The following is a 71,535-nucleotide window of genomic DNA, read 5'->3' as shown; positions in this document are numbered from 1 at the left end:
AAATAAGGATTAGGAAAATTAAGGGTAAATAAAATCCCCTCAGCTATTGTAAACTATATAGGGAGCCCTATTACTTGCTAAAATATAATTTACACAGTGGCTTTCATAATTTGTTTTCACAACAGATTTATTTAAACAGATTAAATAATTACATCATCAATAGAGAAATGCTCTTATTTAGAGAAATGCTCTTCTTGAGTTCATTTCTCTAGCAAATGAACAAGCTGTGGACACTGAATGACTTGCCTGAGGTAAAAGTAAAGCTATGTGACATTCTTTACAAGCCGTATTATCGATGTCTTTCAGTGGTTGAAACACTGATTGAGCGAAAACCTGAGATGTTCATTCATGTTTGTTTCATGCTAAGTGGTAGTAAAGAGAAAGACAATTGAGTTCACTCGCACTCCGCTGCCGTTTGAACTGAGGTGCCTACACAGCGATCTGTCATGCCACATCAAAGAGCATCAAAACAGCATTTATTGTTTGAAATTCCTGATAAAATGAAAAGGATTTGAAAGTGAAGCTTTTCTTATTGAAAGTTAAAAAAACAAAAAAACAAAGCTTCTTGCAATTATTAGGTGCGGTATATGATGTCATGTGTGATTAAAACAACACTGTATTTGTTTGGTACAAATGCATACCGATCCGAAAGACCCATGCTGAAAATGTTAGGTACAAATACGCGTACCGTTACACTCCTAACATTGTCATATCCAATACCATGCTAAACTCTTACGAGAGTTGTCATAATAGAAATATACCAAAAATATAGAACAGTTCATAGAGCCTTTGTGCCAAACCATACCAAATTTCTTTGCTGACTTGGGCCCATATTTTTTCACAGCATTAATTCCTTTGTTGATCATGTGAACTCTGAAGCCCACTCCTTCTGACAGCTTGAGCAACTCCCTGTGAGTCTAGAGATAAAATTTTAAAAAAAGTCAGTACGTCAGTCAATATTTTTAAACAGTCTGTAACATGTAGATTATTTGATGTGGTCTACAGCAATTTTCAACTTAAGGGGCTGAACGTTTACCTGAGTGGCGAGCTCTCTGGTGGGAGAGATGATGAGGGCTCTGAAACCCTTGTTGAGGGGCTGGCGAAGGTGGGCCAGCAGGGGCAGACAGAAGGCCATAGTCTTACCGGAGCCTGTAGGAGCACATGCCAGGATCTCCCTTTTCTAAAACAAATGGATCAATGGAATCAAAATACTAAATTTAGGATCAGGAATACAAAAACATTTGTTTAATTTTCATCAGATACATGACATACATGCATCATGAGAGGAATGGCCTGCATCTGAATGGGTGTCGGGGTTTGGAAACCCGCTGCCTTGATGTTTTGAATGACTCGTGGGTCCAGACCATATTCCTTCTGCAGCTCCTCAAAAGAGGAAACAGGATCTGGAATGTCTGTCCCATGCACGTTAATCCGGTTTTGGTGCCGCATCTGATTCACCTAAAACACACACCCAGTTTAAAACAATAAAGCCTTTTAAATTAATCATGTGATCACATGATCAAATCAGTGGAATAGATCCTAAGGGACACATTCTCTATTTGCAACAAAAAAAAAAAAAAAAAAAAAAAGTAAAATGTCAATATTACAATTAAAATGATTTGTGATGCCCATTATCCTACTTTAACAAAATTATACTTAATCTTTCAAAAATATATATTTTATATAATAACATAATTAAACACATAATTTAAAAACACTGTTAAATGCAAATCTCAAAATAAATATCAATTTCTAATACTGTACATTACAGTATTGTGATGTCTAAATTCACTTGTAGCATTTAAAAATGATTTTAGTGTGTATTTATTTAGACAAAAGAGAATCAATTTTAATATGGTCCATAATATGAAAATTATTAGTAAAAGATTAGTTGACTTTGAAATTAAAATTATCCCAAGCCTTACTCATGCTCAAGCCATAGGTGTATATGACTTTCTTCTTACGGAAACAGTCTGGCAGAAGCTAGATATTTTACATAACTATTTTACATCAAATCCATATTTAAGTAAAATATCTTTTTACACAAATGCATCGATTCGCTTCAGAAGGCCTTTATTAACCCCCTGGAGCCATGTGAAGTACATGTTTATGATGGATGGATGTGGATGGAAGCACTTTCTTCAGCTCATACTCGTGACCCCTGTTTACTGCCATTATAAAGCTCAGATGTGTCAGGATATTTATTAAAATATCTCTGATTCTGTTCATCAGAAAGAAGAAAGTCATATACACCTAGGATGGCTTGAGGATGAGTAAATCTTGGGATAATTTTCATTTCAAAGTGAACTAATCCTTTAATCAGCCCTATTATACAAAAATATTCAATTGTGGCAAAATTAAATGCAGTTTAAAAAGCAATATTAACACTTTGTACCTTCTCATGATGAAGCTGCTTTAATGTTTTCAAAGAGAGCTTGTCTTTAGACTTCTTCTTGAGGTCTTTCACCATGTCTTGCGATGACATCCATTGGATCCCTTCTCCCTCGCTCTTTTCAGGTTCTGTGACTGTTTCACAAAAGTAGGAAGGAAGAACTGTTTGAAAACCATAAACACTGAATTTCTAGGAAACTTTAGAGACTGAAAGATGACTTGCCTTCGGATTTTCTCTTATCTCCTTTCTTTTTCTTCCGTGCTGCTTTCACTGGCTCATCCACTTCAGTCCGTTTCCGTTTCCCAGAGGCCTGCTCTTCATCACTCCCTTCTCTCTCTTCTTCACCATCATCTTCACTCAGTCTGGACTCTGGAGACGTTTTCTCTTGTGTGTCTGTGCCAAAAAACCTGATTCCAGACAGCTGTTGTGAGCTGTCCTTGCTCTGAGATTTCACTACCTGAGAGGAGAGTTACACATGAATTTAGATGGTCACTGGAATGGAATTTAGATCATGATCACTTTGTGAAATGATCACAAAGTGATCAAATGAGCATGTGTTTATTTAGTACAGAATTACACCAACTAGCATTCCTGTTTCTATAGCTGCGCAACGCAGTAAAGAAACTAATGATGTTTAAATTGTGGAAAATGTCCATTTCTATCTCTTACTACGTGTTAAGACACTATATTAGCGTTATTTGGGTTCACTGGGATTAGCACTAGCATTATCAAAAACATTAAATGGAAAATGGAAACACATGTTAGCCATGTGGCAGCATTTCGAATTGAAATTCACGTATTTCTTCCGTTTTATAAAACAACAACCCAGAATACGTTAACTTTATTATGCACTTTGCATCAAAACCTACCTTAAATCTTTCTGCATCTTTAGCAAACCTTTTGAGATCAAACTTTGCTCCAGACCCAAGCTTTTTAAACAAGTCAAAGGCGTCCATTGATACAGTGTAAGACCTGACCAATCGATCTCGCTTTTATAACTAACACGCTCTCTGCGTTCAACTATTACGCCTTTTTTGTTTCTTTTGTCGATCACAAGAGAGCGCTGTTTCCTTTTTTAAACATCCATGTTTTTTTTTCTTGTAAATCTCCTATAAATTCCTGCCTCTTTTTCTCCGACATTTATTGTACATTGATAATAAATGTCAGTGTAATAGGAATCATTATCAACCAACCAATAAATAAACAAATTTAAGAATTATACATTTATGTATAAAAACTTACAAATAATAATAAACAAATTGACAATATGTTGAATACGTGAGTTCTTACTATAATAGTAAAAAGACAACATTAATGTCTGCATTTTTTCTTTTTCAAAAAAGTTATCATTTTTTGAAGCAATGAACATGTGATTTTGTTATTTTATTCTCTTTGGAGATCTTCTTTCCTACAGAATAGTCTAAATTTATGCTAATTTAATATTGCTGAGTCACATTCTGTACGTTTACTATATTTATACGTTGCCAAGCACCAAAACAAAAGGTAGGCTATGTTGCAATACCAAAAGACTATTTTATTGTAATGATAGTCAAGAAGAGAGTGAAACAGTGTGAGCCAGAGAGAGTTTAAACACTACATTCCAAAACAATAAATCATTAACTAAAATAAATCTCTTCCTATGACTGGAGGAAATAGAGTAGAGGGAACAACTTCTCATGTGATTGATTGAGAAGTAATCTTACTGACAACACTGTCTGTATGTGTAGCTCATTGTCTTCAAGTTGGTCACATCCAAAAGAGAACTAAACCTTATTTTTTAATATACAGAATGACAGCAGAGCTATCACATGACAATACTGGCTTTGAAGTGTCCATTAAGACAACACCGAAGCACACAAACCTGTACACTTATTTGAGCAGGTTAGGTCCAAATGCCACAGGTGTCACATGACGTGTGAAGCTACAGGTTTACAATGTATATACAGGTTTTACTTCTGCTTTTTTTCCTCCCTCAGACTACTTCACTTCCTGCTATACAACATAACACAAGAACAGCCAGTTGTTTGCAGGGTTTTAGAAGACAAGAACTTAAAGAAGAGGTAAACATTCGTGAGTGAATAAAATGTTTTATTTCTGTATATCAGCAACTATAGTTGGAGACATATTGTAAGATTTCTATTCTATTCTGTTCTATTCTATTCACGTTCATATGAATGAATGAATGAATTAATTAATTAATTAATGCATTCATTTTATAGATTATAATAATTGTGCTAAATTCATTATGTTTCATGTGGCTATATATTTATCATTGGCATGGTTTTGATAAAGAACTGTAGTTTTTTAGCCACTGTCTGTAGTAAAACTGCAGGAAACATAATTATTCTATGCTTGTGCTCATGCTAATGGAATGAAGTATTGCAGGATGTGTTTCTCTATTATCTTTGCGAGAGGTTCAGTTTGTCTTGCCATTTTACAGTAACCATATGAAAACATCAACCTTTTGATATATATCATTTGATATATTGAGGTTTATTTACTGAATCACTTCAGTGTAATTTCTCATAATTATCTATGCAACAGTTGACTTATTTTTTTCTACAGTGTATTATTTCTTAATGTATTATTTATGTAATTTTTATTTTTAAATTTAGTAATTTTGAAAAAAAAATTCTTTTGTAGGAAATTCAAAGCCAAACACTGCTGGGTGAAGGGCACAGAATAAAAACATTTCAAAGACAAAAAAAAAAAAAAAAAAAATCAAGGCAAATCCAATGGATCTTCTGTTTGACATGAAAAAAGAATCAAGAAAAAACATGGGAAAACTACAACAAATCACATTATATATCGTCCTCTTTGGTTTCATTTCCCCATGTAGTGCATTTTCCTTACAGAACTGTACAATCAGTACTCCCCTTAGAGATATCCAACCGAAAGTGCTTTGCTACAAAATGGGCTTTTTCAGGATTCCATGGTGGATACCCAGAAATACCCAGATTTTAGATATTTCCTTCAATGCTTTTGCACAGATCCAGATTGGAGACTTTAGGCATTTGTCAAACTTACAGGACTTGAACATATCCAACAATAGGATCTCACAAATTCAAGAGGGTGCACTTGACGATCTTTCCAACTTGACCTATCTCAATCTGGCCAGCAACAGACTGAAAGCGGTCTCAAGCGGGATGCTACACGGCCTAAGCAACCTGCTGGTGCTACGTCTGGATGACAATAATATCAAAGACATTGAAGAGTCAGCTTTCAGCACGCTTCAGAATTTAAAGGTGTTAAACCTAACAAAAAACCACCTCCATTACATAGACAAAGTCAAGCCGGTTCTTGCATCACCACTTTTGGAGGAACTCTACATCGGAAGCAACAGTTTCGATGTTTTCAACTCATATGAGATGTCAACAAAGCCCTTGTCATTAAAAAAGCTTGATTTTTCCAACAACCCTTTGGCAACATTTCAGCTCACTGACAATATATTTCCATCCCTCAATCACCTTGATTTATCTTATTGTGGTCAAAATGGAAGCATGACGTGGAATGTTACAGAAAAGACATACTTCTCCTCCGTGCAAACATTATACTTCATGGATGTTAATATGTCACCCCAGAGTGTTGCAAATGTGCTTCCGAGCTTCAAGAATTCATTGAATAAAATCAGGTTTAATGGAAACGTTGAGCTTAACAAGACCAACCTACTACTGAGCGCATGCTCTCCAATGCTAAGAGTTGTACGGCTAAATGCTAACAAAATAAAACACCTCACCGACAACATGTTTGATCCCTGTTCTGACCTGACAGAATTAGATTTAGGACAGAATGAAATATCCAAGTTATCACAGAGTATGTTCAGAGGTTTCACTCAACTAAAAAAACTGCTTCTGCAAATCAATAAACTGACTCAAATAACAAACTCCTTTCAAATTCTTTCCACGCTTGAGTTCATAGATCTCAGTAGAAACAGCATCAACAAGCTCACCTGTGATGACTTTGCCAATTTAACACAGGTGAAAACTCTGTACTTGTATGGTAACAAAATCTCTCTCATTAGATCCTGTTTGTTCAAGGACCTCAAGAGTCTTGAAGTCCTAAAGCTTGGAACTAATGATCTGTTAAGGATCGACGATGCTTTCAGCAATGGGCCACATTCTCTGAAGGATCTGCAAATTAATTATAATAAGCTAAGCAAAATAGAAAAATACACTTTTAGAAATTTGTCACAGTTAAACAGTTTGACCTTAAATGACAATCAGATTTCAGAGATTGAAGCCCAAGCTTTCGAAGGACTGAAGAATCTGACTTCTCTGTTTCTGTCATCAAACAAAATAACAGCTAAAACATTAACCAGATACCCGAATGTGTTCTCAGGCATGCCCAACCTCCAAAATCTGGATTTGTACGCCAACAGCATTTCATTTGCAGATAATAAATTGAAACACCCTCCTTTTAAGGATCTGAATCAACTCAGGGTATTGACCCTTCACAGTCAACGCCGTGGAATCGACAAAATACCCTCAAATCTGCTTCAAGGTTTATCCTCCATGGAAATGTTTTATGTTGGAAACACAAATCTTGGTCATCTAAATCCTGATACATTCAAGTTCAGCCCCCAGCTCTGGTTCTTGGATCTCTCCAAGAACGCACTGTCTGAAGACAACTCGATTCCGGCTGAGCTCTTCCACCCCATTTCGGGGCTAACCAAACTCATTCTTTCAAGAACGCAGCTTCGCTCACTAAATTTCCTGTTGAATGCAAATCTCTCCAGACTCTCGACCTTAAAAGCCCCAGGCAATGAGATCGACACGATCAACAAAACTCTGATTCAGTCACTGCCTCGACTAGAAGTCCTCGACTTGCAGAAAAACACCTTCACTTGCGACTGTCACAACGAGTTCTTCATTGAATGGGCCATGAAAACTAATTCTACTCAGGTGTTTTATTTTAACAGGTACACGTGTAGCTATCCTCGTTCCTTACGAGGCATGAGCTTGACAGCTTTCAACATCGAATCCTGCACCTTGAACATTGACTTCATCTGCTTTCTTTGCAGCAGTATTATGGTCACTCTCACCCTCCTCTTGTCCTTTGTCTGGCATTTTCTGCGCTATCAGGTGATTTATGCATACTACCTCTTCTTAGCCTATCTTTACGACAGCAAGAAGAAGCAGACCGTTTCAACGATCCGGTACGACGCCTTCATTTCCTACAACACCGAAGACGAGCCTTGGGTAATGGAGGAACTCATTCCCAAATTAGAAGGAGAACAGAGCTGGAGATTGTGCCTGCACCATCGAGACTTTGAACCAGGAAGGCCAATAATAGACAACATCATTGATGGCATATACAGCAGCCGCAAAACCATCTGCCTGATCACTAGGAACTACCTGAAGAGCAACTGGTGTTCAAGTGAGGTTCAGGTGGCAAGCTATAGGCTCTTTGATGAGCAGAAGGATGTGCTGATCCTGGTGTTCCTGGAGGATATTCCCGCACATCAGCTCTCTCCACACCACAGGATGCGGAAGCTGGTGAAAAAACGAACTTACCTCCGCTGGCCCAAACCTGGAGAAGATACTAAGATCTTCTGGCAAAAGCTAAAAATGGCTTTAGAGACCAGAGAGGGTCATAACCCAGAGAGTTCAATTCTGTGAGGGTATTATAACAATATTGCACAGTACACTGTCATCTTTGAGAAAACTTTGGGGGGTTTTCCCCCAAAGACTGTGGTACAAATTCTCTGGTATAGCACTGTGTCATATTTAAATTTTGTTGTAATTCTTTTAAGTGCAAATGCATCCATTATATGAAAAGTAGACTTTTAGTAGATTATTATGCTTTTTATTCTAGTGTTATAGTACTCAAGACCGGTCTAGTTTACCCAAAAATGATAATTCTGTCATTTACTACTCACTTTCATGCCGTTCCACACCCGTAAGACCTTCGTTAATCTTCGGAACACAAATTAAGATATTTTAGTTGAAATCCGATGGCTCAGTGAGGCCTGCATAGGGAGCAATGACATTTCCTCTCTCAAGATCCATAAAGGTACTAAAAACATATTTAAATCAGTTCATGTGAGTACAGTGGTTCAATATTAATTTTATAAAGTGACGAGAATATTTTTGGTGTGCCAAAAAAAACAAAATAACGACTTATTTAGAGATGGCCGATTTCAAAACACTGCTTCAGGAAGCTTCGGAGCATTATGAATCAGTGTATCAAATCATGATTCGGATCGCGTGTCAAACTGCTGAAATCACGTGACTTTAGTCGAACAGCTGATTCGACACGCTGATTCTTTATGCTCCAATTCTTCCTGAAGCAGTGTTTTGAAATCGGCCATCACTATATAAGTCGTTATTTAGTTTTTTTTGGCGCACCAGAAATATTCTCGTCGCTTTATAATATTAATATTGAACCACTGTACTCACATGAACTGATTTAGATGTGTTTTTAGTACCTTTATGGATCTTGAGAGAGGAAATGTCATTGCTCCCTATGCAGGCCTCATGGAGCCATCGGATTTCAATTAAAATATCTTAATTCATTAAGATTAACAAAGGTCTTACGGGTGTGGAACGGCATGAGGGTAAGTAATAAATGACATTTTTGGGTGAACTAACCCTTTAACACTTTCAGATGCCCAGAAAAGTACTAAAAACAGCCAGTGTGACTACAGTGTTTCAACCTTAATATTTTAAAGCGATGAGAATATGTTTTGTGTGCTAAAACTTTTTTTTTTTAAATAACAGCTTTTCAACAATATCTAGTGATAGCCGATTTCTCTGCTTTTGTTTCAAATCAGTGGTTCGGAGCACCAAAGTCACGTGATTTCAGTAAACGAGGCTTCGTTACATTATAAGTGTTTCAAATTTCAATAATTCAAGTGACCTTGGCTTTTTGATACGCGACCCAAACCACAACAAACAAATGATTCGTAAAGCTTCAAAACTTCATGAAGCAGTGTTTTGAAATCACCCATCACTACATATTGTTGAAAAGTCGTTATTTTGTTTTTTTGGCGCACAAAAGTATTCTCGTCTCTTTATTATATTAAGGTTGAACCACTGTAGTCACATGAACTGTTTTAAATATGTTTTTAGTACCTTTCTGGGCATCTGAAAGTGTTGATGCTGGCAATGCAGGCCTCACTGAGACATCAGATTTTATCAAAAATATCTTAATTTGTGTTCTGAAGATGAATGAAGGTCTTATGGGTGTAGAACGACATGAGGGTGAGTAATAAATGACATCATTTTAATTTTTGGGTGAACTAACCTTTTAAGACCATTTTTTGAAGGTCTTGGTCTTGTCTTTGTCTCAGACTAAGAGGACTCGGGATTTTGTTTCAAGACCGGTCAAGACCACAACTGCTGGGGATATTACTAATCTGCTGGTGCATTGTCTGATTTATTTATTAAAGTAATTGATGTGATTAGATGTAAAACTTGCTGCTTTCAATGTAATTAGTAACTTATTTCTAGTTTGATTTAGAAATTAATGATTGATTGTGTCAAAAATGTCACCAAAATTAATACAAATGCTCAAGAAAGATAATGCTATAATTAACCAATATCACAGGAGCAAGAGAACCGTTTTTACAAATTTGAGCATGATTGCAATCATGCCTTTATACAAATATTAAATATATTTTTTTAAACATTATTCTCAATGTTATTTATGCATTTGTAATTTAACTGCAGTGCAAAGATGAATTTTGTTGTAAATGATTTCATTTGATTTTTAACAGTTCTATAGTGTCTTATTCTAATTATATTTATTGATTAAAAATAAGTCATTTCTCAGGTATCTTTTCTCTGGATCTGTAACATTGGGAGTTGTGACGACAAGGGGTAGATCCAAACGCAGGCTTTATTAGAATGAGCGTAGTCATACAGGCAAGGGTCAAACACCAGCAAACAGAAACATAAGGGCATGGCAGAAGAGTAATCCAAGTCACAGGCAATGGTCAAGACAGGCAGCAAACAATCATCAAGGGAGAAACAGTCCAGGGTCAAAAACAAGGCAAGGCTGGGAACTAGGAAAAAGGATTAACACAGAAAACATACGACTAAACAATACTCAGCCCTGTATGTGTGTCTGGGTGCAGCTTATAAAGGGTCCACTGATGGGAAACAGGTGCGAGTGTGTGATTGGTTTCTAGATGGTGAATTATGGGAAATGTAGTCCAGAGTGATGTATGACTGTGTGTGCAATGAAATGGTGAACCGGCAACCTCTGGTGGGGAAAAGCAGGAACCAGCAGGTGCCGGATACGTAACAGGATCTTTGTGAATTTAAGGGGTGCTGGTCTGGTCTTGGTCTTGACGCCTCAAAAACTTGGTCTTGTCTTGGTCTCAACACACATTGGTCTTGGTCTGGACTTGGTCTCGGATTAGGTGGTCTTTCCTACAACACTATTTTATTCACGAAATTCAGCACTATTTGCTTGGTGAAATGAGCATTGTACTATCACTGCCTGCAACTGTTCAAAAGATTTTTTTTTTAGGTCCCTTATGCTCACCAAGGGTACATTTATTTGATCACAAATACAGTAGAAAAAGTAATATTGTGAATAAATATATTTGTGTAAATATATTTTAAAATGTAATTTATTCCTGTGATGGCAAAGCTGAATTTTCAGCTCCAGTCTTCAGTCACGTGATCCTTTAGAAATCATTCTAATACAGATTTGCTGCTCAAGAAACATTTCTTATTATTATCAATGTTGAAAACAATTGTGCTGCTTAACATTTTTGTGGAAAATTAGATTTTTTTTCACCATTCTTTGATGAATATAAAGAGAATAGCATTTGTCTTACATAGAAAGCTGTACTGTCACTTTTGATTAATTTAATTCATCCTTTCTGAATAAAAAAAATTCCTTTAAAAAAAGCGTACCAACCCCCAACTTTTGAACAGAGTGTATATATAATTTGCATATTTTTTTGTATTTTAAATGAATACCATAATATAGACCTTATCTTAAAACATTTGATGGCTGAGCAATATCCTTAGTCAGCATTTTTTAAAACAAAGTCAACAAGTCAAGAAGATCTCAGTATGGGGTCACTGTGGGCTGATGTTTGGCCCACACACTGGACCCCCTGTTAGCTGGACACGGGTGGTGGAAGTGATCAAGGGATAATGGCCCTTTCTCTAATTTCATCAAGCCAACATCATATAGGACCCTCTGTGATGTCCATGGAAAGCAGGTAAAGTCTATAACTTTTGCATGATGCATGCACAAAAAATTGTCTGTTTAGAGAAAAATACCCTCACAAGAGTTATGTTGGTTATGCATTACCAGAAATCTACCATATAAAACACCACTGAAACCTTGCAGCTCAAATAAAACACATTTTTAAACTGCAGAAACCACAAGTTTGTCATCAAAAACACAAATAAGTAGATGTATGCCTTTAAACCATCCAGAATGTCTTGCCACATGTAAATGCATTCCCAGCTAACAGGGAACATTCCTATAACTTTCACTAAGATTATGTAAAAGTTATGTAAATGTTGGAAAAAAAACCTTTCTTGATACATTAAAAAAAAAAAACTGGATGTTTTCAACGTTTAAAAATAATTCAGAAATAACGTTTTCATAACTTAAAGTACTAGTTCACTTTCAAATTAAAATTTCCTGATAATTTTCTCACCCCCATGTCATCCAAGATATCCATGTCATTCTCTCTTCAGTCAAAAAGAAATTAAGGTTTTTGATGAAAACATTCCAGGATTTTTCTCCATATAGTGGACCTCAATGGCCTTTAGACCTCTAGTTGAAGGTCAAAATTACAGTTTCATTGCAGCTTCAAAGTGTTCTACACAATCCCAGATGAGGAATAAGGGTCATATCCAGAGAAACCATCACTCATTTTCTAAAAAAATTAAAAATTATATACGTTTTAACCATAAATACTCATCTTGAACTAGCTCTCTTCTTCTTCTCTATTAGAATTCCAGCAGTGTAGACACTGCTAAGTGTATTACTGCCCTCCACAGGTCAAAGTTTGAACTAATTGTTATATACTTGCACTAGCATATTGTATATGACAATTTAGTTCAAACTTTGACCTGAGGAGGGCAGTAATACACTTAGCAGTGTCTACACTGCCGGAATTCTAATAGAGAAGAAGAAGAAGAGAGCTAGTTCAAGATGAGCATTTATGGTTAAAATATATAAAATTTGTATGTTTTTTTAGAAAATGAATGAAGGTTTCTCTAGACAAGACCCTTATTTCTCGTCTGGGATTGCGTAGAACGCTTTGAAGCTGCAATGAAACTGTAATTTTGACCTTCAACCGTTTGGAGGCCACTGAAGTCCACTATAAGGAGAATAATCCTGGAATGTTTTCATCAAAAACATTAATTTTTCATTTCGACTGAAGAAAGAAAGACATGAACATCTTGGATGTCATGGGGGTGAGTAAATTATCAGGAAATTTTAATTTGAAAGTGAACTAATCATTTAATGGGAATGTTAGCAAAACATTCTAAGAACATTTTTGTTAGCTGGGTTACTGTAAATACAATATATTTTCTTTCAAACTAAGGAATGATTAAAACAACATTTTCTGTGGTAATCTGTTGATAAAGCAACTTGTTTTGAACTTGTTTAACATTCCTTAAACACAAGTTATAGCAGTGTGGGAAGAGAACAGAGGGTTACAGGCGTAAAGTCAGCTTTTCTGTCTCCTGTCTTTCTGACCTTTGACCCCAGTGAGTGTCCAGCAGAAGCTGACATATGATCTGTTCTGCCGACCTGTTCTGAAGGATGTCTATACATTCATTGCTCCACGCCTCCACATTGTCTTCTATTGTCCATGTCCCAGCATGTGTCCTCTGGACTTTACAGGGGAAGCTATTATGCTAATCGCTAATCGCTAATGAATAGAACTGTTTTCTATTCTAACATATTTTAAATTAAATAATTTTTAATTATTTGCCATCACAATAATTATTGTGATGGCAAAGCTGAATTTTCAGTATCATTACTCGTCTTTAGTGTCACATGATCCTTTAGAATGATTTACTGCTCAATTAACATTTCTTTATCTTCACTTTGCACAAGGAGTGACCCAATACTGTATAATACTATACAAAATAAATACATTTAATTTTTGCATATTTTCCTATTATTTCTTTTCTGAACCTGAACTGGACTTTGTAAATATTCAGAACCACTGCCAGTTTCAGTAATAAATCAGTACTTGTTTTCTTCACTGTCAAAGACACTGAAACCTTTTGCAGTCATGCACTTGCTTCATTAAGAAATGAATCCCCAGGGTGCTGTGTTAAGTAGTTCAGTTTCCATGGAAAAAAAACTGTAATCACATGCTAGAGAAGTCATGTGAGAAGAAGAAAGGAAATGGCTTCACCTGTTCACTTCCTAAAAGTGAACTCAGATGATACTTGAATGCCCTTTGACCAGTGAGACAACAAGGGAAATAGACCTAATGGGGCATGGAAAACAAATACACACCCTTTTATTGCCCATCTCTGTCTCCACCCCTCCTTCACACCTCTGAGTTTCCATTAGTGTGTGTGAACATATTTTCTATGCAAAGTGTGGCCTTACTTTCTGCTATGGCAAATTCTTTCTCAAAGAAATAAACACATCATCACTGTCTTAAACTAATAAAAATGAGCACTAAAGCCAGGAGGTATTCTTCAAAAAATGTATTATTCATCGATTTAAACAAATATAAATATGATTGAGGTGATTCAAAAACTTATATAAAAAAGCCTTTAGGCAGTTATACACATTCTCATAATATTAGCTACAATGGAGTAGTGTGAAATCAATCCCTGAGAAGCAATTATATTTGTAGCATCTTTTGGGATCTCTTTTATGTGCAAGTCCATGCATTGAAATGGAAAGACCACTTTGATGTTGTGAAAAATGTGAATTTACACAATAATGTGATGATTTTCTTTCAGAATTCGGGATACATTTCAAATCTCAAACATGCGTGTGGAAAACAAAATCTCATCTGTGATCGACTGACTATTTTTGTTGTTGTCGTTGTTGCTTTGCCTGAAAAGTTGACCTTGTGTTTTATAACAAACCATATTTCCTCATTAAATCGTATGTACAGTATCATTGAAGGTTTCATCACCTAAAACCGATGGGTGTGAAAGCTTCGGCTCAGTATTCAATCGTCTTAGCAAGTTCCCGCCAGTTTGTTCTGTCATCCATTATGGCTTAAAGCTGTAATATATCAAAAATTATTCTTCATTTTTTTGCAGAATCCAGAGGCAGTGCTGCTCCTATTGTTTCTCCATGCTGACAGGTTACCAACATAACCGAGAAACGCAGAGGTCATGGACTGCTGTTGCTAAGCTGCCAAGGAAGTTCTCGCTTCGGTGCGTTTGTTCACCAGGCCTGCAATGGACACTGCAGTGACAACAAAGAGTACTGATTATCCATCATGACCGCAATATATGCACAGTTTATGTACAGAGAGAGAAATAACAACATTGACCACTTTATAAAAAATGTATCCACCTTATTTTGCAATGCGGAAGTAAGCTATTTTATGTGTATGTGCGAGACTTCAGATTCATTAGCCATTATAAGTAAATAGCTAGAAAAATAATAAAATGCACAAACCAGTGTTTATGCATAGGATAAAAAGTAAAAAAATAAAAATAAAATCCTCACACATTCAAGTTACAAATGGCTGCACTCGCTCTTATGTTTCAAATAAGGTGGATAAAAAGTACCAGAAACTGAAGTTTGACCTGCTTGCTGGAGCCCAGGTGTGTGATGGTGCTGGTGTCCATGGTCGTATATCGAGATGGATGGGAAAACTGGCCAGCTTCTTGTTTGGGAGAGTACACTGAAAAAGACAGGCGAAATGTGAGTTTTTTGCACATTGTTGTTCAGGATCACAATATGTTCTGCATTAATAAGCACTGGTAATTACTGTGCGACTGTGTGAAGGGCTGCTGGGAGAGGTGAGCTGTGGTCAGCTGCGTCAGACTGGTGTTCTGTGGGAACTGCATTGGCTGCAGGGTAGTGAGCCCAGACACGCTGTTGATTACTGGCACGCTCTGAGACTGAGGAGATGCCAGACCTGGCAAAACATGAAAAACCGTGTCAAAGCCATAACTTATTGGTCAAATTGTTCTAAAAGATTTGAAAATGAAAAGGATTAAAATAATAATAATCCTTGTGGGCACGCACACATACACACACGTTTGTTTTGCTAGTGAGGACATTGCATAGACTTCCATTGATTTTACATCAGGTCAATGATATTTTCTATCACCTAACCCAAACCCTACTCCTAAACCTACCCATCACAGCAACATGTGCAAAACACTAGATTTAAATAAAAACTTCCTTTGGCTGATTTATAAACCTTTTTAACTAGTGAGGACCAGTCAAATGTCCTCACTAATGGGTTGTCAAAGTAATTCACAATATAAGTGAGGACATTTGGTCCTCACAAGTATAGTCAAAACAAGTACACACACACACACACACACACACACACACACACCAGGGTTATTATAGTTAACTAAAACTAAAATCATTAAAAAAAACAATAACATTTTTCTTACTTGAAAGAAAATAAATGTTATCAAAAATAAAAATAAAAACCCTGAAATTTACTGTTATCATTTTTTCTTCTTTTTATTTAGTTGTCTTAATGTACTAAAAAAACTAATCTAAAAAAATATACAGACAAAAAAATCAACTGGAAAAAATACAACTAAACTACTAAAATGTTAGTACTAAACTAACATTAAAATGAAAATTGAAAATATAAAAATAAAAACTAATTCAAAATATTAATAAAAACTATTATAGTGTCTCAATGATACTAAAATAACACAAATATTTATGACGCCACACACAGTCAGTACTTTTCACATATATTGAGATGACATCTCTTTGAAATCTTTGTCTTTTTTTTGTCTCTTTAGTATTCTTTTACATTCTCTAATGTTTCTGCAATAATTTATGTTACGTCGCAATAAAAAAAAGAATTAAAGGGGCCACATCCTACACTTTTTCAAAATTTTGAGTCCATTTATGTTCTTTTTTTGCACCAGAACAGTCACATTTTAGTTTTACATGATGATTTGAATCTTTGATCCTTAGAATTTAACAGGATGATTTTGCTATTGTTTCTTTAAAGCTTGTAAATGAACCTGTAAATGAACTCTGTTATGATTGGCTGATGTCCGTTTACTGGCTTAGGCAAGTGTGCAAACACAAACTCACTTGACCTAAGCATAAAATGTTCTTGTGTTACTGTGGTGGTCAGACACTCCAGTACTCAAGAGGGCAATAGAGTGACCTTTAAATGTCTGTCTTTAAACCAGATGTGTTATCACTCAGTAGCTAGCTATAAACGTGTTTATAAGATCTAACTATATCTGAAACTAGAGCTTAATCAGACTGTTGCTCCTGCTATCAAAACATTGCTCTGTTTTAGAATCTCGACCATTACTGCACGGCAACAGTCTCAGCCAATGATGTGAGTTTGGGGGTGTGGCTATCTGTTTGTCTGAACAATGGAAGGAGGGGGGAGTGTTTGGAGAGCCTGTTTGAATTATTTTTGAAATTCCATTTGATAACTAATAAGAAAAAGAAATGAATGACAGTGTACATTAGTGGTTCTTAAACTTTTCAGGCCAAATACCACCTTTCATCATATCAGAAAAAACATAATAGTATTTTATATTACATTATATATATGAAGAGTTTCGTTGCAAAACGAGATAACGTTTTTTTAATTTTTCAAAAATCTTGTTTTTTGGTTGTGCATTCCAATTAATATCAATTCAACTGCAGTTGGTTTGTTTTGATTTAAACCTTCATAACTTAAAAAATACAGCTAAGTAGCACCATAAAACAAAATAATAACATGATAACATAATAATAAACATGTTTTGACAAAAATGTTAAAAACGGAGGTATCTCGTTTTGCAACGAAACTCTTCATATATATATATATATATATATATATATATATATATATATATATATATACTATTATGTATTTACTATTACTATTCACTTTTATGGCCGGTGTGAATTGGTCCCCCCCTTATAATGTAATTATACAGTGGAAATAAAATATATACAGGCACCATTATGCCATCAAGAAATACCTGAAATATAGTCACTGTATTATTTTCTGGCAACCATGACTGCAGTTTTTACCATAAATTTAATAGGACATTTTTTACAGTGTACAGTATGTACCATGGTTTAAGAACCACTGATGTAAGATATGAAGAAGGAGGAGGAGGAAATAAAATGGCGATACACTCACTTTGAGCGGCCAGGCTCATAATGAGGCTCTGTGCTTGCTGATGATGATGATGATGATGATGAGACGACTGAGACAGACTATGAATGTTGGTCAAAGTGCTCACAGGAGGCAAGACTCCACCAGAGACCGAGATCTGGACACACACACACACACACACACACACACACACAATGTAAATACATATAAGGTACACAAACACTTTGCAAGTAAGGATGTGGTTCCTTTCCTCTGGTGAAAAGCAGTGTTTTTGGACTGTGAGAGCGCATTAACATAACATAACAAATGTTTATTAGTGGGGGACCAATTCACACCGGCCATAAAAGTGAATAAAGGCAGGGTTGCGGTGTTAAACATACTGTCTGCACATGCCAGATCAATGCTCTCTTTGACCTAGTTGAGTCAGTTTTCAAATAAAGGCGACTTTATCAATCATGTCTGTAAAATGTACATTGATCTCTGCGACTACATGGGAGTTCAGGTTAAAAAAAGGGCTGGTAGACCCGTACTTGTCAAAGCGTGCACGTCGTGACAGTTTTTTCTTTACCATTTTGGCATCCGGCGATAACAAGCCGTGGCAGGGGTCCAGACTACCCGGAGACACCTGCTGCAATACTGATTGGCTGCTACCATGGTGACTGATGGTTGTGGAGGAAGTGACCTCACTTGTTCCTTGTTGACTGTACCTGAGTTCTACATGGAAACACACAAGAAACACATCTGTAATGTTGTCCACAGTTAATGCTTTGGCAACAAAAATGTGCAATTAGTTGTTTTGTCACATCGAAAATGGTGAGAAACAGAGAAACCTGCGAGTTGACACATACTGACCTGATTCTGTCTATCTTTATTTGACCTCGTTGTGTAGTTGTAAATGCAGCTAAAATGATAAGAGTCTGCAGTCCAAACACTGAAAGGCCTTTATGAGGCCGTCTATTCCTTATATGCATTCTCATAAACATACCTGAAATCTGATTATGCTAAATGTTGTGCATTTTCTTGCTCCGGGCAAACAAATACAATCAAAGAGCTTTTGAACAGTTGGAGGTCAGTGACTGAAGCAGAACACACAGGTTGAGCAAACACGCTGTTCTCTGACTCACTCTCTTGACGTAATATTAATCCATTTGTAAACATTCTGCGGAATTCGGTCCATTTCACAGGCTGACGGTTTACAGCTTTTCAACGGAAAAGTGTCCTTTTGTAGTTGCCAAAAGTTAAGCTGAAGCACTTTGATTTTATTATATGATCGTTTTAAGCTCCTGCATGATCTTTCTGGGTTTAAATTTTTTTTTTTCCAACAAGCTATCGATCTTCTGAGGGAGCACATTTGTGTTACACACCCTCCCAGACACAAACCTCGAACCTTGACTTGACCCTGGTTTGACCCTAAAGATTTTACGTCCCTGTATCTCACATGTGTCTGCGGGTGTGGCTGTGTGTTTTGTTCACACACCAATGCGACGGAAGAATTCCAATGAAACACACACACTTTTACTGCATATGTGAACCATGCTTACACCTGATATTAACACTCATAATGCTTAAATACAGCTGTAAACCAGGGTTATTATCATTAACTATAACTATTAAAACATTTGTGTTCATTGAAATAAAATAAAATGTAAATATTAGTTTAAAAAATCAGAAATGCTGTCTTGGCAACTAACTGATATAAGTTTAAGTTGAAGCACTGAAATTACTTACTAGAAATAAATAAATAAAAACAGAAAGAAAAAAAAATCAAAACTGAAATAAAAAATAAATTATAGTAATTTTAAAAATAATAATAATAAAAATGACAATATAAATGAAAATATAAAAATGAAACCAAATTCGAAATATTAATAAAAACTATAATGGTATATAAATAATACTAAAATAACACAGTTTGCATGACATCGGATTACCTGAGACAGATGTTAATACCAGGTGTAAACAGAGTCTGTGATTGTGTTTTCTGTGTGATTGTTACATTCACAGCAGTGAAATCTTACTTGAATCTGAGGTACCGTGATGGTGCTGGGTGTGTGATGATACATGGGACAACAGGGGGTTCATGCTGTGGGGTGGATATGTATCCATAGCCAGTTTCTGTCTGAAGGCTTCCTCCTTACGCCGGTTAGCAAACCAGTTGTACACACGAACCTCCGTGACCAGGTTAGATCCAAGTCCATGAGCTTTCGAAGGCGACACACCTCTCTGCACACACTCTGCCCTGAAAACAATACGAAAAATATCCAACTGCTATTTGTAATAGATATGTGTTCAAATAAATGTATACTGTTTAACAGAAAAAATTAAGAAACAAATGTAATTAATGAGATGTAATTTAACTTATTTATAATAAAACTAAAACTAATGCATAAGTGCCACTGTTTTAAAGTATAAATAAAAATAAACATAAATAATTAGTTACCCAACCAAAGTCTGAGAAACAAGAGAATATAAAAATCGATAAAAAATAAGGTGTCAGTACTTTAAAAAGACACAGTATATATTTTATGTTATATAATAAAATGCAAAAATAAAAATAAAAAATAGATAATAAAAATAAAAATAATATAATACATGTTAGGGTGTTTATATAAACTAAATTAGAGTTGCATGTCTGCTGGACAAGAGAGAACATTACCTGTTGCATTCCTCCACCAGCGCCTCCCTCTCTTCTTTGCTGGGGTTCTTCTGGCGTTCATAAGCCTGATAGAGTATTTCTTGAGATGCCGGACCCCATTTGAAACGGTTTCGTCTCATCCTCTTAGAGCCCGGCTCCCCCTCATCTCCGACTGGTCCTCCAGAACCTCCCGCAGCGCCCGAACAGTGTCCGGTATGATTGAATTCTGGGAAAAAAAACAGGACCTGATCCTGACTGCCTGAGTCACTGGGGTCAGAGCCCTGAACACGGTCGAACTCTGCGGAAATAAGAGGGGGACACGATTGGGGCAGAGTAAGGCAGAATCATCATAGATAGTGCTTGGATGGGGAGGCCCATATGAAGATGCTATTTTGAGTACGGTAATAGTAATAGATCCAAGTATGGGGCTTACAGAACGGAGCTTGTACACACACACACACACACACACACATTATATAAATATATATATGTGTGTGTGTGTGTGTGTGTGTGAGTGTGTACAAGCTCTGTTCTGTAAGCCCCATACTTATATACTTACATACCATATAAACCGAGTATATATATATATATATATAGGCCTAAATGCACTTCCATGTGTGTGTGTGTGTGTGTGTGTGTGTGTGTGTGTGTGTGTGTGTGTGTGTGTATATATATATATATATATAAGGCCTAAATGCACTTCCATACAAATTGGCGCAAACTACTTATGTTTCTTAAAATATGCTGACCTTGAAAAATGACTGTCCTTCATAAATGTAGGCTAGTAAAGAACAACATTATGCAGTCTACAAACTTATGGATAAATTACCTTCTAAATTATCTGAACAAAGTTCGAGAAACAAGAGGATATAAAAAAAAATACAAACATTCCCAAAATTGGTTTACTTTTTATATAGATTTAAATAAATGTGGTGTAGGTAATTTATAATAGACCGTGTATAAAATGCAATATGAAAAACAATAGGCTACAATAAATGTTTTACAAGTATATGTAAAATGATTCGTAATCAAATGTAATAATATATAAAACAATTATTTACTGCATTATTTTATATAAAAACATCAATACCAGATGCAAACAACAAAAAAATTAAAATATAGCTTATAAAATAAATAGAGCTTAAAAATTAATTTCACTTGTATGTTTTGATATAGCTATAATGCAAAGAGATGTATTTATTTTTAAGCATGACTTAAAAAAGTGTCCAAAGGGCAACAAAACAAAGTCTACATACTTGGAGAAGATAAAGATTTGAAGGTTATATTCAGATGCTGACTTACGTCTGTCGATTTCGCGCTGTTTCTGGACATACCAGGTGTAAAGCGCGGCTCGTTTGGCCGTCTTCATCGGTGTGCCTTTATTCAGGTGCTGCGACAGGTGAGACTGATTGAGACCCGTCACGTCCACCACCTCGCGCTGAGGAATATTGTGCTGCTGCATGTATCCTTTGACAGTGCGCGCCACGCGCCACGGGTCCTCACTGACAACGACACGACCCACTGGTATGAGCATTCACAAGTACTAGGCTAACTTTGCATTATTGCTATGTGTTTATGTATTTTAGGTTATGTACAATTATGCCTTTTTGTTTTGAAAAGCTCAAATATGAAAAAAGACTACAAACGTCTAAAATATAGCCTAGGCTAACTGGCATGGAATAACATTTAATATTAATTTAAAAAATAAAAATAGCATGCAAAATTATTTCAAAAGTAACTCAGACATAATAAACACAATTAATGTTTTCTAATTATTGTTAGTCTCGAAGTTTAAAAAACGAATTGTAATTTCCAAAAAAAAAAAAAAAAAAGAAGAATTTTCCCTTCTATCCAAACTGAGTTGATTATTTGGGATTAATAACTGTATAATGACGGTATAAGAACTGGATATAGTATTACAATAATTATAAAAAAAATTAATAATGCTATAATTGGCCCTGACATTGGTTGCATATAATTTGAAATGCCTCTAATTCTATAGGCTACGTCAATACGCCTACCTTAATTATTCTGTTATTTGTAGGCCTCCTGTGTGTGAAATAAATTTGACCAGCTCTCAGCATAGAACAAGTAAAACGCTTGTGAACGGTTCAATATGTTTAAACAAAAAATGAAAATGTCTGACGGATCCGCTCGTGTTTGTTTGGGGAAATAACCCCTCACATTAGAGTGTGCTCGAGAATGTTGATTTAAGACTATAACTTTGGACAATGAATAACTAGATATCTTTTCCCTCTATTCATACGACATTGTGTATCTTTCTGTTGATGATTTATAGAAATAAATTAATAACAACTACACGTGGTTTCGTTTTGACTTTACGTCAATATATATTGTCTTCTATAGATAGCCTACTTATACGCAGGAACATTTCGATTTTTTTGCCTAAATTTCAAATGTATTCGATTTTTTGCCTAAAGCTGCATAATTAAGTTATTAAACCAATATTAAAATAATACTGAATTAAGAAGGAAAAAAATAGCTGCATCACAATAATTTTGGTAGCCTATTGGTTTCATCAGATCATTTTATAAAAAAATGGGCAAGCAAAAGTATAGCTATACATATATATATATATATATATATATATATATATATATATATATAATATATATATATAACAAAATAAATAACTTAAATAGGATAAAATTAAACAAATTTCAACTGAGAAATTAGAAGAATTACTACAGGCACACGGTTATTTTATAGAGCTGCTCATTATTGCGCACTGTTCTTATGGGGTTAAAATTAAAATAAACTATTTAACATGTAGGCCTACATTGTAACGTGACATTGAAAAATTATTTGCATATAATAGCCTATTTTAATAAGGTGCCATTAATGAAATGAAAAGTCAAGTATCTGTATCTGAATAACTCACGATAACATGCGCTCCACCTCCGCGCGCTGCTCCGCCGCCTCCTCAGTGTTGAGAGACTGCAGCTCCCGCAAGATCGGCGGCGTGTCGAAGTCGTCCCCGTCATCCGAGCCTTCATCACCGGACAGTTTGCCGCCTTTACCCTGCGCGCTGGTCAGAGTCAGAAACACCGGCTTTGAATCATTGGAGTCGCTGCCGCCGTTGCTAGCCGGGGACAAGGGTTTTTCTATTTTTATTCCGAATTCGGTGGGACACGGACATAAATCCTCCAGCGCCTGGACCAGCACATCCTTAGTGACCCCTGAGTCCAACAAGGCGCTCAGGAGCTCCTGCTGAAGCGATGTCAACTTGGACACCATGTCGGTAAACATCAATCCGGTCTCGTTGAAAATCCTCGCAGCCTCGGTAAATAGACGTGTGAAATTAACTGAAACGAAGGGTGAGTTTTTATGGACGGAAGCACATGAGACTAAAGTGTCTCAACGCAAAGTTTTGCAGTTGTCCAGTGCACGAGCGCACCTGCTGAAGGAAGTAGTTCCACGTTCCTGGTGGGCGGAGCTGACTTCATGGTCATTGGCTGTTGCACCTTATGCAAATGATGTTTACTAGTTTATGAATACGCTAATATAAATGAGGAATTTGATAGGCTACCTTTGGGGCTTTCTGTATAAGTCTACTTTTGTATAGGCGAAACTACATCACACAGTGTTACAGTTCATTTAGCTTATTGTGAGTCCATGATTATAAATTAAAAAGCTTTACAGAAAAGCTTTAAACACAATAAATAAATAAATACTGCATTATAAACATTTAATAGGCCTAATAATAATAATAATAATAATTTTACATTGTGTTTCTAAAAAGTTGTTTTGGTAATTAAATAGTCAATTTTTTTTGCTTTGCATGTCTTAAATGGTTAAGCTTTACTCTAAAAAAAATACTTTTAAAATGCCAACAAGTGAAAAACTCAATGTTGGGTTATTTCAACTCATGTTTGGGTCAAATATGGACAAACCCAACCGTTGGTTTAAATTTTCTAATTAAATTTTAAACCCAACACTTGGGTTTGTCCATATGAGAATAAAAGACGGCACTCCCCTCTGAAAAAAAAAGATAATTGATTAATCGTTATATTTGTTTTTATTGGTTAGTTTTTATGTTCCTATAATGCGTTCATTTTATGAGAGATAATCATTACTCATAGATCCCACCATATTTTTCATCATTCATAGACCCCTCATTCTTTTTAATGTAGTTATTAATCATTTTCTCATTTATTTGATTCTGAAAAGCAAAATGTGACTTTTTAACGAGTAAAAATGTTGATCTGTGATAAGGTGCACATCCACAGTAAATGTGTGAAAAATCAGCATTTATGTTTTTTTTCCATAAATAGATTAATCAAAATGCTACATAAAATGAAATCATTATGAAATTTAAAATCTTAGACCACAGTATGAGTAATTCACAGGATCAAATCTGCTGCTGGAACAGAATTTTAATGCATTCTGCATTTCAACCTTTCTCACACATTTTGGGACTGGTCATTTCTCAATCATTAACAGCAGTTAATAACAAACTTACAGAAATTACATATTTTTTTCCAGGATGTGAAACTACTTCTGTTGTGAAAGCTGCAGTGGAGTGTGACTGTATCGGATGAATAATTTGTTAGTTTTTCTCTCTTCTGACCAGGAGCTTTTGTATGTTCTTCCTTGACACTATCAAAGGCTCTGCTGTCTCCCTATCAAAGCCCTAAATATGGCTAATTTGCCTGCAGTTTGAACCCAAAGATATCAGAGTCGATTGATAAGCATCCATTCATAAATATTTGATCTCAGTGAGGCATTTACAGATATATTATACTTTTATAATATGGCTAAAATATGCTTAAAATGGTGCAATTAGTAAAACTTTTATACTTACACACACACAAATTTTAGACATGATGGGTAAGCTGGGGAATCAGTGACCAGAAAGATGAGTTCCGGTCAGTAAGCTGGACCTTGACTTGGACTCAAAAGGACACAAACACAAGTACACACACACACACGGACAGAAGTTTATTTCTATAAGAGCTGGTGTTCAGAGATATAGGTGAGGTCTCGAGGCATTTATTGTCTGTGTTTGCAGTGACAGAACTGTGTCCACAGGTGTTACACCATATAAAGACTCCGTTGATCACCCTGTTAGACATTAACCACAGTAATCTAACCTTCATGAGCTTCCTTTTCATGATGATGCGCATGATTATGATTGTGTTATAAAACAGCCTAGGTGTGCGAATATATACACACACAACACATTTTCCTATATATTTTGCGCAATATGATGAATTACAGCCAAATTCAAGGATTACAAACTACTTTAAAATGCAGATGGTTTTTGTTAAAGGTATACCATCATTTTTTTTCTGTTTTTTTTTTTTTTTTACTAACAATTATTGTCATTCTTGTTTCCATGTTCAAGGTGGGAATTTTACAACAATTTTGGCTAATTTCTGAACGTTATATATTATTGATTGAGTCGTGAGGTAGACTACAACTGACCGCAAGCTCCGAGCATTTGTCAAAATTAAAGTGACTGAAAGACATCACACTCATTTCCTTTAAGGAGGCAGAGGAGCAAATGAGATCGGTCGCAGAGGAAATAAGGAGTGTGAGTGGAGCTACTCTCCCAGAACGGACTGCAGCTCTGAAGCCCCCGCTGAGAGAAATCTTCTATTCACACAATATAACAAGGCCTTCTTTATAGATTCTCGACTCCACAATCTAAAAGATTCTATCTAAACGATTCTATCTATCTATCTATCTATCTATCTATCTATCTATCTATCTATCTATCTATCTATCTATCTATCTATCTATCTATCTATCTATCTATCTATCTATCTATCTATCTATCTATCTATCTATCATATTTCTGTCTGTCTATCAGAATGTCTATCTATATCTATAGACAGACAGGCAGATAGATAGATAAACAGTAAGACGATAGATAGATAGATATATAGATAGATAGATATATAAACAGTAAGATGATAGATAGATAGATAAACAGTAAGATGATAGATAGATAGATAGATAGATAGATAGATAGATGGATAGATGGATAGATGGATAAACAGTAAGATGGTAGATAGATAGATAGATAGATAGATAGATAGAGACAGATAAACAGTAAGACGATAAATAGATAGATAGATAGATAGATAGATAAACAGTAAGACGATAGATAGATAGATAGATAGATAGATAGATAGATAGATAGATAGATAGATAGATAGATGGATGGATAGATGGATAAACAGTAAGATGATAGATAGATAGATGAATGACAGACAGAAAGATAGAAAGACAAAAATAGATAGATAAATAGTAAGACGATAGATAGATAGATAGATGGATAGATAGATAGATAGATAAACAGTAAGACGATAGATAGATAGATAGATGGATAGATAGATAGATAGATAAACAGTAAGACGATAGATAGATAGATGAACAGTAAGACGATAGATAGATAGATAGATAGATAGATAGATAGATAGATAGATAAACAGTAAGACGATAGATAGACTGATAGATAGATAGATAGAGACAGATAAACAGTAAGACGATAAATAAACAGTAAGATGATAGATAGATAAACAAACAGTAAGATGATAGATAGACTGATAGATAGACTGATAGATAGATAGATAGATAAACAGTAAGGCGATAGATAGACTGATAGATAGATAGAGACATAGATAAACAGTAAGACGATAAATAGATAAACAGTAAGATGATAGATAGATAAACAAACAGTAAGATGATAGATAGACTGATAGATAGACAGATAAACAGTAAGACGATAGATAGATAGATAGATAGATAGATAGATAGATAGATAGATAGATAGTCAGACAGGTCAGATGGATGGATGGATGGATGGATGGATAACTAATACTCTTTAAAATACCTTCTTAAAGGAAAAAAAGTCATACAGGTTGGAATGACAGGGTAAGAAAATGATGACTAGGACATTTTCTATCCCTATAATTAGATGCAGCTTTTTAAAAACATACTGTGTTCTCTCTAACATTAAGATGACTGTCTATTTTTCAGATATTGAGAATTTTCAAGAATTTTCCACTTTTTGCTTGTAACAGCCAGTTTTATCAACATTAAAAGTAAAATAAAAAAAACATTTACATTTTTATAGTAAAGGCTTTTTTTATAATCTACTTTTTCTACTTTTGACCCCCAAGTGTTTGCAAAAATCACTTGACATTTCATGTAAATTGCACAGGCAGAACAATTAACAGCATTATAACACAAAGCAGTCAACAGCTATGCTGTACTGCAGTTTTACAACACAGTAAAGAATTCATGACCTTTTTATGGATACAACGTTCAGAAGAAGACTTTGATGGCTCCTCATGATTGGGTCAAAATCTGAAGAAACGGGCACCGTAAATGTAAGAAGGAGAATAAATACAGGCAGAGCATGTGATGCTGGCACAATACCAGACACTTCAAATGTCTGAGATCTAAATCTACAGCAAAGTAAATTCCTCTTAATTTCAGCAGGGATTCAACAACACAATATGTTTGACTGCTTTTTCTGTCTTTCACTTATTGCTCTCTATTGGAGAGCCATCACTCACCGTTCCCATACATTCATTTAACTAAATGGTTACTCAGGTTAATAAGGTATTGTTTAACGCACTGCAAACCTTTCAACCAACACAAACATAATGTTAACATCTACTATCTTCCTACCCAGCATGTATATATACAAAAGCATTTTGAAGTAAACGTGTAGTATTTCTAGTTTTTTTTTTTTTTTTTTTTTTACATAAGATTTTAAAATGTACCATACTTAAAATGAGTATTTAACTTATTACTTTAACATCCATTAGACTTTTGGAGACTCATCCAACCCTTCCAAAAAGGTTTTATTGTGCTTTATATAGATCTTAATTGTCCCTCATCTTTCGGGACCCCCAGTGGGAAGAGGGGGATGAGGGTGAGCGCACAGGAACAGACGTGCCTGAATCAGCATTCCACGCCCCCCATTCCTCCCCCCTGTTAGAGATGAGTGGACTCTGCCCCGCTGAACCTCATGCTCGCTTGCTCCGCTCTTCACAGGAATCACACGTTTCACCCTCTTCTTCATCCTGATTGCACTCCTCCTGCTGCTTTTCTCTCTCATGCCTCAGTGACCCCGAGGCCCCAGCGGGCCAAAGTCAATCAAGGTATCAGGTCAAACTAAAACTCACAGCTAATTCTGTTACAGCTTTTTAGGTGCTTAGGTCATTGCTCTTGCCATTCAAGACATTTACAGTTACTTTTCTACAATATATACAGATTTAGTTAGTAAGACCAGTTCTTCTCAATTATATGTGTATAAATGAAGAACAAGTAAAAGTTGCCTCAAGGGACAGTAACTATACTGACTGTAAATTGCTTTGAAAGAAACTGAGTAATAATGATTTACACTACTTTTAGAGGTTATAACCACAAGATTCCTAACTGCATATTATTTAAACAATTAAAAATTGTTGCAAATTTGCTACAGTGGGATATGTGCGACAAATGTCTAAAATGTTTTTTTAAAGGAAGACTCACATTTTTTTTTGAAAATTAACTCTAGGAGAGTTGGAAAATGAGCCTAACAGTTTTACTGTGTTCGAATCCATTCAGCCGATCTCCGGGTCTGGTACCATTTTTAGCATAGCTTAGCATAGTTAACTGAATCTGATTAGACCGTTAGCATCTCGTTCAAAAATGACCAAAGAGTTGATAATATTACGCAGCATCTCTCACAAATGTCTCCATGGTTGCAAGGCACACTCCCTGTGCAAGCAGGGGGTCACAGGCACTGCGTAATATCATTGCGCCTGCTGCACCCATGGTACGGCAGCAAAGTTCCTTAATTATTACGCCGGAATGAGAGTATAGTTCCAAGCCATATTGGCCTAGAAAATCGCAACTTTTCATTTTCCATCAGTCTCTGTACATGATGTAACTACAGAAGAATCAAGTTTTAAATAGGAAAAAAATATCGAAACCCTTTGGTCATTTTTGAGTGATATACTAACGGTCTAATCAGATTCAGTGAACTATGCTAAGCTATGCTAAAAGTGGTACCAACAGACCCGGAGATCAGCTGAATGGATTCGATAATGGTAAAACTCAACTGTTTAACTCTAGGGGAGTTGGAAAATGAGCCTATTTTCAAAAAAAGTGGAGTGTTCCTTTAAAATGTAATATGCATGTACAGTTACAGTATTTTGCTAACTGAATATCTGCATTAGTCCAATATACAGTAATAAAAAATAAATTAACTCCAAGGAGTCTTTTGATAAAAATGCAAAACAAACATGCACATCGAAACAATTTTGAACTTCATATTCTGTATACACATGCTTACCATCATGATTCAAAATGATGATCTTCTTCTGAAGTTAATATTTCATATCAAGTTTTAACAGAGAACTTGAAAAAAGGAACACTAGAGTTTACAAGTAAGAACTGTTTTATTTGTTTACTCATACTGCAAGCATGTTTTTATTTGCGTCAAATCACTCAAGTGAAATTAGTTTTAAAGGGCTAGTTTACCCAAAAATGAAAATTCTGTCATTAATTACTCACCCTCATGTTGTTCCAAACCCGTAAGATCTTTGTTTATCTTCAGAACACAAATTAAGACATTTTTGATTAAATTCGAGAGGTATCTGACACCTCCATAGACAGCAATTTAACCACCACTTTCAAAGTCCAGAAAGGTACTAAAGACATCGTTAAAATAGGCCCCGTGACCGCAGTGGTTCAACCTTAATGTTATGAAGCAACAAGAATACTTTTTGTGCGCAAAAGCAAAACAAAAATAACGACTTGATTCAACAATATCTTCTCTTTGGTGTCATTCTCCTACATAAGTAATAAAGTAGTTATTTTTGTTTTGTTTTTGTGCACAAATAGTATTCGCTTCATAAAATTAAGGCTGAACCACTGCAGTCACGTGGATTACTTTATCGATGTCTTTAGAACCTTTCTGGAACTTGAAAGTGGTGGTTAAAATGCTATATGGAGGAGTCAAATACCTCTTGGATTTCATCAAAAATATCTTAATTTGTGTTCTGAAGATGAACGAAGGACTTACAGGTTTGTAACGACATGAGGGTGAATAATTAATGCCAATTTTCATTTTTGGGTGAACTAACCCTTTAAGACTTGAGATTTAACGGTAATTATTTTGATACTTTGAAATATTTTTTTTTAATATTTACATTTTGAATAAAATCTAAAAGGTGGTTATAATGTCAGACAGTCAATCCATACGGCTTTATTAGTTGACAAGTCTGTATTTTTACTTTCACTATGGTGATGTGCTGAGCATAAGGGAGGAATCTTTGCTGTCTGATTCTTTCATCTCCTCAAAGTTCCTCACTACATCCTCAAGGAAATTCACCACAGTCTTCAGATCCTCACTGCTGTCCACGTTCTCTCCTAGCGGCCCCTTCAGCCTGGTCAGTGTCTCGTTGAGCACCCTCAACCCATCTTCAGGCGCAGCATAATCCCCCGCCTCCTCCCCTGCAGGACCGTCAACCCCAGCAACCAAAGCCACGCCCTTATCACCAAGGTAACGAACCAGGAAGCCCTGTAGTACTGGCCTGGATTGGTCACTCAGTGATGACCTCAGTGCTGGAAGGTCATCAGGTAGGCACATGGACAAGAGGTGCAGGAGAGCACGGCAGAGCTGTGAGCGTAAACTAGCACAGTATCGATATTCAAGGAAGTCCTCTGTATCTTCACTGTGTTCAAGGGCCTGAGCCAAAGCTTGCCACACCTCAGCAAACTGGTGAACATCACCATAGCAATCTCGTGTTGAGGGAACAGAAAGTGCAGCCGCAGATTTGATGCGTACTTTGAAGTTCTTGCAGGAAGTGACGACATAGGACAGGGCAGAGTAAGCTTCCTTAGACCACACAGCAGAACCTGCAAATGAAGTGGTGTGCGTTAAGGTGCGTTCACACCATGTCAGAATTACCGTAATTCTTGTTTTGAAGAAGTGCGAGTTGTACAAGGATATGAGCACTTTTTATTTGTAAACTCAGACGTGTACTACGTGACCGCTAAAGATTCATTTTGGTGTTGATAGTGTTGCTATAGAACCACACAATTTTGAGTCTGAGGAGGTGAAGAGCCAACACTTTCTTAGCCCAAACTCATCACACATTGATGCTTGGTCAGGACTCCTCAGCATTATTTTTTTAAACCGCAGGGTTCCCCTTTAGCGTCATTTTTCAATGTGCAGTGTACTTGTGTATTGCTTTCAGTTGTTTGCCTTTTGCATCAGATCAAGACACATTTAATTTAAATTTTTTAAAATATAAATGATTTCATAAATATTTATACTTTCATATTTTGGAGCACCTAATCCCACTCCTACCTTAAACCTACCCACTTCAACAATTTAAAACACGTAACAGGCAAAAAAGTACAGTCAAAGGTATTTATTGCAAAAACTGACCAAAAAACAAACAAAAAAACAAACAGTAAAAGTAATACAAATAACTTCTCGGTTACTGTTGTAACCTTAGTTCCCTGAGGGAGGGAACAAGATGTGGTGTTGTTGACTAACACTAGGGGGTCACACTTGGGAGCCCCAAACACCTCTGATACGTTGAAAAAAGGCCAATGAAAATTGGCAAGTGGAATTTGCATGCCACTCCTTGAACATACGGGTATAAAAGGAGGTGACTTGCTCCACTCATTCAGGTTTGTGCAGAGGAGACCATTTCATCGGGCAGTTCAGCGTTATGGCAGTAGGGGCACCATGTCTCATTCCCTCCATCAGGGAACAGAGTTACAACAATAACCGAGATGTGGTGTCGATGACTGACACTAGGGATTTCCCAAGGAAAACGCCACAACAGCTGAACCGTGTTATGAGGTCTTGGTGGTGCAGATGTCGGCAAGCAACTGTATGCTGGGTAATAAGTGAACTCACAATGTCGTAACCTACCCAACGCCCCACGTAAGCTGCATGGTACAAAGTACTGCGTGGCTTACGTGGGGTGTTGGGTTGGTTACTGAAAGGACAGTACTTACAATCGGAAGAGGCTGCTTCAGCTGGTTAACCTTTTCTCTTTTTATAATATAGAAATCGCAGCTGTGCAGACCAGAGTTTAGTGCTGAGGAAGCGCGCTTCCTCCCAAGTAGGAGAAAGAGCACTACGGAGACCATTTCCTGCCAATATTGAGAATCGAACCTGCAACTTTCGGGTTACCAGTCTGACTCTCTAAGCATTAGGCCACAACAGCCCCTCGGTACAGTGGAGGATACATCATATGGGATTACAGGGAATCACAATATATGGAGCACTTAGCTCAAAGTACACAGGCTGACCTATAGACCATAGACCCTTATTCACAGATAAAGTATAATAAAAGGAAAATTGAATCATCTTGGAGAGAGTTTCATAGTGTAGACTGTCGTAACTGAATGTGACATGCAGTTTGAATGCTGAATAGAGAATGACAGACAGCCGCAACGGAGGGAAGCATTTACGTGAACTTGAATTTATGGACTTAAATATTCATCTGTACCTCACATTAAACTATGCAAAGGTTTCAGAAGACTTGGAATGTAGTGCACAAACTTTATGGTGCTTTATAATGTTTTTGTGCCTTTTGTGGGCCTCAACAATAACCCAGAATAGTTTACACACAATATTGGATTTGGATCGGTCTTGTCTGGCAGTAATGTAGATCATAGTATCGGATAGGCGCATTCCTTGCAAACACGTCAAAATGCGCTTCTGCGTTTACATCTTGAAAGGGAGCCTGTGAAGTCCCGATTCAAAACTCACAGGTCTAGGACTGGTCGTAGCCCACCGCCTTTCTTTGGTACAATGAAGTAAGGGCTGTAAAACCCCTCCTTCATCTCAGCTGGAGGGACAGGCTCTACTACATCCTTCACCAAAGGGTCTGCAATCTTTACACAGAGGACAGAGGTGTCTTTGCCCACCACCAAGGCAAAAAGGACACTGCTGACCCTGGGCAGGTGACTGATGAACTGAATCGCATAGCCGAGTTTGACTGTTCTGAAGAGCCAGAGTGATGGGTCGGGGAGCATTAACCACTCTTCCAAGCTCCGTGTGAGTGACACCAGCGGGTCAATCATCCTTGATGTACCTGCGGCGGGTGGAGCGTTGGCCACCACTTCAGGAAATATCACGTCCCAACCCTGTGGTCGTGCCTGTGTGTTATCTACCTTGCTCCATATACCCTGACTGGAACCGACCTGTAACGGGTGAGGATTTGTGTGTTGGACTGAACATGAGGTGGCGTACTAGCATCTAACATGTTCAGACTGCGAACTATGTGACCTAGAGAAGAGGGAAGCTGCTCCTTTCCCCTTTTGGCACCGTTGCATCTCGGGCAGAAGGCAAAAATCAAAAGAAACAAAGGATCTTCCTCCCGGTTCTCCATCAGGATGAAGAGCGGTCTAGACACTGCCTCGGGTTCTCTGTGCTCGCCTGACAAATGGGCGGCGTCACTCTCCTGTGGGAAGCTTGATACTGCGGCCAGGCTATGGGCTCAGACTACAATGGATCTGGTGTGGCTGCTGCAGGTGGACACCTATGGCAATGAGCAGATGGAGCGTAAGATGTATGTCTGCCAAGAACTGCTGGGTAAAGTCTTCGACAGCATTCGTGAAGAGGTCAAGAAAGTAAACCTTGTCATTGTTACTCATCTCAGCAAGGTTGAGTCAGAGATGTCGTTCATGGACCACCATGATGGATATCGCCTAGCTGAGAGCTTGCGCCGTAACCATCATCGCTTACAGACCCGACTCAGAACTACCCTCATGCAGATCTTTTATTGCTTTGGCCTACAGGCTTCAGCCTTCGCCATTAGAGACGTGGTAAACTTACATGCCCCGGACAGGAGTCTGGGACAATTCAGTCAGGTGGCGTCGTCTTGCAGGCATAAATGCACCACAATTGCACAGGTACCCCCTGGCTGCTGCAATGTCAAGGGTAGTGAAGGTGGAAGAGCTTGTGAAGCGGGACCGGGCAGTGAAAATTCCCTCCATGACTTTGTCCGCTCTTCATTCACTTCCGGGAAGAAAGGCACTGGGGCCGGGCACGATACCAACCATCCAGCTGCGACCGCTCAGGACAGGCCGGAAGATTCCACTCCAGCCTTTTGACTGAACTGGTGGGAGCCCAGCCAAGTCTTCAGCGTTGGAAGGCATAAGCCCATCCTCCGATGCTGCAATTGACAGTTCATCCTCGTCTGGAGCCCTAAATGAGAAATTTGCCTAAAATTGCCAGGATCTCCACTTGGCGCAATGTATTTGCGCATGCAAATTCCACTCAACAATTCTCAGTGTATCAATTCCTCAAAGTATCAGGTGTCTTTGGTCACGAGACACACGAGAGCCAATGCCATTTTACAATCAAAGCTTCTTCGGGCAGCTATTTTTGAATATGTGAAACACTTGGAATATTTGTACTTTTTGAATAAACTGTGTCTGTAGTTGTATCTGCAATAAATGTAATAAATTTATGCTGGCTGTTTAAAATGTAAATCACACCCTAACATAATGGCTAAAATTATAACCCAATATATAATTTCATAATGACGATAAAATTCCCATGTCCATCATGTCTGTATGACGCCAAAGGTTTCTCATTGAAAGCAATGGAGTACCCTGCTGAGCTCACCCTGCGTTGAAAAATGATGCTAAAGGGGTACCCTGTGTGTTAAAAAGTGACGCAAGAGTCCTGACCAAGCATGGGAATGACAAGTTGGGGGTGAGAATGAGTTGCAACAGCTCTGAGTAGAACTTCATGGGTTGTCACCTCGTAATTATGGTAATTATGGTAACACCTCTCCTCAACATGCCAAATGACTTGAGATATCATTAATCTCCACAGCACAAATATGACAGATGAGTTATGCAGAGGTTTGCCAAAAGCCCTAACCCAAGAATAAGTGATAATAATAGTGATTTCTGTCTTAGCAAACACCACTAATCATGCAAAAAGTGTTTTTTGTGTTCACTCACCTAGAGGCAGGCTGCGATTTCTAAAGGTATTGCCCAGTGCATAGCAGGCGTTCCAGCGCACTTTCATGGTAGCATCTCCTCTGACTGTATCGATCAGTGCCCTCATGGCCTCCTGCAGAGGCTGCTCAAACACAGGCTTTCCCAAGTGCACCGGCTGCAGGAAGTGAAGCAGATTTCCGAGGGCACGGACAGCATTGCTCTTTACCTGCAACACAGGAAACCCTTATCTTCTTGGAGTTTATTCTACTTAAAGCATTACTCTATGGTACATTATGAAATGATGGCTTTTGATTCTGCCCTTAATGAGGATGCAGCAATTTTCAAAATGTTACTGATAAGATGATAACTATGTTATGGCTGATAAAACCATAGATGGATAATTGAGTATTAGAATAGAAATTAAGAACTGAAATGTTTTTGTTACACATTTCAAAGTAAAGGTTTTTCAAGTGATGAATTTAAACTCTTTTATGCATCTTTTTCACAGATTTACAAAGCAACTCTTAAAGGGACAGCATTATTACAGAGCAAGCACTATTCAATAAATGGTGTTCTTTAAAGGTGCAATATGTAAAATTTTCTGTCCGCTAGAGGTCGCTAGAGGCCTATTCAAAACAAAGGCGTAGCTTGATGACGCCAAGTTTATGCGCGGAATCTTGGGACATGTGGTCTTCACCTCACAGCCGGTGGAAAAGAATCGGGATAGGACTCGGGCAGAAATCATGTTCATAGATGCGATTATTAACATTACTTTAGTATGAAGCAGAGCAGGACCAAGTGTTGTAGGAGCGGAACAAAGCCACTGGAGCGATTGCGCAACACACGCCGCAAGCAGCAGAACTTTTACTATGCCGCAGTCGCCTGCGCCACTTCCGCTTTTCCAGTCATGAGTATGAGGTAACACAGCTCTGTTTATCATATTAGATACATTTGAGTGTGTTGAAAATGATGTTATAACATTACTCTGTGCATTCACTCGGCAGCTGCTGTGAGACACTTGTTGCACACTGCAGTAAGATAGATTGATATTAGAATATCATCTTAAATTCTGAATGGGGTGTGTTGATAAATGGAATGGAATTAATCTTAAAACGTATTGTATGATGGAGAAAATGCTGTATTACTGTTACTAAAAATAAAGCTTCATCTAATTATGCTATGTTAGCTACTTCACAAAATAGTGTTTTTCTATGAGGCGTGGTACTAAAAAAAAAAAAAAAGAAAATTAGATTTGAACAGTAAGACTAAACGTGTTGAAATATATAACAATAATTAGTTTTCTGTCTATAAATATATCAAAACAGTTGTTCCCTTGTCTATTAAAATGTAATATATTAAAGTGTCTTTGATGTTTCCATGGTTTCTACAAAATAAAACCGGAAACCAAGGATAACGCAGGTAAGACACCATTGACAAGCGACTCATCAACGTCCTGGAGCCTTGGTTAAAATTGCAATTTTCTCAAGATTTACAAATAGTTGGAAACATTTGGGATATTGTAAGTACTCAAATGAACAAAATATATAACACTGGTCTAATGGTTTTTGGATATTTTACCCACCTTTAATGGGTTAAATCAGGTTTTAACTAATCTTGAATAGAGAGAAATGTCCAGTTAAATGTCAATAAAAAACAACAAATATCCTGTATCAACTGATAAAATAATGACAAAAAAACACTGAAATGGAAAGCTAAAAGCTACACATAATTTAATGTAGTTTAACTGTAGTCAACTTTTACACTAAAAGCAACAACAATAGTCAAGCTGTTCAAACTATATATAAATATGCATTACTGTTGAAAAGTTTGGGTAAGATTTATTTTTTGAAAGAAATGAACTATTTTATTCAGCAAGGATGCATTAAATTGATCAAAAGTGACAGTAAAGACATTCCTATAATGTCACAAAAGATATATATTTCATTTAAATGCTAATATTTTGAACTTTCTATTTTATCAAAGAACCCTGAAGAAAAACTGTGATGACAATAATAACAAATGCTGCTTGAGTGGCTATACATATCTGATATTTTTTATTTGATAACATTCAAGATACAGAATGTTGTAACATTTTTGCTTTAAATGTGAGGGGTTTGGGGATATCATCTACCCTAATAAAACATCATATTTTAACAAATGTCTCACTCTCCCCAGTATATATCAGGCATTCCTAGTCCCAAAATCTTAAATGTTTGTATCATTTAGCATAGTCGCAAGCATTTACTCCGCCTTCATACTTGTAGAAAGTTTAAAGGAACCACTTTAGAAATCTTCTGAAGATGTTGTGAAAACATTAAGTACATGTTAAAGACTTTTGGCATCACTAATAAAAAAATAAATAAAAAAAGTTACCCACCCTGTCTTTATCTCCTGAAGCTTTAGTGGCAGATCTCAACATGTTCAGCAGCAGCATATCAGAGAACTCTTCCTGAAACTCCAGCCCCACTGACTGCCTGAGAACGACAGATGAGCAAATGAAAACTATCAGTCTGCAATATTTATGTAGCAAACACTTAAACACAGATGTGGTTATTAGCCGCTCTCACATGTTGACAATAAGCGTGTCGGTGAGGTTGCCGAGAGACCAGGCAGCCTTTGCACGGACGTTTGGTGAGCGGTCATCCAGAGCGGTGAGGATGGCATTAGCCGTGTCTGCCACAAACATCACATCCTGTGGTCGTCAAAAAATATATAGTAAAGTTAGTCAAGTTAAATCAATCATTCCTTTGAGATGGGCACTATTTTTCTAGTTAGATGAAGGTGGATTTACTTATATTTAAACTTTATTACATTAATGAATAAATAAATTATTAAACATGAGAAGTGAAGCTCTTTCATTATATGAGAAGGCTGATCCGGTACCTCTCTCAGGCAGGGAAAGAGGATGTAGACACCCAGAGCTCTCACTGCTGCCGCCTTCACCAGAGAGTTCTCGCTGTACGTCAGTCCCAGCAGTATTGTGATACACAGCACTTGTGTCTTATCCTGTAGATATTGATATATATGAATATCACAAACACATTTTATAACTCAACTCCACATTCGACCTGAAACACCTGGAAACTCAAGAGGTCAAACACACTCACGGGCAGCTGGCTAAAAGCCTGTGGCAAGATGGAAGAGAGGGTGTCACACGCACTGGTCTGTAGGGTGGGATGCTGCTCATTCTGTAAGGCACTTATCAGTGGACCACTCAAGATCTCAGACCAGAACTGAACCACCTGAAATGGAAAAAAGACCAGAATTACATCAACATGATCACCTTTGAATTAAATTTTGTTTTGTACCACGTCACATTTTTTACCTGGCAGACGGGCACACGTTTGGCACTTTGTGGAGTGTTGGCATCAGATCTGTACTGCTGGATAATGCCTGTTCCCAGTTCTTCCAGAAGCTTGGGAAAGGAACAGAAATTTTAAAATAGATGAAGAAAGAGAAAGAAAAAACTCAATTTAACAGTTCATGAAAATATGAGAGGTCCTTGTCCATGCTAAAGTCAACGCTATGATGCTAGGATTTTGGTTGATAGGTGTTTTTTTTACTAGCCCAAGTAAAAGAGAGCCCACCCACAAGTCTCTATGAAATTCTGATTTCTAGATTGGGGTCAGTTCTTCCATCAATACAAGTATATGGGATTTTTTCGCCCATGTTTGTGGACAATAACTATAAAAGTGAATAATCATTCTAATACTATGAGAAAAGCTAATTCCACACCACAGCTATAATACAACGATAGAGGAACGATATCATTGGAATCACTTTCAGAACAGTTTTTTTTCAAGATGATTAACGATAAAAATATTAACAGCCAATCAGAATCCACCAACTTCAAAGAGCTTGTGCATTTAAAAAGGCAGAAGGCAACTGCAGAGTGCACCTAAAATAAAAGTGAAATGAAAGTGACGTAAATGAAAGTGAAATAAAACTTTATAGTAATTGTATATTGTTTAGTTATAGTTATCATCCTCAGTGTCAATGGCTTTAAAGTCGTATAATTTAAGGTTTCATTCATATAGAATGTTTGCCATTTTAATGCAATGGTCTGAAAATACAAATTGCATGCAAAAACCAGCCCAAATTTTACGTCAAATGTTCCTGTTGGTGTGAACAGGCCAAGTTAGAGACTTGAACAAAATCCAAGTATGAGCAATAATAATAGTGATGTTTGTTTTAGTAAGCACCACTTATGAGACAGGAAATGACAAAGACAAAGATTTGGTACTTTGGAGCCATGAAGTTGCACAGATGGCTCTTGCTCTGCAAGACAGCGAGCACTGAGTTGCCCCAACTCCAACAGAGACGTCTGAGCCAATGTGAAGTAACCCTTAACCAGATGAGCCAAAACCTGAAATAAAGCACAGGCAAACAATTAAAGACAAACTTGTCAAGAAGCACAAATGCTGTAGCTTTAAACGTCTTCACAAACAGAACACTCACCTGAAGGGCTTCAAGTCGAACAGGTGAAGGTTCCAGTGATGCTCCACTAGACCCCCCGGCATCACTATCAGAGTACGGTTCCTCACGAGGCTGCGTGACCAGATTCACGCACAGCTGCAACAGCCAGCACGGTCCCTCCGGACCCCCCTCAACTTCTCCTCCAGGAGACGAGGCAACTTCGTCTTTCCGAGCAGGTTGTCTCCAGTTGTGAGAGAGCTCCTGTGGGGTCCTGATGCCGGGGGTGTTGAGGGCAGACGTGGATCCGGGCTGCTGGAGGAGGAGCTGGATCTCTGGGAGGGGGGCTTGTGTTGAGACTAATGCACCGAAGAGGGTGAGACAGGACACGCGGACATTCACATCTAACATGGAAGGAAGAGACGGGATTGTGAATTGGCTGAATTTTTTGCAATTATCAGGGCAAGCACTGAACATCTGGACAGATTTAAAGGTGCCGTAGAACGTCTTTTCAAAAGATGTAATATAAGTCTAAGGTGTCCCCTGAATGTGTCTATGAAGTTTCAGCTCAAAATACCCCATAGATTTTTTTTTAATTAATTTTTTTAACTGCCTATTTTGGGGCATCATTAACTATGCACTGATTCAGGCAGCGCGGCCCCTTTAAATCTCTCGCTCCCTGCCCTCCCGAGCTCTCGACTATAAGTGCAGTTATACAGTGCATAAACAAAGTTCACACAGCAAATATAACCCTCAAATGGATCTTTACAAGATGTTCGTCATTCATGCTGCATGCATGCATCGATTCCTGTGAGTATAGTATTTATTTGGATGTTTACATTTGATTCTGAATGAGTTTGAGGCTATATGCTCTGTGGCTAACGGGCTAATGCTACACTGTTGGAGAGATTTACAAAGAATGAAGTTTTGTTTATGAATTATACAGACTGCAAGTGTTTAAAAATGAAAATAGTGACGGCTCGTCTCCGCGAATACAGTAATAAACGATGGTAACTTTAACCACATTTAACAGTACATTAGCAACATGCTAACGAAACATTTAGAAAGACAATTTACAAATATCACTAAAAATATCATGTAATCATGGATCATGTCAGTTATTATTGCTCCATCTGCCATTTTTTGCTATTGTCTTTGCTTGTTTACCTAGTCTGATGATTCAGCTGTGCACAGATCCAGATGTTAATACTGGCTGCCCTCATGTAATGCCTTGAACATGGGCTGGCATATGCAAATATTGGGGTCATACATATTAATGATCCCGACTGTTACGTAACAGTCGGTGTTATGTTGAGATTCGCCTGTTTTCCGGAGGTCTTTTAAACAAATGAGATTTATATAAGGAGGAGGAAGCAATGGAGTTTGAAACTCAACGTATATCTTTTCCGTGTACTGAACTCTTGTTATTCAACTATGCCGAGGTAAATTCAATTTTTGATTCTAGGGCACCTTTAAAGAGTTAGTTCACCTCAAACTGAAAATGTTGTCATAATTTACTCACCCTCATGTCCTCAACCCATAATCTTAATTTGTGTTTCAAAGTCTTTTTAAAAAAATATTTTCCAGGTAACCAAAACACACATACGTAGAGCAAATAACATATGGTAATCACTGAAGCTTGTGTGTGCATCAAGTGCCTTCTATGTTTATATGTGAATAAATTAAGCGACTATCTTTTCACAAGACTTGTATTAAACCACTTGATTGATGTGGATTAATTTTATGACACCTTTATGACCTTTTTGGATCTTCTCAGTTTTGGTTATCTGGACTTTCAATGGAGGCACAAAACCTTTCAGGTTTCATTAAAAATTTGGGTGAACTAAGCCTTTAATAGTACAACTGGAGCGACTTGTAACCGTACCTCTGTGACGTATATATGGACGGATCTGTTTCCACAATGGGCTCAGCAGGCCAGGTCTTAGACGGTTATAGGGCACGTTGGACACCAGGTGTGCAAGGCACTGGAAGACAAAACACAAACCATGTTCACAAACTCTTTGTGGGGAAAACTCTTGCAAATGCCCTAGAAAAACAGCAAATACTGACCAAACCACCTTATATTTCTCGATGGAATATTTTTGTATTTGGAACATGCTCATAGTTATGATATAGTTGTGATGTTTTGTTGAATTGGTAATTGCATAATGGCTAAACTAAGTTTTGAGAAAAGGTCAAGCATGTATAAGGTTTTGTATGCGAGTATTGTTAGTATTTTAGTATTATTCATTTAGTATTGTAGTATTTATTAATATTTTGATTTATTTATTTTCAGCTTTCATTTTAGTTTAATTTTTTGTAATTTTTTTTATGTGCTTTGTTTTTTTATATATATTTCTATATAGCTTTAATTTATTTTATTTCAGTTTTAGCTTTAGTAATTTTAGTACTTCAACTTCAACTTAAATATGAAATGTTGCCTTGGCAACTAATGAAATGTGTTTAAGTAATTCATTTCATATTGATATTTTATTTATTTTAGCTTTATTTCAATCACTGAAAATGAATTTAAGCCCTATAAATGCTACTGTATCATTTGCTACGCAAATTTCAAAGGCCTCTAAATTTTCAACAATCAAAACTTTGCTGAAAAACCTGTTGTACACAATCTACTACATGTCTTCTGTCATCTGATTGGTAGTTTATACTTTTTTAGCAAGTAAAATAACTTTTAGTATCATTTTAAAACTCATTTCATCTTCAGGTTATGTCTTTTTCCTGTGAAATCTTTTCTAATTTTTATAAAGTATCAATTTTATATTGTTAATAATGTTTCAAGATTAACATTTACTGGACTGAAACAACTTAGGTTTACTTGATGATATCCATACATAATTTTTTCAAAAAAATCATGTTAAAATGTGAGTTTCAAATATGATACATCAGGCTTTTAAGGACAGTTTATTTGTACATCTCTCAATTGTTTGCACTGCATTATATGTATTGCCCCCACAATAAAAACTACAGAGCTTTGATCATAAAATTAAGCATTTAAATATAATCTTACTAAAACATTATAAGGAGATATAGAATGACAACTGATATTTATTTGCATATTATGCAAGTAATTTGCTACACTGTTGTAAAGACAAGCTAGCAGAATTTCATATTACTTTTTAGCTGAATAAATACCAACAACTGCAGCAAATGGCATATTTCTGCTCATTTTGGGCCTCTGAATAAAAAGAGGTATTTTTTTCCTCCCTGAGTATGAGCTTTTTTCTTTCTTTTTTTTTTAGATTTTGTCTGAAGTTTCAATAAACTGTTACATTTCCAAACTATTATTTCTTAAGACAGGCTGTACAGGGTTAATAGTTTTAGTTGTAGCCAATAATAACTACACTGGCATGAGTGTGTGTTCTATTACCTTTAAGACCTGTGTGAGGGTCTGGCAGGAGGACTCTGCTACGAGTGCTAGCAGCAAGCTGCGGTGCAGCTCTCTGACACTGGCAGCTAACGTGGCCGAGAAAGGAGTGAATGCTTGGCGGGGCACACTGGTGTCTTCAGCTGTGGAGAGGAACTGTCGAGAACCTTCTAGAAGAGCAGACAGAACCTGCAGAGAGCCTGCTCGCACCTAGGAGCAAATGGAGTACGTCAAAAGACAAATATGCTACATTTATCTGATGTCAGAAACTAAATGGGCAACAGTGGACTTGTGTTTTACCTTTGGGGAGGGGTCCTTCAGGGCTATGGTCAGGAGGGTAAGAGGAGGAGGGCCTCCAATTCCAGGAGCATCTGGAACAAAGGAAGACCAGTATCCATAGAGGATTCTCTTCTCAACACACTTGACCACAGCCAGGAAGCACTGAAGCGCACTCTGCCGCACACGTGCTTGATACAACCTAGACGAGAGAGTGGCCAATACAAATATAAATGTATATACATGTCAGAATTGTGCAATCACGTCTCAAATTTAATTATAATAACAATAATTAATGATAATGATATTGATTACAATTACTGTGAATTATTAAACGTTAGTTAAAAATATGATTTGTGATTTATTGTTGTTAAATGGCCCATTTTAATTAACAATAATAAAATGTTAATTTATTGCACAATTGTATTATACAATTGCATAATCAAAAAATAATAATCATAATGCATAGGTCTTTATTGCTGTAATTACTATTTGGTTACACAATTAATATTACAGTAGTGTCAGAGCAAAAATACAGATTCCGTTAATAGACAATTAATGAAGGCAAAAAAGTGAATATAATAACGATAATTAATAGCAATAATGGTGTAATATGAAAATGAATGTGAATTATTAATTGCTAATTAACATTGATAAAAAAAACAAACATTTGCATTGTTTTTTAAAGGGATAGTTCACCCAAAAATGAAAATTTGATGTTTATCTGCTTACGGGGGTATGTAAACCACTATGTCCAACCGCGTTCAGCATTCGCTTAGTGATGTCTGATCGCACTCTGACAGCGGCAGTGATGTCTCGCGCATAGACTTCAATGAGAGCGAGTCATCACTGCCGCTGTCAGAGCGCGATCAGAACTTACTAACGAGTGCTGAACGCGGTTGGACATATTGGTGTATTAGAGTTAAAAAATGATATAAATGCTGTTCGGTTTATCGCACAAACCGATCGTTTCGTGTCTTAGGACATCAATGTGTCGTCACGATCCGCAGGGTTTAATTTGGACTTGTCTATGCAAGTTTTATTTACTCTCATAGTAGAAGTTCCCATCCACTAGCATTATTTGACTGACAGATGGCAACGGTTGGAGTTAAAAATCATCATTTGTGTTCTACTGAAGAAACAAAGTCACCTACATCTTGGATGCCCTGGGGGTAAGCAGATAAACATCAAATTTTCATTTTTGGGTGAACTATCCCTTTAATTAAAATGCCTATTTTATATAATAATAATTATTATACAATAAACATACAAATTAAACAAGTAAAATCAACAAATCCGTTCTTGGACACTTCAAGGATTAGTCCACTTTCAAATTAAAATTTCCTGATAATTTACTCACCCCCATGTCATCCAAGATGTTTATGTCTTTCTTTCTTCAGTCGAAAAGAAATTAAGGTTTTTGATGAAAACATTCCAGGATTATTCTCCTTATAGTGGACTTCAATGGACAGTTGAAGGTCAAAATTACAGTTTCAGTGCAGCTTCAAAGAGCTCTATGCGATCCCATACGAGGAATAAGGGTTTTATCTAGCGAAACGATCGGTCATTCTATAAAAATGTTTTTTAAATGATATACTTTTTAACCATAAACGCTCGTTTTGAACTAGCTCTCTTCTTCTCTATTAGAATTCTGGCAGTGTATACACTGCTTAGTATATTACTGCCCTCCACAGGTCAAAGTTTGAACTAAATTGTCATGTACAATATGCTTGTGCAAGAATATCATTTAAAAAATGTTTTTTAGAAAATGACCTATCGTTTCGCTAGATAAGACCCTTATTCTTCGTCTGGGATCGCGTATAGCCCTTTGAAGCTGCAATGAAACTGTAATTTTGACCTTCAACCGTTTGGAGGCCATTGAAGTCCACTATAAGGAGAATAATCCTGGAATGTTTCAATCAAAAACCTTCATTTCTTTTCGACTAAAGAAAGAAAAAAAGACATAAACATCTTGGATGACATGGGGGTGAGTAAATTATCAGATGATTTTAATTTTTTGAAAGTGAACTAATCCTTTAAATCACATACACAATCAGTATTAGTGTTTTTAAAAAACATTCAATCTCTGCACAACACATGCATGTTATAAAAAAACAATACATGCATATTTATACATTTGTGTTTCTTTTTCTAGGCCATTCACCACCTGTCAATGTTTTATTTTACCTAATAATGTCAGAAAAATTTCCTGGCATTAGTGGTCTGAGAGTCATACCTGAGTTTAGATTGCATTCCTCCCTCAGGGTCGGAGAATTCAGAGTCAGAGCTCCCTTTCTTCCAGGAAGGGTAGAGCTGCAGAGTCCCTCCTGTAACGGACTGCGAGCCGAGTGACCAACCACTCTGATCTACTCCACCTCCCGCAGTTTTAAGAGGCCCAGAGACATCGTCACCCTCTCCTTCCTCTGCATCCCTCTTACCCTCGGCTCCAGCTTTCTTCCCTTTCCCACGAGACTTACGCTTCTTGTTCTGTTGGGACTAAAGTAGAATTATAGTTTTATCTCCTCTGGGAGATCATACAGTTATTATGTATTACACTGATTTTATGTTCATTTTTAATGTTATAGTTATTGGCCCGATAAGAAAAATAGGCCGATATATTAAAGCTGATAAATAATGAATCATTTCCTCCATCTGAGACACTTCAGATTTAAATAGCTTGAAATATGATTGGAATCACTTCGACAAGGAAAATACAGTTAAAGGGATAGTTCACCTAAAAATGAAAATTTGATGTTTATCTGCTTATAATGCATGTCTATAATGCATGTCAATGGGAACTTCGTCTATAAGAGTAAAAAAAAAAACATGCACAGACAAATCCAAATCAAACCCCACGGCTTGTGACGACACATTGATGTCCTAAGACACGAAAAGATCGATAAATACGGTTCGGTTTCTCGCACAAACCGACCATTTCGTGGGGTTTAATTTGGATTTGTCTGTGCATGTTTTTTTGACTCTTATAGATGGAATTCTCTTTGACATGCATTATACAACTGACAGACGGCAATGGTTAGAGTTAAAAATCATCATTTGTGTTCTACTGAAGAAACAAAGTCACCTACATCTTGGATGCCCTGGGGGTAAGCAGATAAACATAAAATTTTCATTTTTGGGTGAACTATCCCTTTAAGTGCAATGTGCTGCTGCTCAAGACTGTCATATAGGCTACATAATATTATAATAAGAACACTACTGTAAAAGAATGTTGTGAATTCTTTGTGTGCCCATGTTTTAGCATGTTGTTATGAGATATGCGCATCCACAATGGAGATACACCTTCATGACTAGCACAGTCAAGTTCGCTTGTGCATTCACATCTTTTTGTGCTATTGTAAGTTGCACTATTATGATTATTATGCATTGGTTAAGTTAATTAACGCGGTATATAAGCACTTCATTTTACCGGTAATCATCCTTAGCTTCAGCGCATGCAGCTCAAACAGCAAGTGGGACTGTCATATACATAACACTATGATGAAAACACTATTGTAATAAAACGCTGTGAATTCTTTGAGTTTAGTTTCGACATTGTTGCGGGAAAAGTGCATCGACAATAGGAGTTATAAATGACTAGCATGTAACTTTGTTCAGCTTCACTTGTGCATTTACATCATTTTGTGCAGATATAAGTTGTAATATTATGTTCACGTTGCATTAATGTCTGATTAATCTCACATAGGATGAGTTTCACTGAGTTATTTGAGTGCTTCAGTTTACCGGTGTTTTCATTCAGCTCTTCAGCAACAGCACACGCAGCTTTGAAACAGTAATATTAATTTTAAGATGTTTCCTTTTCAAAAACATTGATGCACTATTAATAATAACCAGCCCTTTTTTCTCAATTTTTTTTCATCAACAATATGGTACATGCAGTTTGATTCTTTATACGAGTTGTCCAATGACTTGTTTGCATTATTTAGCCATTATTTTATTTCTTTGTAAGGCAATACATATTTTTTATATAGAAAGTTGGCCATAGGAGTGTAAAATTAATTTTAAAAGTTAAGAAATCACTATAGGCTACTGTACTGTATATGCTTGATTTATGTTGAAGTGCTTGCGACATGGCTTCTAATGGTGAGCCTTTTGTTTTTGTAATCAGGCTCTCAAAAAAATCATATCAACCTTTGGATTTAGATGTAGAGGCTGACATCATGTCGGTGCATCCCTTCTTTATACTTGTATTTCTGACACATGTGCATGAATGTTCTTGCCACCTACCCCTGCAGTTTTTTTCTGCACAGTTGAGTCTTGTGAAGGTTCAGGTTTTGCAGCGGAAATAGTCTCGTACTGAGGGAGAGGAGCTGGGTACAACACCTGTGGCATTTCCACACTTATTCCTGGCAGTCCGTAGAACATGAATCTCTGCCAATGACACAATGAGACAATTATCAGTGATAATACAATTAGCTTCCCTGCACTTATCAATTCAGCTCCCTTTTTGAACAGCATTACCAATCTCTAAATCTACACATATAAAAACATTAATAGAATACTATGCATACTTTGAGCACAGCCAATAAAGTGCCCAGATCCTGGTTTGGAATGGGTTTCCATTTTCCACCATTGAGAAAATACTGCATTCCCTTCAGAGCGCTCTGCAATAACTGAAACAGAAGCAATGGAAAAGTTTTTATAGAACACAAACAAGAGAAAAGGTGAATAACCAGCAGTTCAACTACAGCAACCAAAGAGGTTTGAGTGAAGGTGTGGTCACATTTACCGTTGCTCTGCAAAATTTGGCACACAAAATCCAGTATTTCAATAGGAATTCATGTGATTGAAAGTTTAGTGTGAGGGCGAAAAACTTCCCCATGCAGATTTTACACACATTCATGTTGGGTCACATAAATTTGCCGGATTGGCCAGAAGAAAGTGGCTTAGTTTGAAAGTGAGTTTTGCTTAAGACATTGTTACAGTATTGATGATAGAAATAGGATTTTGCCTAAATTTGGCTATTGTGACCGCACCTTCAAATCTAGCAGCATCAGAAAACATGCAGTACTGACTGTACAGAAGACAATGTCCTCCACATCAGGCGTTTTGGGGGACTGCAGTGTCCGCAGGAGGATTCCATAGCATACACCTTTATATGGCTCCTCTAAATAAGGCTGACCAGGAACACTAGCATACAAACAAATTGACATTTCACTGTAAAGGCCTGTTCACACCAAGAACGGTGACTTTAACAATGATTATAACTAAAATTTTAACAGTTGTTCCAATTCCATGAGAATAGGGAAGTCCACACCACAACTATAATGATAACGACACAGAGAAACAATATCTTTAGAATCACTTTCAGAATGATTTTTTTTTCCCCCAGCTGATGAACAATGAAAACACTGACAGGCAATAAGAATTTGCTCTGACTTTGCAGAGTGTGCTTATAGCAAACAGAAAGTTATTGTCAGTTGGTGTGGACGCTAATACAGTTATCATTCTTGGAGGGAACCGACCTTAACTCTGCTGAAGAGTCTCTCTCTGCTTTTAGAAATTGTATTAATAGTCATTAATAATAGATTGTTGAAAAAACAAACAAATGGATGCATGATATATTGGTACCATATGAGTTATCAGCTGATATTTGGATTTTTTACAAACCCGATACCAAAAAAGTTGGGACACTGTACAAATTGTGAATAAAAAAGGAATGCAATAATTTACAAATCTCATACATTTATATTTCATTCACAATAGAATATAGATAACATATCAAATGTTGAAAGTGAGACATTTTGAAATGTCATGCCAAATATTGGCTCATTTTTGATTTCATGAGAGCTACACATTCCAAAAAAGTTGGGACAGGTAGCAATAAGAGGCCGGAAAAGATAAATGTACATATAAGGAACAGCTGGAAGACCAATTTGCAACTTATTAGGTCAATTGGCAACATGATTGGGTATAAAAAAAGAGGCTCACAGAGTGGCAGTGTCTCTCAGAAGTCAAGATGGGCAGAGGATCACCAATTCCCCCAATGCTGCATTGAAAAATAGTGGAGCAATACCAGAAAGGAGTTTCTCAGAGAAAAATTGCAAAGAGTTTGAAGTTATCATTATCTACAGTGCATAATATCATCCAAAGATTCAGAGAATCTGGAACAATCTCTGTGCGTAAGGGTAAAGGCCTGAAAACCATACTGCATCACATACAGGAATGCTACTGTAATGGAAATCGCAACATGGACTCAGGAATACTTCCAGAAACATTGTCGTGAACACAATCCACCGTGCCATTCGCCGTTGCCAGCTAAAACTCTATAGGTCAAAAAAGAAGCCATATCTAAACATGATCCAGAAGCGCAGGTGTTTTCTCTGGGCCAAGGCTCATTTAAAATGGACTGTGGCAAAGTGGAAAACTGTTCTGTGGTCAGACGAATCTAAATTTGAAGTTCTTTTTGGAAAACTTGGACGCCACGTCATCCGGACTAAAGAGGACAAGGACAACCCAAGTTGTTATCAGCGCTTAGTTGAGAAGCCTGCATCTCTGATGGTATGGGGTTGCATGAGTGTGCGTGTGGCATGGGCAGCTTACACATCTGGAAAGGCACCATCAATGCTGAAAGGTATTATATCGTGATAGAGATGTCGTCTCCTTCAGGGAAGACCTTGCATTTTCCAACATGACAATGCCAGACCACATACTGCATCAGTTACAACATCATGGCTGCGTAGAAGAAGGATCCGGGTACTGAAATGGCCAGCCTGCAGTCTAGATCTTTCGCCCATAGAAAACATTTGGCGCATCATAAAGAGGAAGATGCGACAAAGAAGACCTAAGGCTTGAGCAACTAGAAGCCTGTATTAGACAAGAATGGGACAACATTCCTCTTCCTAAACTTGAGCAACTTGTCTCCTCAGTCCCCAGACGTTTGCAGACTGTTATAAAAAGAAGAGGGGATTCCACACAGTGGTAAACATGGCCTTGTCCCAACTTTTTTGAGATGTGTTGATGCCATGAAATTTAAAAGCAACTTATTTTTCCCATAAATGAAATTTGAAACTTCCACATCATTGCGTTCTGTTTTTATTCACAATTTGTACAGTGTCCCAACTTTTTTGGAATCGGGTTTGTATTTATTTTTGATTTATTGATATTGGCTAATAAACTCGTAAGACTTTCGTTCATCTTCAGAACACAAATGAAGATCTTTTTGCTGAAATCTGAGAGATGTCAGTTCCAAGAAGGGTTACGCAGCACGCTTGATCTTCCGGAAGAGGTTTGTTCTTGTGCGTTATTCAGGTTAGGTTGAGCTTTTGCTTATGTTCACTGATCAATGTTTACATGTGAGTAAAAGCCTAAATTAAATTTGGACTAAACCGCTCAATTCATATAGATTAGTTTTACAATCTCTTTATGAACTTTTTGAAGCATCATAGTGTTCGTTGTAAAGGCAGTCAACGGAGGAACAGACATCTCTCAGATTTCAGCAAAAAGATCGTCATTTGTGTTCCGAAGATGAACAAAAGTCTTACGAGTTTGGAACGACATGAGGGTGAGTAATTAATGACAGAATTTTCATTTTGGGGTGAACTAACCTTTTAATATTTAATTGTGAATGCTCATTTCATCTGTTTTTACATTATGAATGCCATTGTCTAACACTCAAAGTTAATCTATAAAAACTGTAGAATAATAAATATTAAATAATTTAAACTGTATAATTTAAACTAAATGTTAAATGTGATCTTATGAATAGCAAATCTAAAAAAAAAGTATATCATTTACCATCATAAAGTTAACTGTAAAAATAATTATAATTTTTACATTTTTTATTCATTCAAAGAAAAGTCATATTTGTCCCAAATGTACTAACATTTAAATTACTCATCTGATACAATGCACTTATTGTGTACATACCTTTTTACAATGTACTACTTAATAACTACAAGTAATTACAGCTATAATTAATTTCTGTCTTTACATCTATGATTACACCGTGGACCCTTCCTTTACACCTTCACCTGAATAGAGTATTTATTTACATTTTCTTACCAATGCAAGGTTAAAGACAGTGCATATATTGCGATAGTTAGGATGTATTTAGGAACAAATACCAATCTGAAACAAAAAATGGCAATAGGAACACAATACTAAAGTAACTTAAGGCTGGAACAAACTACACAACTAAAATCTGAACAGGTTTTAAAGCGCTAGCCATCATACACTTTCAACTTCATAAATGGTTAAAGAGAAAAACTGGGGATCATACACTTGCCAACTGAGGATCACACACTTTCGTTTACCAGTCAGAAGTTTGGAATTTTTTTTTAATGTTTTTGAAAGTCTCTTATGCTCATCAAAGTAAAATACTGATGTTCTTAAAGGTGCCCTAGAATGCTTTTTCACAAGATGTAATATAAGTCTAAGGTGTCCCCTGAATGTGTCTGTGAAGTTTCAGCTCAAAATACCCCATAGATTTTTTTTTATTCATTTTTTTAACTGTCTATTTTGGGGCATCATTAAATATGTGCCGATTCAGTGTGCTTTAAATGCTCGCGCTCCCCGCCCCCAAGCTCGCGACTCTATAATACATTGCATAAACAAAGTTCAGACAGCTAATATAACCCTCAAAATGTATCTTTACAAAGTGTTCGTTATGCATCATACCCGATTATGTAAGTATAGTATTTATTTGGATGTTTACATTTGATTCTGAATGAGTTTGATAGTAGCTAGGCTGCGGCTAACGGAGCTAGAGCTAACATTACACACTGTCGGAGAGATTTATAAAGAATGAAGTTGTGTTTATGAATTATACAGGCCGTAAGTGTTTAATAATGAAAATAACGACATGACTCTGATCTCTGTGAATACAGTAAGAAACGATGGTAACTTTAACCACATTTAACAGTACATAATCAACATGCTAACGAAACATTTAGAAAGACAATTTACAAATACCACTAAAAATATCATGATATCATGTCAGTTATTATTGCCCCATCTGCCATTTTTCGCTATTGTCCTTGCTTGCTTGCCTGCATAAAGTCTGTTGATTCAGCTGTGCTGCTCCAGACGTTAATACTGGCTTGTGTAATGCCTTGAACATGGGCTGGCATATGCAAAAGTTGGGGGCGTACATATTAATGATCCCGACTGTTGTGTAACAGTTGGTGTTATGTTGAGATTCGCATGTTCTTCGGAGGTCTTTTAAACAAATGAGATTTACATAAGAAGGAGGAAACAATGGTGTTTGAGACTCACTGTATGTCATTTCCAATTACTGAACTCTTGTTATTCAACTATGCCAAGGTAAATTCAATTTTCAATTCTATGGCACCTTTAAATCGGATGAAAATATCATACACGTTTAATCTCCTCTAACTGGATGTAATCGTAATCTGAAGCAAAAAAATTAAGTTTGTGTGATACACTTCACAATTTTCAGTGAAATCTGTCAACTCCGACTGCCCAAAATCTGCAGACTAGCTCTGACTTTCGGCAACTTGCGTCGACTCATTCAGACTGTAAATCGGGGTAAAAACCTGGTCAAAAGTTGTGTGGTATTCCAGCCTTTAGTTAAATTTCTACTACATCTTAAATAGACATTAAACAGAAGCCAGTTATGAAAGCTTGATTCATGACATGATTTAATTCTCAAGACACTGGACATGCCTCACCTGAGACACAGATTAGCTATGCAATGCACAGCAGAACGGCGCAACTCTATGTCGGGCTGACCAGGGTCACCATAGTTCACCAGAATACCACTCAATCCAAGGAGCTCTGGAAGATGCTGGAGAGGATTCCAAAATTAAGACAATTAGATTATAAACATCATTAAAAAATAAGTGAGAGTTGCCAGTTCTGTCACTCCTACCCGCTGACATTTGGATCCATTGCCATAGACCAGTGATGAGAGGGCAAGCAACACTTCCGGGTGAGTCCATGAGCTGCATGTGCGCAGAGCACGTGAACAGTACGACACCAAAACATCAAGCGTATGCTCATCCACTATTATCTGTAAGTAATAACACAGGATATTTTTCAGACGATTATGCCTCTTGATAGGAAGCCATATATGGCCTAGTAGTGTAAATACCTGTAGCTGGTTTAGAAGTTGATGAATCAATTGGCACAGTTTGATGATGAGATGCTCTTGGCTGAGAGGAACCAGACGGCTTGCTTGCATAAGCATCTCACACACAACCTACGAAAGATGACAGATGGTCATTTAAAAAGCCATAATGGACAACAACTACCAGTGAATTATGCCCTCTCACAGACTTATTGATATTACTGGAAATTGTAATGATGCTGACAATTCAGCTTTGCATCACAGAAATAAATTACATTTTAAAGTATATTAAAATAGAAAACCATAATTTTAAATTGTAATAATATTTCACAATATTATTCTTTTTTCTGTATTTATTATGAAATAAATGCAGCCTTAATAAGCATAAGAGACTTCGTTCAAAAACATTAAAATAGTAATGATTCCAAACTTTTGACTGGTAGTAATATACATGTACCGGTCAAAAGTTTTTTTGAACAATGAAAGAAGTCTGTTATGCTCACCAAGGATGCATTTCTTTTTGTTAAAAATACAGTAAAACAGTAATATTGCGAAATATTATTACAATTTAAAACAACTGTTTTGTATTTTAATATATTTAAAAATGTAATTTATTCATGTGATGTCAAAGATTAATTTTCAATACTTGAATACTTTTATAGGATGCATTAAATAGATCAAAAGTGACAGTAAATACATTTATAATGTAACAAAAGATTTCTAGTTCAAATAGTTTTTGTTAATTGAACTTTCTATTTATCAAAGAATTCTGAAAAAATATATCCACAAAAATATTCAGCAGCCAAAAGTTTTGAGCACTGTTAATATTAACCATTATTAATTAATAACGAAGCATCAAATCAGCATATTAAAATGATTCTAAAGGATCATTCATGTGACACTGAAGACTGGAATAATGATGCTGAAAATTCAGCTTTGACATCACAGCTATCGAAAGTTTTTGCGTCGTTTGTTGTATAATGATATATTTTGGAATAATAATTTACAAAGTTTGTGTCTCAAAAGCTGTATACCTAGTAAGCAGCATCTGCGATGCCCAGACATGTTGTCTAGGTAGGTGACTTGCAATGTTTTGGGAGACTAATAGCTTGTCTGAGCTTGACAGCATAGAGAAAAACAGCATAAATCAGCAAACCTCTGGATGAATGTTGTCATGGTTGCTGCTGCTGTAGTTTTCTGAGATGAGGTGGTCGAACAGTAAATTGAGTTCAGTTTTCAGAGTCGCGCTGTCAGACGGTCTCAGAGATCTGAGTTTATTTGAGCAGCGACTGATCTGATCCTGCGCCTGCGCGGATCCGTCGAGCTCATGCTGTGCCTTTGATAGAGGGACAAACCTTGATGTATCGGGCGAAGCGGACTGAAATCCCTGTGTTTTGCGATTAGAAGAAAAACTTAAGTCCGAATCATAAAACGTTACCTTACCGGCCATCTTTACAGGGTCAAAATAGCGGCTTTACTATGGTAACCAAGAACCACATCCGCGGTCAACCGGAAATTATCGTTTTTAAATTAAAAGTATTTTTAAATTAATTCCAAACTGTTCCTATTAATTTTCCATACCATCTATGCTGGTTAGCTACTACATTTATTTTGTATGCTCTACATCGTGTGGCAAAAAGGTAGCATTTAGTATGTATATAGAATATAAAAGTTACAATATAAACTGCAGTGAACACAGTGACAGTAACATGTAGTTTATTTAGTTTTTTTTTTTTTTTTTTTTTTTTTTTTTGCTGTTTTGTTATTTGGCATCTCAAATTTTTGTCCATTTAAATGCCAGAACAGTGTCCATGAGTAAAACTACCGTTTATTTTCTCCATATTGTTTTTAATAATACATTCCAAACCATTAAAGACAGGCCTGTGAGCTACGAGGTTGTTAACCATCAGCCATCATTATTTCAATTGATTTTAAAACAATTGTGTGTAATTGAAGTGGATTTTCTGGTGAAAACTACATTACCCGTGATTCTACAGAGAAATCTCCACCAATCTAGGAATGGCGTCAAAAATGAAAGAAAAAAGGCACATAAAGAACACTTTAACCCTAAACCCTCCCATGAAGAAGAAAAAAAAAATTGTCATTCACAATGCTTAATGGGATTGTAGTTCTTTCCCTCATTAAAGCCATTATTAAGTACACAGTCTTTGTATTTTGTCAGATTTTCAAATACTTTTTTGCTTCAAATCAAAGTTTGTAATGTTGTGATTCACCTCATAACTGGGTGATTTGGTTCATGGCTTATAACTCCAAAACATAAACTTTTTAGTCTTTGAAAAATTAAAAAGCAACTTAAAAGACAAACTTTTTTGATATGTCCAGCTTCAACTAGGTGCTTGTCAAAAGCTGACATTAAAATAGTAATATATATAGTTATATGATAGTGCCAAGATGGGTTCCCTCAGGAATTTTCTATGGGTTTTTAGAATGCTGGCATTCGATTTCTGAGTGTGACAACGTGTTATTAATGTTGTAGAACTCTTCACATCTCTCCTCGGTACATTTGAAGTGATGAACACATGACGGCGTACATGTACATGTCTGGCCATGTACACGGCGCATTATCTTCAATAGGCAGAGCTACAGAAGACTTCACTCATCACTGTATAAAATATTTAGAGTGGGACTGCCACTCACCCAAGAGGGCTTTTGTGTCATGACAAAGGGATTGTGAGGGGGACCATTGACATCGTTTAAATATATACTTTCATAAGAGGGGCATAAAAGCAGCAAAGCCTTTAGTAAATGTGTCCTTGAAATTCAAGAGGTACTGTATCCCATTAATGGCCCCTTGTTTCCAGACAGGTCTGCTCATTTGTAATTGAACTCAACCTGAATACTCACTACCTCAGCAAAAATGCATGCAGCAAGTGCCCTTGTCTGCTGAGATAATGAAGTTTGTTAAATTCTTGAGCTGCACTTCATAGGACAATTGATCATGTTACATTATGGTGCAAAGAGAGAAAAAAAGGATGTGGGGTAAATTTTACATCAAATAACGTGGGTTAGGAACAGCCATTAACTAGAAACCAAATGCAGACAATCTTGTGTTTGGATCTACAGAAATTAATAAAAATCACTTACCCAAAATATGTACCGACATAGCGTTTTTAATATAATAGGTATTAACTAGAAACCAAATTAAGACAATTCTGTGTTTGTATCTACAAAATCAATTAAAAATCACTTACCCAGAATATGTATGACATATCATTCTTTAATATACTTTAAAGGCAACGGTCAAAGCATTTTGTACAACTTCAGTGCAAAACAAATTTGGACTTGGAAAAAACTAACAAAAATCATTTTGTTGCGTCATCTCGTGCAACTACAGAAAGCAAAAAAGGTTACTGTATTGCAACATATACAAATTAAATAATATACACGGTCCATGCATTTATGCACAGCCTCTATAGCTAAATTCATGTGTGTATGTGGGAGAGAATGAAAGCGTGTGTGTGTGTGTGTGTGTGTGTGTGTGTGTGTGTGTGTGTGTGTGTGTGTGTGTGTGTAGTCTGAGTGTGGCTCAAGCCATCAGTGCATCACAGTCCAGGTTTGGAGTTGATGTCCAACTTTCACGAACGACAGATTTCCTCTCAGCCCGATTTGAAGAGTAGAATGGCCACTTGACCCAAGTAAAAGTAGATGAAATGCTTTGTTTCATGCGTCACGTAACTGCCAAAGTTCCGTCCCACAATACAATGCCATGTTGGATTATACTTCTTATCAAACTCCTGTTGAAAAGCAAGAACAGTTATGTATACTTTAGTAAGACCAACAGTATTCAATATTCTAGAATAGTGGTTCTCAACCACGGGGCACCAACAAACTTGCAAAAGGGGACCCTAAGATTACTTAAAGGGTTAGTTCTCCCAAAAATTAAAATTCTAAATAATTGCTCACCCTCATGTCATTCCACACCCGTAAGACCTTCGTCCGTCTTCAGAACAAAAATTAAGGTATGTTTGATAAAATCCGACGGCTCAGTGAGGCCTCCATTGCCAGCAAGATAATTAACACTTTTAAATGCCCAGAAAATGTGACTAAAACAGTTCATGTGACTACAGTGGTTCAACCTTAATGTTATGAAGCAAAGAGAATACTTTTTGTGCGCCAAAATAACTACTTTATTTTTTTATTAGTTTATTTAACAGGGACAATGCAGTATAACATTTCTACAATTTCAAGCAGCCGATGCTCCATGTACAGGCTTCTAGCCAAAGGCTAATTTGCAGCCCCATTATTCAACAATATCTAGTGATGGGCAATTTCAAAACACTGCTTCATGAAGCTTTGAAGCTTCACGAATGTTTTGTTTCAAATCAGTGGTTCAGAGCATGTATCAAACTGCCAAAGTCAAGTGATTTCAGTAATCGAGGCTTCATTACGTCATAAGTGTTTCGAAATGTTGCAATTGTTCACGTGACTGGCAGTTTGATACACGCTCCGAAACACTGATTCGAAACAAAAGATTCATAAAGCTTCGAAGCTTAATGAAGCAGTGTTTTTCCTGAAATGTTGAATAAAGTCGTTACTTTGTTTTTTTGGTGCACAAAAAGTATTCTTATTGCTTCATAACATTAAGGTTAAACCACTGTAGTCACATGAACTGTTTTAAATGCCTTTCAGGGCTTGAAAGTGTTAATTATCTTGTTAATTATATTGGAGGCCTCACTAAGCCATTGGATTTGATCAAAAATATATTCATTTGTGTTCCGAAGATGAACGAAGGTCTTACATGAGGGTGAGTAATTAATGCTTTTTGGGTGAACTAACCCTTTAAAGCGATAAACAAAACACATGAAAATAAGCTAAAAAACTAGAATTCAAGATATTTCTTATTATGTGGTTATTTTTTTTTATAACAAATATACATCTTTCTAGTTATGCCAAGCTCTAAAATATTTCATTGGGTAGAAACGGTGAATGAAGGGGGCCTTCAAATATTGTTGTGGCAATTTTTTTTTGTTCCTCTGTTCTAGAAGGACTGCAGGGGTCTTCAAACTTCTCAGACCAAGGACCCCTTGGTGCATTTTAAAGGATAGTTCATGCAAAACATTTTATTTATTTACATTTATTTTCATTGTTTGAACCATCCCTTTAAGCCTGGCCTAAAACATGTATAGTCCCATATTAATGTATTTACATACTTTATGGTGCTTATATTGCAAAGCCATTAAAATAATCATTAATAATGTACATACACTTGTCATTAAAATTTAATTTTACATAATACATTTTAACATAAGGGGCAATTAAACATTTAGCTGAACATTAGCTTCAAAGTATTGAAGTGCATTAGCTAGTTTAACTTTTGTTGGAATATTAATGAATAGAAATGTATAAAAATTCATTTGAGATCAAACAATAACTCCAAATCTGAATATTTACTGACTGCTTCATTGAATATTTCTAAGAAGCAAGACAATAATAAATGATATCTCAAAAATAAAATATTGTTGATGAAGTCTGTGGAAGTGTCAATCATAAACGTTCTGTGGATGACCTTTTTGATATATGCAGCGATGTCTTTCTCAATATTGTACTTCTCCATGGCCTGTGTGGCACAATCCACAGCATCCTGCTGCATGTCCTCAGACATATCAGCGTTCTTTATTACTGCCTTCCTGTCAGTCATGATGGCTGTGAATATGAAGAAAGAGAAAACGCAAAGGAGATTCACTGACCATCTGCTATTAAAGTCAGAATAACAAGGAAGCACCTGGATCATGAAGCTGAATTAGAAAACTTTCTCGTTTAATGATGCTACTACCATCATCAAACAGAATTGAAAAAAAAAAACGGGTTTCCAGAAACACTCCCCCACCTGCCATTAGTCAGATAAACCGATAATCCCACCCCTCGACTCACACCATTGGTTGAGCCAATGCTGCTGCTTCAGGATGTCAACAAATCTTAACATATCAATGGCTTACTTATAGTTAAAGTTTATTCATTCAGGTCAAGTTTATTACACAATATATATTCTTTCAAAGCAACTTTACAGAAAATGCATCTTTCAAATGTTACAATTAGGAAGTATTCTGTTATCAACCAGAGATGAGTCAATCATAATGTTCATATGGCAGCAATAATACGTTATGTGCTTAGTAAACGTCATGCGTTTAGTTAATCAGACACACAAACTTGTGCTCGTAATAATATAAAATGATGATCAAATATAACAGAAGGATATTATTAACCAGTTCAATTATATTATAGTTGACTGTGTATTATGTTGTGATGAGAAAGTATTTTAATATTAGAAAAATTACTTCACTTTTTTAAGGATTGCATTTCTCATTTTAAAATCATGGAAAGGCAAGTATTTTCATGTTGACAAGGACAAACTGGATTACCTGTGTAGACAAACTGGAAATCACAAAATAATAATAATAAAAAAATTTCTCAAAGCTCATAACATTCTGTAAAAACCCACCCTCATTCACTTACATCAAATGCTCCGTTTCTTTATTCTTAGCCAAGAAAGCAACTTCAAAAATTTGAAATATTCGCACAAAGCCTTCACTTACAAATAAAGAAAAATGGGCCCGAATCACTATAATTGCTTATCAGTTCTTTAATGGCAAATACAGATGTAAACGGTCTGCTCTGGGACCTGTCTGAGTTTACGGAGTCATCCATCTTTCCAATCAGCTTATTAAGGAACTAGTGCATCTACTAAAAATGAAAACGTGCAGTCATGATTTGACAAAAAGGAGGCCACCTCAATCAGCTCCCTCTGCAAAAGACTCTCAGGCACTTAATGTTGGGCCCAGGAGGGGAAGAAGCTTGATGAAATCCATTCAGTGAGAAGGACGTATGAGAAAGCATAGATCTTTATCCAGCTCGATTTACTGAAATGAAACGAAACCAAGGCCTAATGCATATGCAACAGAGAGAGGTCATCTACATCGGAGACATTTCAAATCATTTGCATTCAGTAAACTGGCATACAGAATTAGAGATCGACGATAATGTTTTTATTACTCATGAAGCTGAAGTGTGCTATTTAACTTTCTTCTATCCCCAATTAGCATGCAGATAAAGCTAAAAGTCACAGCAAAACTGGCTCAACCAATTGCATAAGTTTGGGGTGGGACTATTTGTTTAACTAGCCAATGACACATGGGGCGCGCGTTTGAAAAATTTGGCCAGTAACCTATATGTAGAATTTAAATATTTGTTTAATTTCTGCCTTTTTGACACAATAACTAAAAACAGAACCAATCTGTATTATAATATTTGTATAATAATAATCATCATCTCGTAGCTGAAGTGCGCAATTTAATTTTCTCATATCCCCGTTAATGTGTGGATAAAACTAGGGAGCTGTTTACACGACACCGTTTTCAACTAAAAACTGAAAACTTTTTATAGTTTTTTTTTTTTGGTTTTGGCTATTCATTTACACTACAACAGCGTTTTGGGGGTCTGAAAATGCAAACTTTTGAAAACGGGTTTTAAAGTGCACGTCAAAACCAGTAAACGACAAAACCGCAAATTTCTGAAAACCGTGACGTCATACGCATGTGTATTACATGTTCAGAGTGGCATCACTAACTACTGGCCTGGCAGCATACTACAGTGTTTTTAGTCGTTTTCACATATCCGTGTGCACATTGATCGTTTGGACAATGCTGTTGTCTCTGTACACGAAAAAACAAAGGAAAAACTTGCAAAGGAAAATCAAATCCATTTGTAGGTTAAAAGTGCTCTAAGCGATGTCACAAATTTTTAGGCCAAAACATTTTTTGTCACATACAGCAAACATCTCCTCACTATCCGCTAGCTGCCTGTCCCCTGAACACACTGTAAAAAAAACGCGGTCTCTGTAGTCGCAACAAGCTCCAAAAACGGCAATAAAAACAAACTGGTGCACCCTGGACCACGAAACATAATAAACATGCTCCAGCCAATAACCGACAAGAATGATTTTAAATGCGCGTTCATGACTGTTTCAGGAAGCACGGAGGGGAGGGGGAGGAGGAGGGAGGGTCTAGCTAGCCTCTGTTTTGTTTGACAACACTTTGAACGTCAACAGGAAGTTACTCTGCCCACCTTTAATTTCCCTGAACAGTTTAAACAATATAAACAAAAGTGACTCAGCCAATCACATCAATTGGGGCGGGACTATTTGTTTGACTGACTGGCCAATGGCACATGGGAGGTGTGTTTGAAAAAATCTGTCCATTGAACCCTGCGTTCCATTTGGAAGGGCTCATCCCTATGCCCTAATCACTTAAAAGGGTTTACCCTCCGGAGTGAGAGCTTCGAAGGGTGTAGGGGTAAAAAAAACCGTCTTTTTTTGGAATGCACTTCTGCCTCATCTTAACGAGACAGCCAAGGAGGATAGATTGTGCAAACTGCGCCTTTTGCTTAACTTTAGTTTATATATATATTTTATTTATGTTTGGTTTATCGCACCATATTGTATATTGTGTCTATGTATTTGAAACATTTGAATGGACTGATAAAGGGAGTTGTAAAGTATTTTTGTAGAAGTACAATGTCATTTTGACCATAATAATGTACTAAATCTAACTCGTATAAATATTACAGTAGTATAGAAAAATACTATACATACATAGGTAAAATCGAACTCCGAGCCTCCTGTACCCATTCTGTGATGTCAAACAACTTCCCTATGCAAAGGATTATGGGGCCCAAAGTGTCCATCAGTTGTACCCTTTTGAAATCCTTCTTTCCGAAGGGCCCTTTGAAGTGGCCAGTTTTGAGCACTTCGGTTTGGAACGACCCTTCAATATGGCGGCCATGATTGTTTTCACTCTGAAGTGCCCTTCGTAAGTGTCAAGTAATTGATATATGTATAATTTTAAAATTAGTTTTAATTCTGCTTAATAAAAACAAAAAAAACAATCTGTATATTAATATTTGTATAATAATAACAACAATAATAATGGTTATTATTGACATGCTATTTCAACAATGACACATAAAAATGTTTCTAAACAAAGATTTGTAATGAGATTTTGCAACTTGTTGGCAGATCTGATAACCAAAGTAGAAAAGTGTAAAACATCTGTAAAAATATCGGCCAAACCGATTATCGGGCTATTAAAACGATAATTTACAAAGGCTGAATGTCCCAAGCAGTTGCATAAGTAACAAACAGCATGAGTTAAGAATTAAATTTCATTGGGCAGAATGAAAGTGAGAGTAAATTATGCTGCAAAGCACAATTAATAATTCACAGCACAGGTGTCTGCCTTTGATAAGGTCATGGAGAGGGAATCACAGAAGTCTGATATAACTATTTGTTACAAAATGTGGTGATTTTCACAAGGCAAAATGGAGTAACTTTCACCTAAGTGCTGCCATAAAACAGCATTTGGCTGGACTCTGGTGTCCACAGATGAGTCCATTAAAGCCATACGGTGGCGATGTCCTCAGCATCTGCTTTCAATGCTCTCTCATGATTGGCAGAATTACGTAACATTTCTCTCCAGACGCCAAGCACTTGTAACTTTCACTTCACGCCACCGCCCTAATTATTCTCTATAAAAACCATATGCGCAAGATATATTTCTTCTCAAAAACGTCTACGAACTCCGCATCCAACAATAATAATGATTTAAAATGTGAAAGCCTAATAGAATTGCTGCGAAGTACAGGTAGTGACTCGTGCTGCGTCCATGATGCTTCATCTGAATACAGCACTGATTACTAAACTTCCCCACATGCATCTAAATATTTAAATACATTATTTTTCTCACAAGCTGTATGGTCAAACACTCCGGATTCATGCATAGTAAATAAATCCACACTGCTCACCCTCTTTTGATGCTTGTACACTGGAATACTGTTTAGCTCAGGCTTTTTTGAGCCGCTGTTCAAGCTTGACTTCACTAACCACTATGTCAGTCGTAACTCTACCCATGCGGCTGTGCTCGTAACTCACATGCAACTTCGCGTCACGAAACCCGAGGTGACCCGCCCACCGCACTGCACCGGCTCTCCGATTGGTTCGCGTAGTGCCTCTCCCCGCGTGTTACGAGCGTTTTCCACTAGCTTCCCACTGCCCGCATTTTATTTCATCCCACAATGCACCAGGGCCCGTCTGGACTCAGAATCCCACATCCTGAGGCCAAAGGTATTGATTCCTGTGAGGTATTAATGGATTTACCTACCACACTAAATGAGAGGTCAAGTTTTTATGCAACTTAGTGGCTACTAAGTGATCTTCCCTTCCTTAAATATTGTGTACTGTTCATATTTGGAAGTAACCAAGGACAATATAATTTCTTGAGTTCACAATTTACAGCTACATGTGAAGATACATTTCAAAAATGTGCTTTATGGCAAACTACTGATATATCAGCCATTGGATATTATCAGCTGTCATGCTGCTCTTTAGCTTAGTAATACCATTAAAATACTCTTATTAGTCCACTACTAATATGAATAGAATTTGATTCATCCAATTTATTGACAAAGGAGGGACTTAAAGGATTAGTCCACTTTCAAATAAAATTTTCCTGATAATTTACTCACCCCCATGTCATCCAAGATGTTCATGTCTTTCTTTTGTCAGTCGAAAAGAAATTAAGGTTTTTGATGAAAACATTCCAGGATTATTTACCTTATAGTGGACTTCAATGGCCTCCAAACGGTTGAAGGTCAAAATTAGTTTTTAGTGCAGCTTCAAAGAGCTTTAATCGATATCAGATGAGGAATAAGGGTCTTATCTAGCGAAACGATCGGTCATTTTCGCTTCCGCTTTCTGTATTCTTCAAAAAGCTAAAACTGTATGTCCTACACCTTCCCTATTCTACTTACGGAACAAATGCTGCACCAGTTTTCGTAAGTTGAATAGGGAAGGTTTTGGACATACAGTGTAAGCTTTTTGAAGAATACGGAAAGCGGAAGCACGTACAAGGCGATCATTTGTGTTTATAAAACATATACAGTTGTATTTTTTCCCCCCGAAAATGACCGTTACACTAGACAAGACCCTTATTCCTCGTCTGATATCATTTAAAGCCCTTTGAAGCTGCACTGAAACTGTAATTTTGACCTTCAACTGTTTGGAGGCCATTGAAGTCCACTATAAGGAAAGTTTTCATCAAAAACCTTAATTTCTTTTCGACTGATGAAAGAAAGACATGAACATCTTGGATGACATGGGGGTGAGTAAATTATCAGGAAATTTTTATTTGAAAGTGGACTAATCCTTTAATCATCTATAGAAATTACCTCACTCTACTGTTGTGTTTCATAGACACTACATATATTTGTACACTCTATTCATATCACCAAGTTATTTTCTCTAGAAAAAAAAAAAAACAATGAAGCAAAGAGAACATTTTAATTGAACATTCAATCTTTATTTAAAGAAGGGTGAAAGAGAGAGAGAGAGAGAGAGAGAAAACAACACACTACAATCTAGAAATATAAAGAAGCCAATTGTGGGGGCAAAGAAACACCACTGCCAACACAGCAAATGCCAACAAATGTTATTTGAAAAGTAATTTTTTGAAACCCTAAATAATCTACAGCATCCCCCTCAAAATGTGCCTATTATCCCACCCTCCCACTAATTACCCTCTATTTACCACGATCCTCATGCCGATTCCATCCAAAGCAACTGATCCAGCCTTCTGGTTCCTTGCTCTGCTCCTTTTTAACCAAAAAACTCATCTCACAAAAACAAAAGAGGCACCTGGATCCCTTCTGCGCGCATCATTTGGGCTCCACGGAAAAAGAAAAAAATGAATTTGGTTCTAGAGAAGCCAATTACGACGTCAAGTATCCTTTAACTGTGGTTTGGTGGGGGGATGCGGGGCTGGGGTTGGGATCCTCTCCTATGGTTCCCGCTCCCGGTAAATTGATCCCGCTCCATGTATGTATCCATCCTTATCCTAAGCCTAATCCTGCTCCTGATCCTGAACTGATCCAATGATCCGGCTCCAAGGATCGGGACACAGTGAGCCCCTCCTCCAATCCAAACCTTTAAATACCAGCAAAATCAAAAAGAGGGAGGTAACAAGTTAGAATCACAGCTAAATAAAGAGCTTCTATCATTTAAATTGATCATAGGAGCGGTATTTGTTTTTTATTTTTTCGTTTTTTTTTTTTTTAATTATTATTATTATTCTTTTTTTGTGTGTGTAAATGACAAAAAGGATACCAGACTATGATATGCTCCGGAAGAAATTTAAAGCACCTCCTAAACATTAAATTGTGCTTATTTAATTGGAAAAACAACTAACCTAAAGAAAAACAGACACTTTCTCTTGACAAATACACAGTTTACATGAGAACAACTGCACATGGCAAGCCTTTATATTGTCTAGTGATAAGTCTACATGGGAGATCAATAGTGGCCAAATCCCAGCACATTTTGGACAACAGGCAAAAATGTTTTTGGATTTTAAAACGAAACACCCAAAAAAAAAAAAAAAAAAAATGCTGTCTTAATGTACGCTCAAGCATTGCAACATCCAGACAGTACACATGCATGCTTAGCAGCAATGACCAGTGAGAAAAGGTAAATTAAATGGGGAAGGGGAGTGTTGTGAAGAGAGGAAGAATGGCAAAGCAAAACTAATGTGTTACTGAACTAAGACAATCCAGAGTACTGGAAGTCTGAAAACAACAACTGCCTTTTTGAAGGTGACTAAAGCCGCTTGCCGTCATACCATTGCCTCCTTAAATGAAATGCCTGCTCCTCCTCCTCCAAATATCCTAATATGAATGAACTGTGCTTCAAAATCCTTATTCCAAAGCTTTCTTTAATCCTGCTCTTCTGTTGTCTATAGAAAGACATGAAAAGGTAAAAGTAGAACAGTTTTCCAACAAAATAATCCCATCCCAGAAAAAGCCAGTAATGAAGCATTGTTAACAAAATAAAACAGTAGCAATTAATCCATCCCACATACAACTAATTTAAAGCATTTCAACATTTCCCTTGTGTCAAATATAGTACAAGGGATGAGTATGAAGATCCAGTTAAAATGGGAATGCAAGACAAACAAACAACAGGGTCATGGGATAGGGGACAACAAAAAAGGATTGACGGGGAGGAAAGGAGAGAAAGGGGAACATCCACTTAGCTACATTTAGCTGTCATTAGCAAAATGACAGTCAAGTAATTAAAAAAAAACAAACAAAAAAAAAAAAAAACTAACAAACCAAAGATGAGAGATAGCAAACTGGGGAAAATGGAGAGACGAAACAAGTCAAGAGAGCAATGAAGTACAACAGTGGGTCCAATAGAGGGCGACACAGGGTGTATATGATTGTGGCCAGCCAACTAGCTGGAATGTGGATGTTTAGGTGCGGGAACGGGAGCGGCTGTGGCGGGGCGAGTAACGTGGCGATCCTCGGCTGCGGCGTGGAGAGTAGCTGCGACTGCGGCTGTTGCTCCTGCTGCGACTCCTGCTGCGGCTGCGAGAGCGCGAGCGCCCATAACTGGGGCTGCGCGGGCCATCCACCTTTACGCGAATGTAAGCCGTCTCCCCCTGAGAAAAACATAACAGGACACTTTCTAAAGAAGAACTACTAGATGTCAGGATACTCCTAATTCATGGCTCACTTGGCAAATCTAAAACAGATTTAGTTTTTTTGAAGATTTGGCACTGCATCAAATTACAGTTCCCTCTATATGTGGCCCACTGACAAAATCACTTACATTCAAAAGATCCATTCCATGGATCCTCCTAGTCCATGTGGCTCCATCATGGGTCTCTGACATCAAGCTTACCTTGATGTTCCCAAATCCTTAAGCTATGCCCTGTCCTGTCCTGTCCTTTCCAATGGCGGTCTGTGTTTACAAACTCACACCTACCTCATGTGACCGGAACTTAGTGTTATCCAGCTTTCGAACGGCGTAGGTCATGTCTTCTTTGCGCACAAACTCCACAACGCCGGTGCCATCTCGGAAAACGTCAGCATAACATACATCACCTGCTTCACGCATGTGATCCTTAAGGTCCTGCCAGCTGCCACTAGGAGGAAGTCCTGGGGAAAAAAAGACAATCATTACTATTAAATAAGTAGATCTTTCTTTTCATGAACAGCACAGGAATCATTACACAAGTAACTGACTCCAGTAATAAAAGTGAGCCTTTTAGTGTAAACCAGTTCGAGGAAAGAGTAGGACAGGAAATTCTTGTTCCGGAGCAACCGGGTTTGTTTGACTGTATAGTTCTGTTCTTTTTGAGCCCGGAACACACCAAGCCGACGGTTGGTCGTCAGGCAGTTTTTGTTCATTGGTTCAAGTTTTCTCAGTGTGTTCCACACCGTCGGCTGAAGTTGGTCCTCGTCGGCTTTTTTTTCGGCCGATTTGACATGTTGAATCTGCGTCAGAGCTCATCGGTCAGTCGGACCATCTGATCATTCTGATTGACTGTTCAGCTACTGCCACCTGCTGGTACGGAAATGCATTTCTTCTTACGCGGGCGCAGAACGGACGTGCTACTTGGCCGTCGGGTGTCAAGCGTCGGTTTGGTGTGTCAGGGCAACTTTGGACCCAGACGCTGCTGAAGTGAGCCAACCCTGCAGTCTGCTTTTGACGCCACTAATTCGTCGGCATCAGCTTGGTGTGTTTCAGGGTTTGGATGTAAGTGCCATTTAGTGGTTGACCGATATGGATTTTTTACCTATTCCAATATCTTTGGCTACGTTCACACTATCAGTCCAAATTCGATTATGTGTGTATCCGATTGGAATCTGATCTAAAATTGACGTCCACATTGTGTATCGCAACTTTTCAGATCCAGTTTGTGTGTCCACACCGCTCTTTCTTTTTCCGAAATACATGCATTGGTTTCTATGGCAATGATGTTGCATTGGTAGGTATTAACCAAAAACAACAACAACAAGAACAACTGCAACATGGAGGGGTTTGCAATACAGATGTTGTTTTATTTACATGTGTAGCCGCCGCCCTGGACTACTGCGTCTTAGGAGGCAGCGGCAGAAACAAAGAAAGGGTGGTATGCTTTATTTAGCACTGTCGTCTCTGCTAGTCTCAAAACATGTCTCCATTATACTGTCATGTTCTGCTTGTCCGGCACTTTGCATCAACACGATCTTGTTTCTGCAGCAACTTTCAGCATGTTTCCTATAATGTCTGATGCGCGAGAGTCACACAAACCACACAAAATCTGACCAGAGCGATCTAACTGAAATGGATTTCCAGAAAAGCAATTTAAATATGTAGCTCAAAACGAATTTGATAAAATAATATTTCATGTGATTTCTGGTTGTTCACACTTGCTAAATCTTATCAGATTGAAAATGCACGAAAATCGGATTTGGACTGACAGTCTGAACCTAGCCTTAGAAAAATTATATAAAAGCTAATATAAACCTATATGATGTTGCACTATTTAATTTAAAGATGGTAGCAATTTCTGCAACTACATTTATATTATTTTACGTAATATTTAATACAAATAATTACAAATAAATAGTGGTTAAACGGATCGTTGTGATCCATACGGACCAAGCCCCAAGGTTCGGCTCGCATGTGATTCGTGGATTAATTGCGAGTTTAACCGCAATAGAATGAAAGGTTATCATTTGCACGTGTTTTGTCTTGCTAGTTTACACATTAAATAGATATAAAAAGATAAAAAATAGGATAGATAAAAAAAGAGGAATTAATTCAGGTTCACACATCACGCTGTTATCGGTGCGCACAGAGGCACATACATACAAGTCTCGCGCACACACACACAGAGAGAGAAAGGCGCATTTCAGATAGCTTGCAAACTCCAAATTGATTTCTCTTTTGCTTCCTCAATGCACTTGGATGGACACATTCACGCATTATGTCAGTCAAAATACCCCTCTCGGCAAATATTCTTGTAAACACATTTGGTTATGTCTTAATTGAATGAGGTGAGAATTCGGATGTGCATCTATCGGATGTATGCATGTATGGGGTCTTACTCTTAAAGTGACAGCAACCTATGTCTGTCATGTAAATCAAACAACAAAACACAGTTTTAACAAAGATTAATTTATATTGAATTTATACAGTGAACAGTGTCATTTTACATTTAATTATTACATTTCTGTACATGAAAAATTTATACTACAGTTAGACTTTATACTTTATTTGTAACATTATGTTGCATTTATCTATGCTTGTAATTGGTGTACAGTATTTGTTCTTTTTACAGTCTGTTCATTTGCCTTTAATGTATTTAATGTATTTAATGTATTAGTTAGGTTAGTAGTTTCTGCTGTGGTATCGGAGTTGTTAAAGTGGGCTGAGTAATAAATGCAAAGTTACCCCCCACCCCCTAATTTTTTTTTTGTGCTGATCTGAAAAATGACCCGATCCGTGACTTAATAACCGTGATATGATCCGAACCGCGAGTTGTGTGATCCCTTGAACCACTACAAATAAATAATTTGAAAATGAGTCCATTTGAAAAAATTAACTTGATAAATCTGTATAATAAACAAATTTATACTATCAATAGCAACTTCTTGATTCTGTATTATAGTATTTTTCACAAATAAAAGTAGTGCTGGAAAAACATGAATAAATATAGTGAACACTAGGGCTGGGTGTATATATATATAAAAAAATGTTCTCTTAATTTTATTTGATTCCAATTTTTATGAAATGATTTTGATTCTTAAATCCCAATAATCAATCTTTTAGTCTATGCAGTTTTCAGTTGATGAATGAACAGAACATTGCACACCTCCCATCCAATAAATCACAATAAGCTTTGTGCTGTTACTTTTTATATGAAACTAAGTCTTAGATTTCACTTTAAAATGAAATTCAAACAATAAATACCGTTTTGCCGCTCTTTAATGTGAGTCACATGTCGCTGTAGCACCTCCGTTCAAGCGAAGCGGCAGCGTAGAGCGTACATGAACGGATCGTCTCTTCAGCTTTACTACTAGTTACAGCACGAAATAAAAATGAATGAACATTAGAAGGTATGTTGAAAGATACAGTACAACTTACCGAAATCTGTATCATATATGTAGTTGCTCAATCAGTGTTTCAACTGCCGAAAGACGTCAATAAAACACCTTGTAAACATGTCACATAACGTTACATTCACCTCAAAAGTGACTCATTCAGTGATCAATCTCGTTAGTCAGCCAGAAAAATAAACTTTAGAGGAGAATTTTGCAACATAACCGTTTTTTTTTTTTATACATATTCTTCAATATTTAATGTATGTTTGAATAAATCTGTCAGTTGTTATGACAGCCACCATTTATGGTTACATTTCAAGAGACGAATTGGAGCAGAAGCATAATTACGTAATTATAAAGTTAGTATTATAACTTTATTATTTTAAAAACTTACTTGTGTGTAATTTAAGTCTTGAGTGTTAATCAGTTAATTTTAACCTTTAATATTATAGTAATGTAGTACCAACTGACTGTATAGTTTACAACATTAGATTTTTTTCCATGAGAAAATTTACCATGTACTGTACCTGATATATATCCAAATTAATTTATATCAAATTCTTTGATATCTAAATCGAATCGCAAGCTTGTGAAACAAAATCGAATTGAATCGTGAAATTTGTCTCAATACCCAGCCCTAGTAAACACTGTAAGCAAAAGTACAGTAATCAGGTAAGTCTGTGTGCACTGGGAATCCTCATATTTACTCAAAGATCAGGTAACGCTGATTTTAAATACAGTACACAGTAAATGTGATATAGCAGCAAACTGGATGTAGCACAGCATAGTTTGAAATTAAGGATTTAAAGTTGCTTGCTCTTTTGCATATCCAGTAACAGCCGAACTCTCCCGTTCGTATCCAATTCACACGTCTTGGACCCTTGACACAAACGGACCATCACACACAGAGTTCATACATTTTATACAGGCTATGCACACAAGAAGATCTATCAGCTTGATTCATAGAGGTTTGTGAGGTTCTTGGCATTAAAGGGTTAGGTCACCCAAAAATGAAAATTCTGTCATTAATTACTCACCCTCATGTCATTCCAAACCCTTCCTCTTAGGAAAACAAATTAAGATATTTTTGATGAAATCCGAGGGCTCTCTGACTCCTCCATAGACAGCAATTTAACAACCGCTTTCAAGGTCCAGAAAGGTATATCATTAAAATAGTCCATGTGACTGCACTGGTTCAACCTTAATTTTATGAAGAGTCAAGAATAATTTTTGTGCGCAAAAACAAAACAAAAATAAA

The 71,535-nt window shown here is 36.9% G+C and overlaps 6 protein-coding genes across 13 annotated transcripts in view; 1 reads left to right on the top strand and 5 right to left on the bottom strand.

The window, feature by feature from the left end:
• Positions 1–3,383, bottom strand: part of ddx52 (DEAD (Asp-Glu-Ala-Asp) box polypeptide 52) — an 8,957-nt gene extending 5,574 nt beyond the window's left edge. The window contains exons 1-6 of the mRNA XM_048165894.1: positions 3,262–3,383; positions 2,615–2,849; positions 2,396–2,526; positions 1,273–1,458; positions 1,037–1,180; positions 806–917 (exon numbers count right to left, since the gene is read on the bottom strand). Of these exons, the coding sequence (XP_048021851.1) occupies positions 806–917; positions 1,037–1,180; positions 1,273–1,458; positions 2,396–2,526; positions 2,615–2,849; positions 3,262–3,348 (895 nt within the window). The 5' untranslated portion in view covers positions 3,349–3,383. The remainder of the gene's footprint in view (positions 1–805; positions 918–1,036; positions 1,181–1,272; positions 1,459–2,395; positions 2,527–2,614; positions 2,850–3,261) is intronic.
• tlr22 (toll-like receptor 22) overlaps positions 1–8,177 on the top strand; it is an 8,998-nt gene extending 821 nt beyond the window's left edge. Inside the window, exons 2-3 of one of the 2 annotated variants that reach the window (XM_048165892.1) lie at positions 4,369–4,452; positions 5,036–8,177. In XM_048165892.1, coding sequence (XP_048021849.1) covers positions 5,128–8,010 — 2,883 coding nt within the window. In that variant the 5' untranslated portion in view covers positions 4,369–4,452; positions 5,036–5,127 and the 3' untranslated portion in view covers positions 8,011–8,177. Of the gene's footprint in view, positions 1–4,368; positions 4,463–5,035 lie in introns of both variants that reach the window. The other variant, XM_048165893.1, reaches the window with a different exon arrangement.
• A 5,851-nt stretch (positions 8,178–14,028) lies between these two features.
• On the bottom strand, positions 14,029–23,727 carry hnf1bb (HNF1 homeobox Bb). Of its 3 annotated transcripts, none has more exons than XM_048166823.1 (9): positions 23,171–23,727; positions 21,571–21,770; positions 20,290–20,494; positions 19,652–19,872; positions 18,202–18,347; positions 17,658–17,790; positions 15,294–15,443; positions 15,091–15,206; positions 14,029–14,761 (listed from the first exon to the last, which is right to left on the bottom strand). In XM_048166823.1, the coding sequence occupies exons 1-9, from the start codon at positions 23,536–23,538 to the stop codon at positions 14,741–14,743; spliced, it is 1,560 nt and encodes a 519-aa protein (XP_048022780.1). In that variant the 5' UTR covers positions 23,539–23,727; the 3' UTR covers positions 14,029–14,740. The 3 variants fall into 3 exon arrangements, with proteins under 3 accessions (XP_048022780.1, XP_048022778.1, XP_048022779.1); XM_048166821.1 differs by having other exon boundaries at positions 20,290–20,566; positions 23,171–23,726; XM_048166822.1 differs by having other exon boundaries at positions 15,109–15,206; positions 20,290–20,566; positions 23,171–23,724.
• A 6,554-nt stretch (positions 23,728–30,281) lies between these two features.
• Positions 30,282–55,045, bottom strand: heatr6 (HEAT repeat containing 6). 3 transcript variants are annotated; one of them, XM_048165546.1, is made up of 20 exons: positions 54,496–55,045; positions 53,364–53,471; positions 53,142–53,282; positions 52,942–53,057; positions 48,325–48,439; positions 47,821–47,922; positions 47,537–47,680; positions 45,528–45,778; positions 43,316–43,493; positions 43,019–43,225; positions 41,516–41,615; positions 39,676–40,034; positions 39,461–39,583; positions 38,543–38,632; positions 38,325–38,459; positions 38,101–38,223; positions 37,785–37,909; positions 37,595–37,691; positions 35,239–35,443; positions 30,282–31,155 (listed from the first exon to the last, which is right to left on the bottom strand). In XM_048165546.1, the coding sequence occupies exons 1-20, from the start codon at positions 54,787–54,789 to the stop codon at positions 30,536–30,538; spliced, it is 3,633 nt and encodes a 1,210-aa protein (XP_048021503.1). In that variant the 5' UTR covers positions 54,790–55,045; the 3' UTR covers positions 30,282–30,535. The 3 variants fall into 3 exon arrangements, with proteins under 3 accessions (XP_048021503.1, XP_048021502.1, XP_048021504.1); XM_048165545.1 differs by having other exon boundaries at positions 45,528–45,787; positions 54,496–54,877; XM_048165547.1 differs by lacking the exon at positions 54,496–55,045 and adding an exon at positions 54,374–54,495 and having other exon boundaries at positions 45,528–45,787.
• A 1,514-nt stretch (positions 55,046–56,559) lies between these two features.
• On the bottom strand, positions 56,560–63,402 carry dynll2b (dynein, light chain, LC8-type 2b). Of its 2 annotated transcripts, none has more exons than XM_048165549.1 (3): positions 63,283–63,402; positions 58,867–59,003; positions 56,560–57,094 (listed from the first exon to the last, which is right to left on the bottom strand). In XM_048165549.1, the coding sequence occupies exons 2-3, from the start codon at positions 58,996–58,998 to the stop codon at positions 56,957–56,959; spliced, it is 270 nt and encodes an 89-aa protein (XP_048021506.1). In that variant the 5' UTR covers positions 58,999–59,003; positions 63,283–63,402; the 3' UTR covers positions 56,560–56,956. The 2 variants fall into 2 exon arrangements, with proteins under 2 accessions (XP_048021506.1, XP_048021505.1); XM_048165548.1 differs by having other exon boundaries at positions 63,156–63,294.
• Positions 63,403–64,686: 1,284 nt separating this feature from the next.
• Positions 64,687–71,535, bottom strand: part of srsf1b (serine and arginine rich splicing factor 1b) — an 11,759-nt gene continuing 4,910 nt past the window's right edge. Inside the window, exons 3-5 of one of the 2 annotated variants that reach the window (XR_007181434.1) lie at positions 67,171–67,343; positions 66,023–66,844; positions 64,687–65,331 (exon numbers count right to left, since the gene is read on the bottom strand). Coding sequence is in view for 1 of the 2 variants with exons in the window: in XM_048167345.1 (XP_048023302.1) it covers positions 66,656–66,844; positions 67,171–67,343 (362 nt within the window). In the remaining variant the exon portion in view is untranslated. Of the gene's footprint in view, positions 66,845–67,170; positions 67,344–71,535 lie in introns of both variants that reach the window. The other variant, XM_048167345.1, reaches the window with a different exon arrangement.

The sequence above is a fragment of the Megalobrama amblycephala genome, linkage group LG18, assembly GCF_018812025.1.
Source record: "Megalobrama amblycephala isolate DHTTF-2021 linkage group LG18, ASM1881202v1, whole genome shotgun sequence".
NCBI lineage: Eukaryota > Metazoa > Chordata > Actinopteri > Cypriniformes > Xenocyprididae > Megalobrama > Megalobrama amblycephala.
This window is presented reverse-complemented; position numbering and strand designations above follow the sequence as displayed.

Excerpts from the sequence above, each read along its gene's own strand:
- hnf1bb (XM_048166821.1), bottom strand. The coding sequence starts at position 23,538 with ATGTTTACCGACATGGTGTCCAAGTTGACATCGCTTCAGCAGGAGCTC. Across the intron at positions 18,348-19,651 it reads TCACGGTACCTCAGATTCAA|AACTCAGGTACAGTCAACAA; the intron begins GTAAGATTTCAC and ends GTTTCCATGTAG. Across the intron at positions 14,762-15,090 it reads AGGTCAAACTTCAGTTTCTG|TGTCCATTGCAGGCCTGGTG; the intron begins GTACTTTTTATC and ends TTGTCACTGCAG.
- heatr6 (XM_048165545.1), bottom strand. The coding sequence starts at position 54,789 with ATGGCCGGTAAGGTAACGTTTTATGATTCGGACTTAAGTTTTTCTTCT. Across the intron at positions 53,058-53,141 it reads ATGGATCCAAATGTCAGCGG|CATCTTCCAGAGCTCCTTGG; the intron begins GTAGGAGTGACA and ends AATCCTCTCCAG. Across the intron at positions 43,494-45,527 it reads GGAATGCAATCTAAACTCAG|GTTGTATCAAGCACGTGTGC; the intron begins GTATGACTCTCA and ends TCTCTCGTCTAG.
- dynll2b (XM_048165549.1), bottom strand. The coding sequence starts at position 58,998 with ATGACTGACAGGAAGGCAGTAATAAAGAACGCTGATATGTCTGAGGAC. Across the intron at positions 57,095-58,866 it reads TCGCTGCATATATCAAAAAG|GAGTTTGATAAGAAGTATAA; the intron begins GTCATCCACAGA and ends GCTTTTCAACAG.